Consider the following 72,089-nt stretch of genomic DNA (forward strand, 5'->3'; position numbering starts at 1 on the left):
CATTGCTCTGGGGCAAATATCTAGAGTCCATTTGGCAGTACCTTGGGGTTTGCAGTCATTAGTGGAAGATCCTTTGCTATCGACAGTGGGAAACCATCATTGTCTCCTGATCGATAGATTCTTATAGGTGTTCGACTCCAACTCATCTATTCACACTTGTTAGATTGTACTGGGTACCTTGACTCTCATTATCATTATCGGTGAGTAGTCTCGCGTTTGTTAACGGTATACATAAATGACCGGTAATCAAACGATTTCTCACATGGTCGACTTCAGATCATTTATTCCCATGGTGTTGAAATGTACCACAACGGTCGTTGAAGACCTCAGGTTGTATCAGCATTCATTGGTTCACTTGACAATTGCTCCTGTTGCTGCTAGTTGATACCACTCCACTTTATATGTTGCAGTCAGTCATGGCGACATTCTATATGTTGGCACCTGAGTTTGCAGTGTAGTACCATCATATTCCATCATGTTCAGTTGGTACCTTTTGGGGATCAGTCTTTGATATCAGTGATCTGTTGCATCTTTCAGCATCATTGACAGTCTTATATGTGATATTCAGACATGTACTTGTTCATTATGATCATATGATCCATTATGTATCTTTCAGTCATTTATACTTGTATACTTAGTGGATCCGCTTGTACTTGATATGCGGACATGTTTTACTTTTTCTAAGCATGGGTATGCCCGCCTCAGATAGTGTTTCTTTCTGATCTCTTTTGGTGGCTTGGCATGCTGAATTTTGGTGAAGTCCTCCTTGGTTTTTGACAGACTTCCTTTCCATGTACTCGCACAATATATTTCGGCCATCATGTACCCCTTCTGACCTCATATATTAGGGGGCATCTGTTATAGCTCCAAATCTCACTCTCATGGTTTGTGATGCTGTATTCATGGCCTAGGGCAACCCCTCCTTCCAGACTTGGTCCTAAAATTTAAAAAACAATGTTTTATCCCTTATACGCGACATTGCCCTGAGTTAAACGCGTGTATGCGCGGGTATGTGTATAGTCAACCCGTGTGTATGTATTAAAACACTTAAAAAAATATAACACTCCTTATTTTCAGGCGAAGATCGCGGGTTTTACCTGCTAATCACCTGTTAGTGCCTGTGGCCCAACTGTTCCCAACCAACTCCTAACTAAGAAACTACTTTGGAGATGGTATAAAAAGACCTCAAAGGGAAGGCCTAAGAGAGGAAAGAACAGAGAGAAAGGTTATGCTGAGATTTTTCCCTTGACCAGGTCTGAAGTCCCTTGTGCCTTCTGCACTTCCCTCATTTTGTACAGGAAACCTTTGTTTCCTTGTGTGTTGATGTTCATCCACCATTTATGACATCATGGAGAGAGTCATGGAAGGAGTTTGTCAGAGGCTTGAGGCTGGAACGAATCCGGAAGGAAGCTTTGCTTGGAGCCTGCTGAAGGTGACTCAGGTGAAAATATTCCTTTTTATGTACTTTATTTGTCTATAATAAAAGAAACACATGTCTTGGTTCCCGAAATGAATCTTCTTTATGTTAATGATATTCATGTTTAGAATTCATATACAAAAGGTTGTTTGGATTTCATAACTAACTACCTTTCTTTATAACATGAAGATGGTTCCTTTATAAGTTTTTGTCCATATACTACTGTGTTCTTTGAATTGGTTGTTTTGCAGGACAAAAGAGAAGAAGGGAACTCCAAGAAGGGTTTGGACCCTAAAGTCCTTCTCAAACGTAGGACCAAAGGTACATACCCTTATCATAGAATTTGCTTATAATAGCATAATGGTTGTATGAATGCATGTTTCTTTGAATAGATAACTTTCATTCTGCTAGGGTTTCAACCCAAAAAGCCCTAGGGGAGTAATTCCCTCTATCACCTATGATGCTACACCAAGGCTAGCTACCCTTGGTAGGTGAGAACCAACACTAGTTCTTTGTTGTGTTTTACATTCTTCCTTATTACCAGGTTTGAAGCTAAGACTTCAATTAACTTGCACCTTTATTTATTTGCAGGTAAATGGTTACAGGTTCTAATTTTTGTTGGCTATCAAGGAATTTTCACAGCAACCACATTATCTCCCCTGCTCTTTATTGTAGCAGGTTATCCTACATGACAATGTTAACTTACCCAAATTTTCTTCCTCATTGGCTTGTATAAAGTTCACGGCTAGGGTTTCATTGTTTGTTTTATGAATCCATCCAATTTACGAACAAAGTTTTGATTAGCCAACCCTAGGGTTTGATAGTGATATAGCTTGTCTGGTCTGAGTTAGAAGTTAGGGTCTGCCTCGATAATAAGGTTGTCAAATGTATTTCTGTTATATCCAGTTCTGTAAATTATGAGGTCTCATTTTTTGCTATAATTACCCAACAATATTTTGTGTACAAAGATCTTTCTGTTACATTTTCATTGGACAGTAATATGATCTAGGAGTAGATATAGTTCTCACTATATACATTGGTTTGATTTTTCCTAAAAAGGTTAATTATGCAACAATAACCTGTAATGCATGAATGATAATTTCCTCTCTACAAGATATGGCAAGGGAATATGAATTCTTGTACAAAACTATCTAAAAGTTCTACTTTGTTGTTTCTTTTTTGTTGGGTAGGTGTGATAAATCTTCTTCCCTTTTATGTCCTACAGGTTTTTGAAATAAGCTAGTTTCCCAACATCTTGACACCTAAATTATTCTATTAAAAGTTCCATTAGTTTTTAATATATTCTGTTAACAAATTCATTCAACTGTAAAAAGAACCCTCGTCGTCTGATTACCAAGGTCCAGCTCTTCTATAGTAGAAGAGAAAGATGATAGAATTTTATATAGTAACTACGATATTTCTCTTTAGGTGTTCAATTGAATATATACATTTATTGTCTTGTTGGTAATTAACTTCCATCGATTTAATGAAGTTCATTTGTTTACTGTCTTGAATTGAAAGTTGCATGTTTTAAATAATTACAACTATTTGTAGTAGTGTATCAAATGGTTATATGTTGCATATTTCAAGACTTACTGTCTGTAGTTTCAGTTCATCTGTTTGTATATCTTGATTGTTTACCCTTTTAAAGGTCATGGGGTTGTTCCTAGCAGTCGATGAACTGTCTAGCTTCAGGAACTAACCCGATTCCTTAATCAAAGTCATAATTTACTGAAACCTGGTCACCTAGTCACCACTCTAGGTTACCCATTGCTTCAACTATACATATTACTTTCCTTTTTGATGTTTAATTTTGGAAAATTACTTTTTCAATTGTTTCTTTGTCCTCTTATTACTTACTTCTATAGGTTGACAACCTAACCCTGACTGTAATTCCATACAAGACATTCTACATATATTTAATCATTTTCTTTTTCTATAACCATCTTAATCACATATTTCTTTTTTGAAAACATTATGTACAAATAATCAATCAGTTCTCCAATTTTTTTTTCCTAAAAACCATTATTTCATCAGTTCGTTACTGAATGTTGACAAATAAAAATTTCCAAGAGAGTCTACCAAACCTTTTCCACATCCATAATTATTTAGTTAGAAACCTCCTCTTACACAGACATATAAAAATAAATAGTAGGGCAATTTTAGTACTTATCTGCATCCTGATAATCCATTCCGGAAAACTCATTTAGGAAGACCACTCCTCCCTATCAATGAGGATGACTATTAAATCTAGTTCTCCCCCCTAACTCTCCCAATTTCCAGAGAGTTTGTTTGACTGAGAGTCCTTTTGGTAAATTAATTTGCATCAGAGCTTCACTTAGCATAGCCAAAACTTACAGTCTTCTATTTGACTTAGAGCCTTCCACTTGTCCTAACCAGCTCAGGAATTCACTCTTAGGGCAACGTCCTGCCTCCAATGAGTACCCTCCTCTAAACTTCTTCCAGCCAAAAAGAAAAATAGAAACCTCCTCCTCTCCAAGATTTTCCTTTAAATCTCTAAGTGGTAGGAGAATAATTGTCCTTCCAAATCATATGGAAATTGGGAAATCATGTGGGTCTTCATGTGAGTTTTCCTTTCCAGATTAAAACATTAATCATAAAAATAATAATAAACTTCTTTTAAGAGTATTAAAATTTCATTAGGTTCTTAACCAACCTAAAAAATTACCAAATTGAAAGTAAAGTAATTAACAATAATTCTAACTATTTTTTTTCTAATGCAACTTGGGGTGTTACATCTCCCCCCCTTTATGTGTAACACCATCCTCGGTGTTGACCCAGTCTTGAAGAAAACCAGGATAAGCTTGTCGCACAAAGATTTCATATTCCCAAGTAGCTTCCTCTACGCTAAACTACTTCAACTACACTTTGAATTGGGTGGTATCTCACCTTCATAGCATCATTTCTCTCTAAAACTCTTCATGTGGCTTGACCTGTAACATCAGCTATGTATAAGTCATTAATCGTGTGCTACATTGTGGACTCATATTTGACTGCGTAATGCAAGTTGATAAGCTACTAGACCTATTCTTTCCAAAATTTTAAAGGGTCCACAATAGCAAGGACCTAACTTCATACAACCCCTCATCTTAAGGAACTCTTTTTGGGCTTCACTCTCACATATACATGATCACCAACATGAAATTATCTATATGTTCATTTTTTATCAGCGTAAGCTTTTTTTCTATCTTGAGCAACTTTTAAATTTTGTCATACCTTTCTCACTGCCTCCTCCATTTCTATCAATGTATCTGGCCACAGTATTAACTTGTCCTCAGGATTGCTCCAGTTAGTTGGTGTTCTACACCTTTCTCCATACAATACTGCAAATGGGCCCATTTTTAGAGATTCATGGTAGTTGTTGTTGTATGAAAATTCAACTAAGTGAAGGTACTCTTCCCACTTAGTTGGTTGTTGCATTGCATACATCCTTAACATGTCTTCCAAGACTTGATTTACTCGTTCAATTTTCCCATCAGTTTGTGTGTGATATGTAGTACTAAACTAAATTTCAGTTCCCAAACCATAAAATAAGGCTTTCCAAAATGCAGAGATGAATTTAATATCTCTATCGGATATCACTACTTTAGGAAGTCCATGTAATCTAAAAATTTATTTCATGAATATATCAACAATTTCTACAGTTTTATAAGTGGATTTGAGAAGAATAAAATGAGTTGTTTTTCTTAACTTTTCCACCACCACCATGATGGAATTGTTTTGTTTCCTGAATCTAGGAAAACCTGTTATAAAATCCAACGTAATTGTATCCCATTTCCACTCGGGAATAGGAAGTGGGTGAAGCAGACCAACTGGATGTTGATGTTCCGCCTTAACCATTTGAAACTCTAAGCATTTAGCTAGGTATTCTATGATATCTCTTCTCATACCCAACCAAAAATAACCCTTTTTAATTCTAGAAAATAACTTTTGATAGCCCAGATGTGCCATATATGGACTCCTCTGAAATTCATCTAACATATACTGCCGAATAGTTTTTTGATTTGGCACATAAATCCTCCCTGTAAAAGTCAACAACTGGTCTTTATTTATTCCATAATTAGTTTGTTCTCCATAATCATGTATTTGCTTAGCTTACTGCCACAAGAATTCATATTTGGGGTCTTTCATAACAACTTCTCTAATTTGATTTGAGAAATTAATTTCTATCTGGCTGAATGATATTTCATATATGTGATGCAATCTCCTACTTAAGGCATCAGCCACCCGATTTTCCATTCCTTTTAAATGTTTGATGTCGAAATCAAATTTTCCCAGGAAGGTAGTCCACCTTGCTTGTCATGCATTTAAATTGGGTTGCTTAAATAAACTTGTTAAACTGCTATGGTCTGTCATTAAGAGAAACATTTTTCCTAATAAATAATGCCACCACATTTTCAAGGCATGCACCACTACTATCAACTCTAGATCATACGCCGAATACCTCTGTTCATGATCCTTCAACTTACACGATTCATAAGTTATCACTTTTCCTCACTGCATCAGCACACCACCAACTCCCTCTTGACAAACATCCATGCATATTGTAAATTCCTTCTCAAGGTCCGCTACCTTTAGTATAGGGGTTGTGGTTAATAACTACTTCAATATTTTAAAGTTGTGTTGACATTCAGTTGTCCACCAAAAGGCTCTTCCCTTTTTCTGCAAAGAGGTAATAGGATAAGCAATTTTGGAGGATCCCTTTATAAATCGTCGGTAGTAACCTACCAAACCCATGAAAGGTCTAATATCTACCACAGTTTTGGGTACAGACCATTCCATGATGGTTCTAATCTTCTCAAGGTCTATGGCTACACCCTCTGAAGAGATAATATGTCCTAGATATTGGATTTGGTCTTTATAAAAATCACATTTGTTGTATTTAACATACAACTGATTCTCCCGCAAAACTTGCAATACTATACAGAGGTGTTCTTTATGTTCCTCCAAATTCTTGGAGTATACCAGAATATCATCAATAAATATTAAAACAAATTTGTCTAGATAAGGGTGAAAGATACCATTCATCAGACTGATAAAGGTTGCTAGAGCATTGGTGGGTCTGAATGATAACACAATAAATTCATAATGCCCATAACATGTTATAAACGTTGTTTTGCAAATATATTCTTCTCTTATTCTAATCCGATCAAGTTACCATTATAGGAGAAGATACCATTCTTACTATTTACAATGGTTTTTGTTTTAAAGGTTAATTATGCAACAATATCATGTAATGCATTAATGATAATTTCCTCTCTGCAAGATATGACATGGGAATATAAATTCTTGTACAAAAATGTTTGAAAGTTCTACTTTGTTATTTATTTTTCGTTGCGCAGCTGTGATAAATTTTCTTCCCTTAAATGTCCTACAGGTTCCTGAAATAAGCCAGTTTCCCGACATCTCGCCACTGAAATCATTCTATTAAAAGTTCCATTAGTTTTTAATAGATTCTATTAACAAATTCCTTTAACTGTAAAAAGAACCCTTGCCGTCTGATTACTAAAGTCCAACTCTTCCGCAGCAAAAGAGAAAGATGATAGATGTTGCTATAGTAACTACGATATTTCTCTTTAGGCGTTCAATTGAATATACACATTTCTTGTCCTGTTGGTAATTAATTTCTAGCCATTGAATGGAGTTCATTTGTTTACTGTCTTGAATTTAAAGTTGCATGTCTGAAATAATTACAACTATTTATAGTAGTTTCTGTTCATATATGTGTATGTCTTGATTGTTTACCCTTTTCAAGGTCTCGGGACTGTTACTAGCAGTCGGTGAATTGCCTAGCTTTAGGAACTAACACGATTCCTTAATCAAAGTCACAATTTACAAAAACCTAGTCACCTAATCACCACTCTAGGGTACCTAGTGCTTCAGCTATACAGATTATTTACCTTTTTGATGTTTAATTCTAGAACATTACTTGTTCAATTGTTTCTTTTTCCTCTTCTTACTTACTTCTACAGGGTGACCACCTAACCCTGATTGTAATTCCATAAAAGAAATTCTACATATATTTAATCATTTTCATTTTCTGTAACTATCTTAATCACAGTTTTCTTTTATGAAAACATTATGTACAAATAAACAATCAGTTCTCCAAATCATTGTTGCTAACAACCATTCTTTCATCATTTCTTTACTGAATGTTGACAAATAAAAATTTCCAATAGAGTCTACCAAACCTTTTCCTTATCCATAATTATTTAGTCAGAAACCTCCTCTTACACAGACATATAAAAATAGATAGTAGGGCAATTTCAGAACTTATCTGCATCTTGATAATCCATTATGGAAAACCCGTTCAGGAAGACAACTCCTCCCTACCAATGAGAACGCCTATTACATCCAGTCCCTATCAATTCAGTTGCATCAGGGCTTCACTTAGCCTAGCCAGAACTTATAGTCTTCTATTCAACTTAGAGCCTTCCACTTGTCCTAACTAGATCAGGAATTCACTCTTAGGGGAGTGTCTTGCCTCCAATGAGTATCCTCCTCTAAACTTCTTCCAACCAAAAGGAACAAGAGAAACCTCCTCCTCTCCGAGATTTTCCTTTAAATCTCTAAGTGGTAGGAGAATAACTGTCCTTCCCAACTGTCTAGAAATTGGGAAATCTTGTGGGTCTTCCCATGAGTTTTCCTTTCCAGATTAAAACATTAATCATAAAAATAATAATAAATTTCTTTTAAGAGTGTATCAAAATTTCATTAGGTTCTCAACCAGCCTAAAAAATTACCAGATTCAAAGTAAAGTAATTAAGAGTAATTCCAAGTGTTTTTTCTAATGGAATTTGGGGTGTTACATGATCCCTCTCGAGCTCTTGATAAATCCAGAGTTAAGATGGATTTAAACTGGTAAGGAGAGATAAATGGGAGAAATGGTAACTGTAAAGATAATAATAAGGAAACATAAATGGGGCCATGGACAATAAGAGGGGAAGATAAATGGGGTCGTGGTCTAGAAATGACCTATGCTCTTCTAGTGGTGTTAATTTTTGTAGCGAGAGAAACAGAAAAGGTGAATCTCGTGGTGGTCTTGCAGCGATAGACGTAGAAATTATGTAATGAATTTGCCATAGTCTAACGAAACTGCTTTTTTGTTCTGAAAGTTATGGAAATTCTGACCATATTTTGAAAAACATTGGCAGGGATTTTTGTAAATCCAAGTTACAACTGTCAAATTTCAAGATTTTAGGTGCCCAAGAAGCTTTTAATAGTGTTGAATCCATTTCCACCATCAAAAACATGATTCAAACACCGCCTCTACAATATTTTTTGAATTTTTTTGCTGGGATTCCAGTCACTTTTGACTGTCTGAACAATTCTTCCACTTCCATAGATGACTCCATTGAATTTTCCCTATTGACTGCCACTCGTCCTGGGGCCATGATTTTGACTCCTGGTCATCTTGGGGCGGTGGTGATTGAAAAGTCAGCAGAGATGCCATGACAGAGTGGTAAAAATAAAAGGAGCATCTTGAGACAAATGCTATGAGTGGGTAACAAATTGATATTTAACAAATTTGATTGAAATGATCCAAGATGCCGTGAGTAAATTGGGAAAAAATTGGAAAGGACTATAATAGAGTGATAAATGTGCATACGCTTTCGGTATTTTCGTAAGTTACACTAAAACATTTTTAATCATATAATATCAACTTTATAACATCTTTTCATTTATTTAACAAACTTCTATATGATAAGAATTGGAAAGGGCTATAATAGAGAGATAAATGTGCGTACTTTGTTAGAAAAATTAGGGGCCGTAGTTTTTGGAGCGAGAGAAACCGAAATCGCCATATAAAACGGGAGATAAAAAGTTGAAAGCTCCTGAGTCCTGTTGGTCTTGCAGCGATAGATGTGGAAACTGCGGAATGAAAGGTGAACGAATTTTCCGTATTGACTGCTCTGGGCAGTGGTCTTGCACTGATGGACACGGAAGTCGCCATCCAGAATAGGAAATAGAAAGGTAAGTGAAGTGGATGTATTGACTTCTTCTCATATGGAAAGTATCTTTAATGAGATCACAAAAATTCTCGAGTGAGTGCACGCTATCAACCGGTAGGCTGTAACACCACCCTAGTGGGGATTCACGAAGTGTGTATGCAAGCAACATACTGGCATGTTCGTTAGAACATTCGTCTTCCTTGTCAAGCACGGAAAGGAAGTATTGTAAGAACAAAGGCCAAGCCACTTTGCCTTCACCATCATATGTCAATTCATACAAGAGATCAAAAAACTCCCTCGTGATGTTGAGAAGTTTGGCATGCAAAAAACATCGTGGAGGGGTCAGCATAACAAAACCCATGACAGATGTGAAAAAGGTTCAAAATAGGATGAGAGGACACATCTTGTCATTTGGCCTTCCTTCTAGCGCTATAAATTTTGATAGTACTGGACCCGCAAACATGTCAGGGGATCTCCCCGGTAAGAAGTCCCAACTAGACCTCAGAGTGAGTGAGAAGTCACCAGAGATGTCGTGATAGAGTGGGAAAAAGCAAAGGGATAATCTTGAGATAGATGCTCTAAGTGGGTAACAAATTGAGTAAATTGGAAAATTTTGAAAAGGACAATAATAGCATACACTTCCAGTCTTTTCGTGAGTTGGAAAAATTAGAGAAATATAAATGAGGTGTCAGAGACTAAAACTCGTGAGTTGGAAAATTTAGAGAAAGATAAATCATAACATATTTAATCGTATAATGATTGTTTATGATTACAACGATAACAATCTTTTACAACAAAACAAAACATTTTACAACAAAACAAAACGTGTATGATAAATGGATGGATGAGCATGTATATGTATCTCCTCACTCACCATTCAAATAAATGTAGGTAGTGATGCATCTTTATTTCATTTGTTCAAAACAAAATGCTTTTGTTTTCAACTTTTATTTTATTTATTATATTAAAAAGTTTTATTCAAATTTTAAATATAATGTTAATGTGCTAATTCAATTATTTTAGATATTTTGAGACAATAATATTGGTTGAAAGACATAAGTTTCGATTTTGTAGATTCATTTAGAGCGATCAAATCTCTGGAGGTGCAAACCTATTTTTTTGAGAGCAAAACTTGAGGAAAGGTTTGCACCTCAAGATTTGATTTTTCTTGGCCCTTGGTAAATCCAGAGTTAAGATGGATATAGACTAGTTTCATTCATGTCCGGCCAAAGAAAATCTAACGAACATATGATTAATTTGATCAATAATATGTAAATTCGTGTAATATTGATATAATCATTTTAAATATGTTAACTATTTTAATTTTAAATTTGCTTAGTTACCTCAGTTTGTTGAGATGATAAATATTGTTAATAACTTTGATGATGAAAAATGATGAGATAAAATTTTTGAATGTAAAGTGACAATGTAATAGTGTTGTTGAGATGATAAGTATTGTTAATAACTTTAATGATGAAAAATGATATAAAATTTTTGAATGTAAAGTGACAATGAAATAGTGTTGAATGACAGAAAATATGAATAATAAAAATATATTCAATTACAAGTAGTCTTCATTGTGATTAATCTCAAACTATTTTCATCTTTGATGAAGACATGAAACAAAGTAATACGGGCAAGCCACACTGCACATCAGGTCACAAGAGGGTCACTACACCATGCAAAAGATGAGTCTGCACGTAGGTCACAACACAAGTCTGACGAATAGAATACATAGGTCGCTATAGTGTTTGACTATGTGGGCGCGGTGGTGAGCTGAGTAGCTAGGCTACTATTGTAGGTTGATGGCAGACACACTGCGATATACAAGTCCGAGTGAAGAGCGCAGGGCACCGAGTTGTATTACGTAGTGCAACATTGCACAATAGGCACATGGGTGTGCCAAGGGGTTAAGAAGTGTAGGTAAGTTGTTGGAGGAAAGACGAGAGTGCGGATAGGCCAAGGAATAAGTGTAGTGGGCATGGTTGTGCCGAGAGGCAGTCCAGTGTTCTATTGGGCATGCCTGAGGCACGAACTTGGCAGGCACGATTTGTAAAGTAAAGGTGTGCAAGCTGTCTAGTCAATTTAACGTCTTAAATTTCTCTACATAAATTATCAATCCAGGTATCGTAAACTGATGAAGTGTGGTGCACCATATGTGCTTAGTTAACCTTTTTCTTACTTCGTTGTTTTATAGTTTATGTTGTTTTGGGGGTTTTGTTCTTGTTGGTTTCCTAAAGTGTCTAATGCAAATGGAAATCCTATTCTAAAGCACTTCAAAAGATCTTAAACAAAAGTGTAAATATGCAGCTACTTAAACAAAAGTGTAAATGTGCAGCTACTTCAATTAAAATAGAATGCAACAACCAAACAATGAGCTAGTGACTATGAGACCCAGTATCCTTGCTGCTGTATGAAAAAAAAGAAAGTAAAAACTGAACTTAAAGCAACTCAAAGACTGAAAGCAAAGCAACTAATTCACACTACTTCAACTCTTCTGATCCTTTACCCTTCAGCTCAATCTACCTTATGGGAAGCAATCATGAACAAGTTTAAGCAATATGATATCTAAATTGCATAAAGGAAACTAATCACACTACTTCAACTCTTCTGATCCTTTACCCTTTAGCTCAATCTACCTTATGGGAATCAATCATGAACAAGTTAAGCAATATGTTATCTAAATTGCATAAAGGAAACTAATCACACTACTTCAACTCTTCTGATCCTTTACCCTTCAGCTCAATCTACCTTATGGGAAGTAATCATGAACAAGTTAAGCAATATGATATCTAAATTGCAGGAAAGTAAATGAGAAAAACAAAAATGAAGGAAATAACAATGCTGGAATTAGAACTCAGAAAATAAATCAGCAGGAGGACAAGATGATTCTATCATGTCATTAGTCATTAAAAGGCTATGTGCATCACTAATCTACAATCAAAATAGAATGCAACAACCAAACAATGAGCTAGTGACTATGAGACCCAGTATCCTTGTTGCTTCAACAGAAGGACAAGATGATTCTATCATGTCATTAGTCATTAAAAGGATATGTGCATCACTAATCTACAATCAACCGGTTGAACACACTTGCATGAATTAAAATTGCATGAACGAAAAATCTAATCTATCAAACTTGAAAGCAATCAAATAACATAATGAAATCAAGGCAAAATTTAGAAAATGAAATCTACTCTACCTTACATTCTAATGTGCTCCATGACATCTACTTCACATCTCCTTCCATGTTGAGAACATCAAAGCTAAATTCAAATTCTTCAAAATTACAAAGTACAACAAAGCTCTCCAAAGCTTTCAAAAGCCATCAAGGAAGAACTACAAACTCACAAGCTAAAAAGACTTAAGAACTCCAAACTCTAAGCTAAATAGGACTAACAAATGAAGGAGAAAGATCTCCTATTTATACAAAAAGATGAGAGCCATCTCATTAATGAGAATCCATGAATCTCTCCCTCTACCTCTAGAGTCCTAATCAAAATAGGAACTAATAAGAAACATGTCTTCTTAGAGTTACAATACAATTAGGAGATGTGACACATATCCTCATGATCCCATGATTCTTTCCACTCAAATTCGAATTTGGCCTTGGGGTGCCACATAAGGGTCTTCTAGAAGCCTCCTTTCAACCTACACATGTCAACAATCTCAACCCATTTGTTAGGTATAAGCATATGCACATTATTTTCTAATGTTTAACCACAAATTCACTTAAAAGGCTTAGAAATAATAAATATTGGAAAAACATAAAGGTGACCCAATGATAATGAAAGTGGGATGAATGTGGTGACATAGTAGTGAAATGGAGGTGATATAATGGACATAATAGTGAAAGTGTAATGGAAATGAATGACATTTTCAAGACTCAACATACCCCCCAACTGAAGCTATTGCATGTCCTCATGCAATATATATTACATTAACTCTTTTGATCCTTGAGCTTTGGCTTAACTTTGCATGATATCATTTGATAACTTCATATTTCTGCAAAGTGTTTTACTTGAATTGCAACATGGTTGGTTCTTGTGTTACAACCATTTTTTTTTTTTTTTTTGTTGCCTTCTATTTTGATCTTTGAACTTTGCATAATGATATTTTGATTATTGTTGCAAAGTATATCTTTATTGGATTTCATGATGGTTGGTTCTTGTGTGACAACCATGATTTTGTTTGTATCCAATTTATCCTTTAAGCACTTTTTCAAAAGCCATTGTATGCTCATAATAACAATGTAATAATTAATATATGTTGGAAGTATGTGAGCTCCTGAATATGATATGGACATGGCAAGATATGAATATGAATGTATTCCCCCCAACTGATGGTATTGGCAATTTTATGAAATGAGGAAGAGAAATGTTTTTCCAACAATTATCATTCTAGCTTTTTATGGAATTCTATGGTCAAAAGTTAGAAAATGACGTACCTTCACTTACCCTTTAGAATGGATGAGTTGTATGTGTGGTGGCTGAAAAATTCTGATCATATTCTTCTTCAAGTGGCTGAACAAGAGGAGTCATGGATAGAGAGATAAGATGACTTTTTATTGCTTCTACTAAAACTTGCTGAATCTGCTCCAAAATGCTGAAAATAATAGTCTTCACGTTGTCAAAACTCATTGGCACAATTCCTACTATGTGAAAAGATGTTCTGATGTCGAACATAGTAGGAAATTGTTGGCTTAGTGGCCATTAATGGATGCCACTAGTCAACACGAGAACTCTCGCCATTGATGACAATGAGAGTCAAGATGCCCAAACACATCTTGCTAGGTACGAATGAATTTGCTGATGTCGTGTCAACTAGAAGATCTAACGAACAAGGGACATTAATGTATTCCCATTGTTTGTCAGCATGAGGACTTGCCATTAAGGAATGCAAGCCTCAAGGTGTTTTTACTAAGAACTTAGACTCAAAGGACTATGGACTCAATAATTTGCATTGAAGCAGGGCTTATTTGCGGAATGAAAATGACAGGAAATGGAAGATGGCAATGGAGAGTAGAAATGGAAATGGGAAATAAGCATATGAATGAGCCTCTTGCTTTTATTTGGGGTTATGAATGGACAAAAAGAGATGGAAAGTGTATGTGAATGTAAGTGGAAAGTATGGAGTGGAATGAGGTGAATAGTTTATTATGAAGTATGGATGTGATGGATGGATGTGATGAAGACAATAGTATCTGAAAGTTTTTTTTTTCAAGTGTTTGTATTTGATTTTGCATCAGCATATTTCCTCTTTGTTGCTAATCATCCTCTTATGAAACAAATTGGTCTCTTAGAGAGACACCATTCTCTTGTAGTCATTTGTCCTTTCTCCTGGAACCTGCAAAAAAACTAATACTTCTTCTGCAATGGAATGTAAGATTATCAAAGGAGAGAGATGGCCAATCTCTCTAGTTATGATATTTACACACAAAAACTAAGAATTTGAATTAGTGAAACAAGTTCTCAAAGGAAAGATCAAAAGAATTTATACCTGATTTGGAATTAGTGCCTCAAGTTGATGTTGCTTCTTTTTAGAAATTTATTTCATTATTTGCCATTTCAAACTCAGATGATAGATTTCTCTTTCTGTAGATCTTGTTGAGATATTTCCAATGGTACTTAAATCATCAAAATCTGATTTTGTATGAAAAAGTTAGGTTGATTTGAACAATGAGGTTTTTTTCTGGCTGCGGAACTGGAGAACAATTGCGGAATTGGACTTTGGCTGCGGAATGTGCACGGTTCTATAGCTAAAAATCTTGAATACAAAGTTAGCCATTCATCTTTCATCATCAATCCAAAATTAATCAATACCTTTAGAAAAGTGAGCAAATAACTTATTCATTTCATTGATTCAAAATTATTATTTTTTTCTTGATATGCAGCGACTCAATGTGGCGACTTAGTGAAAACACTCAACTTGACTTCTCTTTGACCGGGGTCTTTTTCATCAAATTTGACTGAATGAATAGGACACCATCCATGTACTGACATTCCCCCAGCTACCCATGTGGCTTGTTTTTCTTGATGACACCTGCAATCTAGAGTTTAACAAAACAGCTGCGGAAAGTTGAGTCAGCTGCGGAAAGTTAAGCCAGCTGCGGAAAGTGGCTAAAACGGTCGATCATCAATTTTGAAAAAAATTTCCATTGTCTGCATGTAGGAACTTTGTGAATGGAGTAAAACAATTTTATTGATGGACTTATATTTTGATAAACAGTCTATAACCATAACCATCCGGCCCTTCTGGTTCTGCCCTCAACAACAGACCCATTCTTTCCTTCTTATTCTAACAATTCATCTGCGTGAATGATGGATGAAGAAGGTTCATTATGTGTTAGCGGGGAATTGACATGGTTTTATGGAGAAAAATACAGTGATGGTAAATGGAGAAACAGAGAACAAGTGGCAGGAATGGAGCGGAGTAGTGAAGTTAGATAGAAATTGCCAAATCAGTTTGGACTGGTTCACGTAATGGAGAGCTGTCTTCAATTGGATTGATGTTAACAGGTGTTTTGTTTAATTGGAACTGTTATTAATCGAGAGGTGGTAGAGCAAGTGCTTAGACGGGTGGAAAAATCAACAAACGGTTTTTTTTAATGACAGAGAGTCGTCTTGGATTAGAACTGCTGTTTAACGGGTTTTAATAAATTACAACGAGTGGCATATGGGCAGAGGACGTGGTGGCAAAGGGTGGAAGACGTGGTAGAGGCAGAGTAGGTGCCAGCACATAACCAAATTGAAATTCCCCTTCTTCAGGCACGCTGAATTTAATCACACTAGTTAATTAACTCAAATTCCGTTTTTCTTCACGCGACGGCAAAAAAGAGGCTCTAAAGAACCGAGGATTTCTCGCTGACCGCCAAAATTTCTTCAAACAGTTTCTGGGTTATTTAATTAACCCACCTGGAAAAAAAACCCATGTTTTAGTTTCTTGAAATTCGTCTCTGTTTGGGTAAATAGAACGTTTGAAGTTAGACATTTTTTCAGCTATTACGTTTTTCTGAGTTTTACTGTTCTGCAGGTGTATTACACAGGTTCAATAATTACAAGAAGCTCAAAATCATCATCAATTATTGCTTCCTGAATCTCAGGTTCAGCCACAACATATTGTTTCAATAACCGATTGCCAAATGCCCTAGATACAGCAAGAACACCTCCTACTCTCCATGTTCCAGCCCACATAACATTGCCCCTGGCTTGCTCAATACGCTCCCGTTTATCAACCCTGTTAGGCTTGTGATCTTTAGACAGAGGGACAGAGTTGAAGAATTGGGGCGACTGATAGTCACAGGTTTGTTATCTGAAACGTTTCCAAACAATTGCTGTAGTGGTTGTTTTTAATAATGATACCTTGCATTTTTAAAACAACGACTTAAGAATTTTGTTGAACTTACAACTCAGGTCGTTTATATCACATGTTTTGTAGGTGGCGAAAATATAAGTGGAAGCAATTGAGCGTATTGATTCATTCTAACTCAGATCAATCTCCAAATAATTATGGTGAATGCTGAACTCATCCCATGAAGTAGACCTGCAATCTGATGGATATAATGGCAGAGGAAATTGGCTCCAACAACAAGAGGATTTGACCCCTGAAATAAGATAAAATTCAGCTAACAAATTTGTCCTTTTGTCAGCAAATGTAATTAGCTTACATGCTCTCGCCCTTGGAGAAAAATGACTACTCTGCCCTTAATAATTTAATGGATCACCAGAAGCTACCTTCAAGAATTCAACCCTCTGTTTCTAATCGATAATGTAGCTATCCAAAGGTGAAATCAACTCAGAAATCTGCCACTAAATGATGAATGCCTCCTACAGGAATCAACCTCCAAAAATGCACGATTCGGTCCTCAAACAAGGAGCTCAATCCACCTTAACAATAATAAATTTCAGCCTCTAAAAAGAAATGTCGAGGCTCCTTGATGGAGTTATCATGGATTCTTCAAATTTGTATTCACCTCCTCATTGTTACCTAATCGTTTTAACATTCGATCCCTCTTTTTTTTTCTCACATATACAATGCATTTTTTTTATGTTGCAGGTTTATTTCAGGTCAAAGCTTGAACAAGGAGGCAGATTTTTTTATTGAAGCCAGAGTGAAAGCTAGGAATAGAGATAGCTATATAAGCTGGTTTTTTTTCTATCTGAGCTGGGTGACTAGGATAGGATCAATGTCGGGACAATTCTGGAGATGCCCATGTGGTCGGTTTTTTTCATTGAACGCTTGTAACCTGCTAAACCTTGAAACAACTGCGGAATTCTCAGCTAGCTGCGGAATCAGGGCAGTTTCCGCAGTTAAGTTGCAAAACCTTATTAAAATAGGATACAATGTTTTGAAGACCACTACAAACCATAACCAGACAATTTTGGACAATTTGAACCTATCAAAGCAGTTGAGTTTCATTTTTTCATTTGTTGTTTTTTTTTTTTGAATCAATTGAAATGATGAAGTTTATTTTGTCTCCTTTTTTTTTTTTTTTTTTACATAACAATTCTTTTTCTGATCCACCAGATCACACAAAGTGCAAGAGGAGAGCATACTCAAGAATTATTATTTTTATTTTTATTTTTATTTTTATTTTTTACATAACAATATTTTTTCTGATCCTCCAAATCACACAAAGTGTAGGAGGAGAGCATACTCAAGAATTGTTAATTTTTTTTTTAGATGTAAGAAATAAGGTCTCCTAATTACACTTCCCCAACAACAGCGCCAAAATGTCTAGTCAATTTAACGTCTTAAATTGCTCTACATAAATTATCAATCCGGGTATCGTAAACTGATGAAGTGTGGTGCACCATATGTGCTTAGTTAACCTTTTTCTTACTTCGTTGTTTTATAGTTTATGTTGTTTTGGGGGTTTTGTTCTTGTTGGTTTCCTAAAGTGTCTAATGCAAATGGAAATCCTATTCTAAAGCACTTCAAAAGATCTTAAACAAAAGTGTAAATATGCAGCTACTTAAACAAAAGTGTAAATGTGCAGCTACTTCAATTAAAATAGAATGCAACAACCAACCAATGAGCTAGTGACTATGAGACCTAGTATCCTTGCTGCTGTATGAAAAAAAAGAAAGTAAAAACTGAACTTAAAGCAACTCAAAGACTGAAAGCAAAGCAACTAATTCACACTACTTCAACTCTTCTGATCCTTTACCCTTCAGCTCAATTTACCTTATGGGAATCAATCATGAACAAGTTAAGCAATATGATATCTAAATTGCATAAAGGAAACTAATCACACTACTTCAACTCTTTTGATCCTTTACCCTTCAGCTCAATCTACCTTATGGGAAGCAATCATGAACAAGTTAAGCAATATGATATCTAAATTGCATAAAGGAAACTAATCACACTACTTCAACTCTTCTGATCCTTTACCCTTCAGCTCAATCTACCTTATGGGAAGCAATCATGAACAAGTTAAGCAATATGATATCTAAATTGCAGGAAAGTAAATGAGCAAAACAAAAATGAAAGAAATAACAATGCTGGAATTAGAACTCAGAAAATAAATCAGCAGGAGGACAAGATGATTCTATCATGTCATTAGTCATTAAAAGGCTATGTGCATCACTAATCTACAATCAAAATAGAATGCAACAACCAAACAATGAGCTAGTGACTATGAGACCCAGTATCCTTGTTGCTTCAGCAGAAGGACAAGATGATTCTATCATGTCATTAGTCATTAAAAGGCTATGTGCATCACTAATCTACAATCAACCGGTTGAACACACTTGCATGAATTAAAATTGCATGAATGAAAAATCTAATCTATCAAACTTGAAAGCAATCAAATAACATAATGAAATCAAGGCAAAATTTACAAAATGAAATCTACTCTACCTTACATTCTAATGTGCTCCATGACATCTACTTCATATCTCCTTCGATGTTGAGAACATCAAATCTTTATTCAAATTCTTCAAAATAAAAAGTACAACAAAGCTTTCCAAAGCTTTCAAAAGCCATCAAGGAAGAACTATAAACTCACAAGCTAAAAAGACTTAAGAACTCCAAACTCTAAGCTAAAGAGGACTAACAAATGAAGGAGAAAGATCTCCTATTTATACAAAAGGATGAGAGCCATCTCATTAATGAGAATCCATGAATCTCTCCCTCTACCTCTAGAGTCCTAATCAAAATAGGAACTGATAAGACACATGTCTTCTTAGAGTTACAATACAATTAGAAGATGTGACACATATCCTCATGATCCCATGATTCTTTCCACTTAAATTCGAATTTGGCCTTGGGGTGCCACATAAGGGTCTTCTAGAAGCCTCCTTTCAACCTACACATGTCAACAATCTCAACCCATTTGTTAGGTATAAGCATATGCACATTATTTTCTAATGTTTAACTACAAATTCACTTAAAAGGCTTAGAAATAATAAAGATTGGAAAAACATAAAGGTGGTCCAATGATAATGAAAGTGGAATGAATGTGGTGACATAGTAGTGAAATGGAGGTGATATAATGGACATAATAGTGAAAGTGTAATGGAAACGAATGACATTTTCAAGACTCAACACAGGCCAAGGCTTGTTGGCAACACCGAATTGTATGATTTCATGTACAATTTAATTACATTATCTATATATATATATATATATATATATATTGAGCATACTCTAATTTCATACTCTAATTTCTGTGAGTTGCCCCTCCCACTTATGATGATGTGTTAAATGATTTTCCGCTATGCATTTATATTGATGAATGATTAATTGAAGAGTTTATTCTGCTACGATAAGAACACTTGAAGTAAATAATTGATTAAGTGTTTGGTTAGGCATAACTCATACATTTGAGTATTGATGAAGAGAAAAAGTGTAGCAGTTCCACACCCACCTATGCGTCATTGAAAGACTACCCCCGGCATAGGGACATGACACTCCCCCTATCTCTCCACCTCTGTCACTTTATGTCTTTGTTCTTCCCTCCCATATATATCTAGAGTTAATATATATCATGATATATTAATATATATTATAATATAGAAAATTTAATATTGTATTAATCCACGTTATTAAATTTAATAATATTAATATTATAATATATTAACAAGAATATTAGATTTAATGATAATAATACTAATATTTTTTTTGCATGGTGTTAATAATAATTTGACCCACCTAAATAAAACTTCTTTTTTGAATGCTAGTAAGTATAAAGAGGTTTTATTTATTTAACATACCTCTGGTTTATTTGTATTTTTATTTATTTATTGTATCTCTTTTATTTACCATGGCGTTTGGCCCAAAGACTTGATATATAATTTGATGTTGATTTATAATCATATTTAATACATTTTTATATATTTACATACCTCTTTAATATTTATTTATTCAACATACATCTTTATACCTCTTTTATATTTATTTATGTTGACACCTAATCCTTGTGATTGGGTGAATTTATGTAAATAGATAAATAGGAAATATGAACAGTCATTGGCAGATGAATTGAACAATCTCTCCCTTATGTATATAATGAAGACCTACCTGATGGAATATAATAGTTGAATCATTTTTGCCTTATGGAGTTACTGCCTGGCCTGACATGGTATTAGAGCCAACTCCTTTTTTAGCTCTTATGTCCCTTGTAACTCCCTAGTCTACTCTCCATATAGCTGAGCTGCTCCTCCATATAATTAGTTGCTCCTGACATGGTAGCTCCCCCACTGTCTAGCGTTGTCCATACTGTCCATACTGCCCCACTGTCCAGTGCTTTCCATGCTGTCCATACTGTCCATGTGTTTTAATTTTTTTGAAGGATCTCCGACGATTTTGTTTCTTCATCGCCATGCAGTGTTCTTCCAGCTGCTAGTTTAGTCCATCTATTTCACAATCCTTCCTATCCATTTCTTGAATGGCAATCGTGATCCCAACAAGTGTTATTAGAGCTTACGGTTGAATGGCAATCCGTCTCATGCTCTTCCATGGTATTTCGCCCATGCTCTTAATAGGTATTTGTTCCATGGTATTTGACCCATAGGCTTCACCTAAATAAAACCTCGTTTTTGCATGTTAGTAAGTATAAAGAGGTTTATGGAGTAAATATAAAGAGAAGTTTTATTTATTTACCATAATTCTAGTTTATTTATATTTTTATTTATTTACCATACCTCTAGTTTATCTGTATTTTTATTTATCTACCATACTTTTTTCACTATTCGTAAACCTCTTTATATTTTAAATTTATATTGTGTTTATATAATAATAATTAGATTGATTTTTAAATAGGGCCGACAATAGATTAAAAATGTTAAATGTTAAATGTTAAACATTACATTTACACGTTTACGTTTATGTTTACATGTTTACGGTTTTTACGTGAGATCTATCCCCATACTAGTAAGAGGGCTTGATGTAATTATGATGATAGTCATGTTTATTTTAGAATAAGACTTTAATATTTTAATTTAGTTATCTATAATTATGAAGTGACTGATTTATTTTAATTTCCACAAATATTGTAAAATAGCTATAAAATAAAGATTGAGCTTTATGTCAAAAAAAATTGTGCTCTTTCTACTCTTTTAATTAAATTGATTAATAAAAAAAATTCATATGAAATTATTGTTCTTTAAACATATGGTATGAGTAAACATGATAGTGGCTCCTAATATTTATGTACATATTTATAAAAAGGCTGCTATTATAGCATAAAGCCCCGCGACAATAATAAGATGGAAGGAAGGAATAGAGAAACCGCCGTATTGAGCGGGAGAGGAGAAGAGAGGTGATGGAAGTTGCGGTATTGACTGTTGGTCTTGCAGTGATAAAGGAAGAAATTGCGTAAAAACGCGGAAATTGGAGAAGAGAGGTGAAGGAAGTTGCGGTATTGACTGCTTGTTTCGCAGCGATAAAGGCGAAAATTGCGTAAAAACGCGGAAACTGCCGTATAGAGCGGGAGATACAAAGATAAAGAAATTCGACTTATTGATTCCTAGGCATCTTGGGTCGGTGGTGAGTGACAAGTCAACAGAAATGGCGTGACAGAGTGGGAAAATAAGATTTTTTTGAAAAAAACTGGCCACAGTCTAGACTACCATGACACATCGTTTACATTCTCATGCTTAGGTTATAAATAATGTCATAGTTTAAATGTTCTTATCAATTTTAAATTTATTATTGGTATTTGATTTTTTTATATATAATTATGGCATATTGTTTATATTCTCATGCTTAAGTTATGAATAATGTCATAGTTTAAATGTTTTTATCAATTTTAAATTTATTATTGGCATTTGATTATTTTTTTAATGTCATTATGGTGATAACATAAGGCTTTAAAATTTTCATTTAATTATCAATAATTATTAAATGAGTGCTATAGTTTTAACTTCCACAAATATTTTGAAATAGTCATAAAACAAAGATTGTAATTTATCTCAAAAGTAGTTATATTCTATTTACTCTTTTAATTAAAATTATTAATAAAAAAAGGCATATTAACATGTTTCATATCAATCTCAGCTATGGCTTTTTGGGCAATGTGGTATTAGTGAGCTATGGTATTGGCCCATGGTATTGTAACAAACTCAATTTACAAGTTAAGACTCTCCATGGTAAAGTGGGGGACAATATCCATAGTTAAGAATTTTGTTACCTATTTTTTAAATGTATATATGTTTAATTCATATATCAATCCTTTTTATAATTAATGGTAATAATTTTAAATAAAATTATAATTTAGTTATTTTTTTATTTATTTATTTTTTAACTTTAGAAATTTGAGATATCATGATGTAAGTGTTTGATGGCTATCAATGTGTACCAACCATTTTATATATATGGTCGGGTTAGTAGTAAATATTTTTTATGTCATCATAAATTTGGGTATAGATGTGAGAAAATTATAAAAAACTAAAAAAATTACTATTATAATTTTTTTTGAAATGAGTTGAAAAATTCAAAAGCAATAATAGAGAAACGAAAATGATGTCATTAAATTAAGTACAAATGTGAGAAATTCAAAGAAAATCAACCATTACTTCAATAAAATTTATGAAATAACTTGAAAATTTCAAATGTAATTTAATATAAAACTTTTAAGGAAATTGTAGTACTAATTGTGTGTAGGTGTAAGAAAGTGATACAAGAGAAACCATTTTCTACAATGTCAATTTTTTATAATGAACCACTTCTACATAGTCTTCATGAATCCCATGATTATACAAAACCCCAACAACGTGTCTTCATGAATCCCATGATTATACAAAACCCCAACAACATGTATGATCTATATCATTTAATGATGTTAATTAAGTATGCACAACAAATTGATAGATCATTTGTTGCAATAAATGATGATATCATCATATAAACATGATAAATTATACAAAACCCCAACAACATGTATGACCTATATCATTTAATGATGTTAATTAAGTATGCACAACAAAAATTGATAGATCATTGGTTGTAATAAATAATGACATCATCATATAAATATGATAAATTAAATGTGGAGACTCAAAGGAAAAAAACACTAACAATGTGCTTAGTCTCTTTTCTTTATTTATTAATCATTTTCTACATAAATATTACAAAACTAGCCTTAATTCCCTCTTCCTCTAAATTTCAAAGATCATTGGGTTGTCAAGCCAAAGAGCATTGTAGCCTCAACCATTATTTAGTCTCTTCATTCTTCAACCATTCATTTCTTCATGGGTTCCTCTTATTCCTACATCTTACAACTTCCATGTCAACACTTCATGAATGGTACTTTATTCCCCTTCTCTTAGTTTTGTTGGAAAAATACAAAGTGGCAGCTATTAATTCCAATTTTTCTTAACCTTAATGTTTTCTTGTGAATTTAGTTAGTATTATTGTGTTCTTTATTTAGATCTTTTCATCAAAAAAATATCAAGAAAAAAAATAGTAGCAACAGAGGACACATAAATTAGGCTCTCAACGAGGGAAAAAAACCCCTCCAAGGGGAAAATCGGAAAAATATTCTCTTCTTATAGAATTTGCTTCAAAAGAGACAACGAAGAGCCAATCCCTAGACCAAATCCTCCTCCAAGTACCAAGTCAACCCTTCTAGTCAAGTCTTTCCCTGATCCAGCCTCAACCAGCTTCACACTGAAACTTAGACTTTCCAGCTTCAGTACTACTACTTCAACCTACAACTTGAGCCCTGTAGATCGTGTAGAAAATCTAGCTCAACCCTTCAAGAAGTCTTCCAAGGTAAAGAGTGAGCCCAAAAAAAGATTTCATTCCTTCCTTTCTTCATTTAGACCTTTTCTATTTTTTCTCTTGCTTCCCAGCTACAGGTCGAACTTCCTTCTTGAAATTGAACTTGTGAGTGAGTGAGACACAAATGAGGTCGAAGTGCTTGTATTTATAGCTTTTCTAAAGGGTTGAATTGTCTCCTTTAGGCTGACCTGAAGCTGCTAGGTCTGAATTGTACTTTTGGTGTTTCCTGGATTTTCTAGGCTCAAAATAATTCTTTATCCTATAACATTTTTCCTAGAAAGGTCTTATAAACATGATGTTGACTTTCTTGACTCATGAAAATAACTCATATGACCTAAAAAAACCCTAGAAGAATAACGAACATGCTTTTACGTACAATACCATCAATAATGAGCATGAAACCCATGATTTAAAATAATAACTTCTTCTTTTCTTCTCTTATTTGTTACATAGAATACATGTCGAAATGTGTACAACAACAATTATGAAGACTGGAACTAGTTATATTTTGAACAAGCTTAGCCAAAAAGTTTCCTGATGCAACACCGTCTTATCCTCTCCTAACATAATATTGTCTTCCTCATTTTTATTTTCTTCTTCCCATTTCATAGGCTCTTCTTACATTGATACCATTTTATGTAAGAATTAGCACCCCACTACAATATCAAAGTCTCACAATGGACCATCCCATCTATATAGTCGTCATGAATCATATGATTACTTAAAAACCAAACATTTATGACTTGTGTAATTTACTGACATTAATCAACTATCCAACAATAATAAATAGGTCATTTACTATCTGCAGATGGGGTGACTAAGGTGGAAAAATGGGGGCGGAGGTCCTCTTTTCATTGCCCCACCAACCCATGATTCAATTGGACATGGCAACACCGCACCCCCCCTAGAGAACATTCATGTAATACATAACATGATAACCAATGTTACAAGGAAACCCATGCAAACAAACAATTTAAGAGATATTCCAAAGTATGTAATGGGTCACAGTACTGCACCCATGTATCAAATGGCTCATTGCAATCCTATCAATCCATCCACATTCAATGACAAGCCATTAATTGATGCCTCATTGGGATTCAACATGCTACCTAATTCTTTTCTTAGCAAACATAATGATGAAGCTGATTATCTTGAGGTGGATTCCATAGTTCCTTTAATGTATTAATGTCAATTATATAAAGCAATTATTTAACAAACATGTGTTGTATCTTCAAATAATTATATAATATTAAAGTGAAATATTGGAACATTACCACCAAAATGTGTTAGTCTTGGAGCATCATGAATTTTTCATACACTTATGCCATGGAATTGAAATTTCCTCTCATTTATTGGTTTACAGATGTCATACATAGTTATGTTGACCCATAACTTTAGTAACTCGTTGATAAGAGGCTTGATATATACAGTCATATGTTTAACTTGGTAGTTACCTAATTGTTTGAAATTAGATATAATTACTACCATGATATGTATATATATATATATATATATATATATATAGATATATATATATATATATATATGTATATATATATATGTATATATATATATATATATATATATATATATATATATATATATATATATATATCTATATATATATATATATATATATATATATATATATATATATAGATAAGAAAATAAACAAATATAACACATTACGAAACACACAAGAGAAATGAAGATGTTGCATTTGAAAAATTACTGTAAAGAAATACCTATAACAATCATTGTCAACATTATGTGCTCCCTCTTTATTGAAATCTAAGGAGGAAGGTTAATTTTTATAACAAAAATTGGCCACATTGAGTAAATGGACTTGAGATCTCCAAATGGACTAAAACCATCATCTGCCAATGAAATCCTAACATTATGAGATTCATCTTTATAAAGCGAGCATTTTCACACAATTTCCCTAAATCATAACCATCTGCAGGCATTTGAAGAACACCCTCTCGACTTCTCTTTCATGCATGGTAATCCATAAACTGTGCTATGATTTTTTACATGAACAATCACTGTAAATGTGGAATTATTGGAAAAATGGAAAAGAACCTTTTGAGGCACCTTTTTTTTATTTGATTGGGTTCAATATCTATTGCTCTAACATTATGGGCAACTTTTTTTGAAGCATGTTTTCCATAATATAAAATATGATCATTAGAGCATGCATCTATAGCTTGATACTCTGATGCAGGAGCATCGCAACTGACCAGCAATGTGGAAAATTGTCCACATGTTGTGGTCTGACAGGGCGAATTTATTACTGTTTGTTCAATCTCAGTTTTACTGTAGAGGTCGATTTTTCATATAGTTTGTTGTTTTAGTGATACATGCAACAGTTTTTATTGAGATTTATGTTAGCTGTTTGTTAGAGCAGTTAGTGGAGGAGATATATTAAAAAAAAAAAGGTTAGCGTAGGTGTGGGGTGGACGCCAAAGCTAAACTCTGTTGCATCACTGTTTATAAATAAAACAAGTAGTATTTGCGCCAACGTGTTATGGTGGCTCGACGTTCTGGATGGAATGTATATGACTCGTGTTAATGACATGTAGGCTTATCCGTTGCCAATTCTCTAAATCAGCTCGAATTGTGGTTTCATGACCCCTAAAATCTCGCAACAAATCCTGGAAGCTGTTGAATGTCAGTTGTGATTTTAATTAATTGATTGGAACTGTTGTGCAGCGAGGAGTGATCGGTGGCGATAGAATAGACGGAGTATTCATTAGTGGTGGCCAACAAATTCCAGCAATTAGATTGAGGAAGCGCAGAGGATTCCAAGTTAATGGACGCCGAAGTTTGGACCACGTGTTCCAGGCCAGCAAAGATACAAAACCGTAAAACTACAGATGTTGTTGATTCCTGTTGTTTCTAATGTTGTAGTTCGAACAACATGCTGCTATGTAGGGATTTGTTTTCCGGTGTACTCTACTTTTAAGGCTATTGAGAGAAAAAATAAGAAAGACCAAGATCAATGGCAGATTTATGGGACAATTTACGGAAGTTTCAGCATTGTGGAAGTTTTTCGAGACAAGCTTCTCTCTTGGTTTCCTTTCTATTACCATGCGAAACTGGCATTCCTAATTTGGCTTCAGCTTCCAGCTAGTTGTGGTTCGAGACATTTATACATGAAATACTTGCGTCCATTTCTCTGAAAACATCAAGAAAGACTGGATCAAATTGCAAGTGGAACCTCCTGTGAAATAAATAGATTGTTGTTACGGCATCAACCTGAAATCCAGTTTGTGAAGGTTGCATTTCAAAAAAAAAATTGTGATAGTTTATCAAATTCTACAAGATATGGTTCGACCATCAAAGCCTTCAACGAGTGATGCACCGCGTGGTATGACAAGGGATGCCATTGGAGAAACAGAGGTTTATTTCTGGTAGTTCGGCATTTTAACAGTAAATAATATTGATTTATATATATATTGAAGACTATTGGTTGTAATTCAGTGGATTGAGCTTAGTTGTAGGTGCATTATTTTTGGTATCAGAGCCAAACTAGCAGGTGTTTGCAGCAAAAGATGCCGCCAAGGCGAGGAATTGGTCGAGGAAGGCCAGAAACAAATGCAGTCCTGATAGACGAAGTGCGAAGACTGCGTGAACGAATGGAAACAATGGAAACAACCCAGAGAAGAGCACGTGATGAGGGAGCTGATAGTTCTTCCGAAGAATCTAAGGAAGAAGCGGAAGCAGGAGAAGAAAATGAAACTGCCAAAGTCCTCAAGATGCTGGCAAAAGTTGGAAGCAAACCCAAGATAGAAATTCCTATGTATGAAGGAAGTTTAAATGCCGAGGAGCTCATGGATTGGATCAGATCCATAGATCAGTATTTCGATTATGAAGAGATTGAGGAGAATAAGAGGGTGAAGTTTGCAGTCACTAGACTGAAGGGCCATGCAACCATCTGGTGGGACGAGTTACAGACATCAAGAATGCTAAAGGGGAAATCTAAGATCAAGTAGTGGGATAAGATGGTAAGCAAACTGAAAGCCAAGTTTTTGCCTAAAGACTATCACTTGAATCTTTTTAAGCAGATGCAAAATTTGAAACAGAAAGGAATGTCTGTTAAAGAATATACTGAAGAATTTTACAGGTTAAATATCAGAACAGGGCATGTAGAAGATGATCTGGAGAAAGTAGCCAGATATGTTAATGGGCTAAGGTATGAGATCCAAGACGAGATTAGCTTGTTAAGTTTGAAAACTGTTGAAGATGCCTATCAAGCAAGTTTGAAAGCAGAGGAGAAAACATTGCGGAAATAGAGTCAAAGAAACAGAGGAAAGAGCTCAGCAAGAGGTAGATGATCAGTCAGATCTAGAGGAACACAACATCAGTTTGAAGCAGGAAGTTCAAGCAGCAGATCACCACAGATGGGTGACTCTAGTAGAGGGAGATTCGCGCCCAGAGGAAGAGGGCGGGGAAGAGATGTTAGGTGTTATACCTATGGAGAATGGGGACATATGTCGCGGGACTGTCATCATAACAAGTCAGCAAGCCAAAGAGGTGAAAATGTGGCTGAGGCAGAGCCAGAACCACCTCGACTTGTAGAGAAGGAGGAACCACCGGAGGAAGGTGAATCATTGCTGCTCAGGAAAACTTTGCTGAGATCAGAAAAAGAGATTGGAGAACCTATGCAAAGGAAAAACTTGTTCAGAACTACATGCAAATCAAAGGGTAAGTGTTGTAAGGTTATAATTGATAGTGGGAGTACTGACAATCTTGTGTCTACAGATATGGTGGAAAAGCTTGGGTTAACAAAGAAAGCGCATCTTGCACCTTATAAAGTATCTTGTCTTCAGAAGGGTCATCAAGTCACCGTGACAGAACAATGTAATGTGGAAATGCAGATCGGCACATACAGAGATGTGATTTTATGTGACATAATGCCCATGGACGTATGTCACCTGTTATTGGGGAGACCATGGCAATTTGACCGAAAGGCGATTCATGATGGAAGAAGAAATACATACACCATAGAAAAGGATGGAGTTAAGCATATGTTGCTGCCAGTGAAGAATGACGCTGATAAAGAGCTGCCTGAAAATAGTATCATCTTGGTGAGTGGTAAGGAACTATTACAGGAGGTTGATAAAAGCAAAGAGGTGCATTTCGCTATCATGGGAAGGCCAAAGGTAATTTTAAACTCCACAAATTTAAATGATTTTCCTGAAGAAATTCAATCTGTGTTAAATAGTTACATGGATATCATTGTGGATGAATTACCAAATGAATTACCACCGGTTAGAAGTATAAGTCACCATATTGACTTAATACCAGGAGCAAGTCTACCTAAAAAAGCTGCATATAGATTAACTCCTCAGGAAAATGCAGAAGTTACAAGACAGGTTCAAGAACTGATGGACAAGGGGCTGATTCAAGAAAGTCTAAGTCCGTGTGCTGTGCCAATGGTGCTTAGTCTGAAAAAGGGAGGAGAATGGCGTATGTGCACCGATTCCAGAGCTATCAACAAGATAACAGTCAGGTAGAGATTTCCTTTGCCCAGGATGGATGATTTAATGGATTGTTTAAGTGGATCCAGGTACTTTGCTAAGATAGATCTGAAAAGCGGGTATCATTAGATCAGAATTCGGGAAGGCGATGAGTGGAAAACAACTTTCAAAACCAACAACGGATTGTATGAGTGGTTAGTGATGCCTTTTAGGCTCACTAATGCGCCCAACACATTCATGAGACTAATGAATGAGGTTCTGAAAGAATATACAGGTAAATTTGTTGTTGTTTACCTTGATGATATCCCGGTTTTCAGCAAAAGTAAAGAGGAGCATTTGGAACACTTGAAGTTAGTTTTGAAAACTCTGCAGAAAGAGAAACTACTAATCAATCTGAAGAAATGTAGTTTCATGAAAGAGGAGCTGGTATATTTGGGATTTGTTATTTCCAGAGATGGTTTGAAAATGGATCCGGAAAAGGTACAAGCAATAAAAAACTGGCCTACTCCCAGGAGTGTCTTTGAGGTAAGAAGTTTCCATGGACTTGCTAGTTTCTACCGAAAGTTTATAAAGGGATTTAGTCAAGTTTGTGCACCAATCCTTGAGACAATTAAGGAGGTCAATCAGCCATTTCGATGGACAGAAGCTGCTGATAGGAATTTTAAATTGTTCAAAAGAAAGATAACAGAAAAGCCTATTCTAGCCTTACCAAATTTCGAGAAAGTTTTTCAGGTAGAAACCGATGCAAGTGGAGAAGCAGTTGGTGCGGTGCTAAGCCAAGAGAAAAGGCCAATAGCATATTTCAGCGAGAAGTTAAATGATGCAAAGAAAAAATATTCTTCTTATGATAAATAATTTTACGCTATTGTGCAGGCATTAAAAAAGTGGAGGCATTACTTGCTACAGAAGGAGTTCATCTTATATTCAGACAACCATGCTTTGCAGTTTATTAATATTCAGCGAAAGCTAAATCAGAAGCACGCCAAGTGGGTGGAATTTCTGCAAAGTTTCACTTTTGTAATAAAGCATAAAAGTGGTAAGTCTAACAAAGTGGAGGATGCATTGAGTAGAGTAAGTTTTCTTTTGCAAGAATTTAAAGTGGGTGTTGTAGGATTTGATGAAATGATAGAAATGTACAAGGATGATGAGGATTTTAAAGACATCTACACAACAGTGCAGAATCCAGTGAGCCATAACAGAAGTCAATGGATGGATTACCTTATTCAAGGAGGCCTGTTATTTAAAAGCAACAAACTATGCATTCCTAAATGTTCAATGAGAGAGAACATCATTAAAGAGAAGCATAGTGGAGGATTGTCTGGTCATTTTGGACAAGACAAAACTTTCGCTCAGGTGGATGCTTTTTATTATTGGCCTAAAATGCAAACTGATGTTAAAAAGTATGTTGAGAAATGCAGGGTATGCCAGTATGCCAAAGGAAGGAGTCAAAATACCGGACTATATCATCCATTGCCCATACCAGATCGACCATGGGATGCAGTGAGTATGGACTTTGTTTTGGGATTGCCAAGAACTCAGAGAGGAAACGATTCTATTTATGTTGTTGTAGACATATTTTATAAAATGGCTCATTTTATTGCTTGTAAGAAGACTAATGATGCCACACACATAGCAAATTTGTTCTTTTCAGAGATTGTAAGATTACATGGTTTGCCTGTGAGTATTGTATCAGATCGAGACACTAAATTTGTAGGGAACTTCTGGAGGACACTTTGGAAGAAACTGGGAACTAAACTCAGTTTTAGTTCAGCTTACCATCCTCAGACGGATGGACAAACTGAAGTTGTAAACAGAAGCTTGGGGAATATATTAAGAAGTTTAGTACATCAGAATCCCAAGCAGTGGGATTTGGCATTAGCTCAAGCTGAATTTGCTTACAATGACACACCAAACCGAAGCACTGGAATGAGTCCATTTCAGATTGTCTTTGGAATGCATCCGAGAGGAGTATATGAGCTAAGAGACTTGGGGAAACAGGAAGCCAGAAGTGCAAGTGCTGAAGATTTTGCTGAACAAATGCAGAAGCTACAGGAAGAGGTTAAAGTTAAACTACAGGAAAGCAGCCAGAGATACAAGCAAAGAGCAGATTTGAGAAGGAAAGAAAACAAGTTTCAGGTAGGAGATTTGGTCATGGCATATTTGAGAAAAGAGAGATTTCCTACAAAAACTTACAATAAGCTGAAACTGAAGAAGATAGGACCCTGTAAAATCAAAAGGAAAGTTTCAGCCAATGCATATGAGATTGAGTTGCCGGAAGGGATCGGAATATCTCCCATTTTTAATATTGCAGACTTGTATCCATTTAAAGAGGCAAAAATAGAGTTGCCCACTGAAAATATAGGTGATGAAGTTCAAACTGTGGATTGGGAAGAAGAGGTACCAAAAACATCCAAGAAAGAAGTTGAATCTATTTTAGATCAAAGGATATCCAAGAAAACACGAGGACAGACATATTTTCAGTATCTTGTCAAGTGGAAAGAACAGCCAATGGAAGATTCCAGTTGGTTGACAGCAACTGATTTATAGAAATACGAGATAAATCCTATAAGTTTTAAGAATAAATCTTTTCTTCTCCGGGAGTCTGATGCAGGAGCATCGGAGCTGACCAGCAATGTGGAAAATTGTCCACATGTTGTGGTCTGACAGGGCGAATTTATTACTGTTTGTTCAATCTCAGTTTTACTGTAGAGGTCGATTTTTCATATAGTTTGTTATTTTAGTGATACATGCAACTGTTTTTATTGAGATTTTCTCTAATAGTAGGAGATTATGTTAGCTGTTTGTTAGAGCAGTTAGTGGAGGAGATATATTAAAAAAAAAAGGTTAGCGTAGGTGTGGGGTGGACGCCAAAGCTAAACTCTGTTGCATCACTGGTTATGAATAAAACAAGTAGTATTTGCGCCAACGTGTTATGATGGCTCGGCGTTCTGAATGGAATGTATATGACTCGTGTTAATGACATGCAGGCTTATCCGTTGCCAATTCTCTAAATCAGCTCGAACTGTGGTTTCATGACCCCTAAAATCTCGCAACAAATCCTGGAAGCTGTTGAATGTCAGTTGTGATTTTAATTAATTGATTGGAACTGCTGTGCAGCGAGGAGTGATCGGTGGCGATAGAATAGACGGAGTATTCAATAGTGGCGGCCAACAAATTCCAGCAATTAGATTGAGGAAGCGCGGAGGATTCCAAGTTAATGGACGCCGAAGTTTGGACCACGTGTTCCAGGCCAGCAAAGATACAAAACCGTAAAACTACAGATGTTGTTGAGTCCTGTTGTTTCTAATGTTGTAGTTCGAACAGCATGATGCTCTGTAGGGATTTGTTTTCCGGTGTACTCTACTTTTAAGGAAATTGAGAGCAAAAATAAGAAAGACCAAGATCAATGGCAGATTTACGGGGCAATTTACGGAAGTTTCAGCATTGTGGAAGTTTTTCGAGACAGGCTTCTCTCTTGGTTTCCTTTCTATTACCATGAGAAACTGGCATTCCTAATTTGGCTTCAGCTTCCAGCTAGTGGTGGTTCGAGACATTTATACATGAAATACTTGCATCCATTTCTCAGAAAAAGAAACATAAAAAAAAAACTGGATCAAATTGCAAGCGGAACCACCTGTGAAATAAATAGATTGTTGTTACGACATCGACCTGAAATCCAGTTTGTGAAGGTTGCATTTCAAAAAAGTTTTGTGACAGTTTATCAAATTCTACAAGATATGGTTCGACCATCAAAGCCTTCAACGAGTGATGCACCGCGTGGTATGACAAGGGATGCCATTGGAGAAACAGAGGTTTATTTCTGGTAGTTCGACATTTTAACAGTAAAGAATATTGATTTATATGTATATTGAAGACTGTTGTTTGTAATTCGGTGGATTGAGCTTAGTTGCAGGTGCATTATACTCCGCTCCAATTTATTTCATAATGGCACATAAATCTCAGTAAGGTAAATTATTTGGCGATGGCGACATAATTTCACCTAGCAATCTATAACATAAAAAATCAATAGTTAGTGTAAGTAATATTAACCATAAATATTTGATTCTTATTTTACACATTAATTAACACAAAGAAAGGGAAAAAATAAACCTTTATGTATAATATGTGATAAAACATATTACATACCTTAGGATATGTGTCATACAAGTGTTTGAGAAACTATTATTTAACCCTTTTAAGCTCACCAACAATCATGTAGAAGAGAGAATATTTTGTCTTGAGCCTTCGTAAAGTGGTGTCATTTCCTTTCTAACAAAGTTTCATCAAGAATATTATCATCATTTTCCTCATCCTGATAATTGACTAGTCAAGCGAACAAGTCTTGGATCAATTCATTTGTCCCATCATCTTGAACTATGTTATTATTGTCAACTTCTTCCATAGGATCATTAACTTGATCTTCAATATTTTCTCCATGTTCCTCATCTTGTACAACATCATTTCTACTACTACTTGGGGCATTCGAACACCGACTAGGGGCGGTAGCTTGATTTTATAATTACATAGCATCATACAAAATTAGTATGCATAAAAAGAAAAGTTATAACAATATAAAATTTTACAAATGTGATTAATATAAACACAATAAATAATGAATATATAGCTGACCAAGGAATGATATTCCTTCAATCCCCTTTCAATGTGCCCGTGTTTCCCTATAATGCATTTTAGTTGTTTCTTTTAAAACTCTTATGTGATGTAAGCCCACACATTTAGAATAAGGGAAGTAACATCTCCCATCATCCCCTTGATTTTTTTCCCTAGTAATTTTTTTTGACATTTTTCCCCATTAAAAAGTTATGAGATGATTATGTTATAAAATGAGTGGTGTACTAGATCTATTATATTTTGTAATGCTATTGATATATATAAATAGAAATATATTTCTTTCTCGACAAAAAAACCTTACAACTTTTTAGAACTATTGTAGCTATAGTGAAATATGGTTCAACGTCTCTTAAGAGAAACATATTTATAAATTTACATAACATCAAAATTTTGACGATAGTTGACAAAGTCAAATTTACTAGTCAAAAGTGACCAACCATTCGATTAATAGCTCAATGAATAGAAATGATCAGTCAAAAAGGGGATTTTTGTTTATAATGTGATAGTCGCCGAATACCGTCTTCCTTACTACGATACAGAGAATATCATCATAATTATGACAATGTGGAGATATCTCATTGCAATACCGACAAACGTGGGCCTGGTTTAAAATTAATTAAATAAACGAATTAATTCTTATAATTTTCGATTCTACAACCAATTTAGCCAAATTGTCATTCTATTTTATTGAAATTTATTACTATATGTAGTAGTGGGATGATCTAGACATTGTTTCCTATTACTAAGCTTGGTACAATAAAGCATGTATCCTCTTGTGAACCTAGCTACCTATTCTTGCATCTTGGACCAATACATGTACCTATGCAAGTTGGCCATTGTTTTCCCTACACAAAAGTTCCCTACTGTAACAGCCCTGGTGAAAAGTTCATGTAATAAAATTTAATAAAGGAAAAATAAGACCACAGTTAAGGGACACTTATTCCAAGTTGAATGTTGGGCAAAGATATCCTAGTGGGCATAAATGGATGTGTGTTTTTGGCTAAGGAAATTGGCAAGGGCTAAGGCAAAGGCATTAAAAGGAAAAAAGACATTTTTAGCACATTTATTTATGAAAATAAAGGAAATTATGAGAAAAGTAAGGTGAAAGTTCATAGGTTGCATGTGAGGAGGAAATTGAAGGAAAATAATGGAAAATGAAGAAATTAGAGGCCTCATTCATAAATGGGCTTATGAGGATCAGTGGGCAATATTTTTTCAAACCTTTTGTCAGTTCAAGTTTGGAGCTCTCTCATTATTCTCTCTCTCTCTCTCTCACTCTTGGTCACTTAGAGTTTTCTTGGAGCCCTCTAGATTTGGAGCAAGGAAGGAAAAGCAAGGAAAGGGAAAGGAAGAAAATAAAAGATCAAGGAAGGAAAAGTAGGATCAAACAACTAATGAACCTCAGTATTGCAACAAGAATGTTGCAACTCTCAAGGTGACGAACTTTAATTATCAACCTAGGGTTCGTACAAACTTAATAGGTATCAACACTATTTGTGCAACATACAATGTGTAGGAATACTTCCAATGGAGCCACTTGCATAACTAGATGATAGATAAAATCATGTGTAGGCTCGAAACATATTCTTTGACATGTACTTGAATGTAAGAGACCAAATGCTTTGACAAAGATGAGATTAGGAATGGTTGAGGAGGAATGTGTTGTTGCAACCTAATGATTGTATGGAACCATATTTCAATATAGTAATGAGGCCCCTGGTCCACTTGCTAATTTGGATCATCTTGGATGTCTTCTTCTTCCATGAAATTCATATTTTCTTCTTTTTGTTGATTATTCTCTTGAACAAATAGAGGATCTAATGGTGAACATGATGTAACTCCCTTAATATCTGATTGTGATGCCTTCTCTCCTTCAAGTTCAACCCCTAATCCTTTGGTCTCCTCATTTGAATCTTCTTCTTCTGGATGTTGTCCTTCAATCACATCAATAGAATCTTTTTTGCAATACCTTTCTTGATCTAAGATGAATACCATTTAGATCAAGAAGATATGTTTGGAAGTGTTGTGCCTCAACATTGTAAGTGGGCTGAGCTACTTCCTTGTGTGGGTTTGGAAATGGTAGTATAGGGAGTTGAGTGGGAGTGGATCTTTGAGATGGATGTGGTTGAGGTTGTGGTTGTGGTGGAGGTAGATGGTAGGGATAGAATGGAGTTGGGTATGGAGGGTATTGAGGATAATATTGAGGATATTGTGGATTTCTCTCATAAGGTCCTTGCCAAACTTGTTGCTAAGATTGGTTTTGGGGTTGATATGGCCAAAGTTGCTAAGGAAAGGGTGTGTTCCAATTACTTTGAGATGGATGTGCATAACCTTGAAATTGTGAATTAGGCTCTTGCATCATACCAGGTTGACTAGGCTTCCATGGTCCTCTTGGAGCTACATAACATAGTTTCTTTTGTGATTGACTTGCTCCATTGTCCTCTTGGTAAACTTCCTTCAACCTTGGTAATGATGGGCAATATTTAATTGAATGTGATTCTACATGGACAAAAAAAATATTAGCACCTTATTTTTACTCATCTTTCACTCTTAACATTTATACTTGTTCGCTTAGAATGCTAATAATTTCTGTTTTAAAGTCATCAATTAAATTTCCATGTTTAGCTTGACTTGCTGATCTTGATGCTTATTTACTTACTCTTTCCCTTCCTCTTGATATGTGTTTGCATGTTTCACAAACTTCTTCAAATGATAATTGGTATACATCATCTCTACTCATGAGCTCAAGAATATAAATCCAATCATCCCTAATTGTTCTAAGTAGGAGAGTTTTTAGTGTGTGATATCCTAAATGATATAATTTTTCCCTCTTAACATTATACATGAATATCTCTATTATATCCTTAAGGCTCTCATCTTCCTTTTTATTCAGTCTAAAGATTTATTCCTTAAGATCACAATCTTTATATTTTTCTAGAAATATATTTTGCATATCAGTCTATGATCTTATTGAATTAGTCCCTAAACTCATGAACCATTTAAGAGCTCTATCTTTCAATGTTTCTATAAACAATCTTAATTTTTGAGTGTTTAATATGTAACCACAAGATCTAAAAACAATTTCATGTTTAAAGAGAAAGGTTTCTAGATCCTCTAACCTCATACCATGGAAGTTTGGAAGAAAAGATGGAGGGATGTTTTTCATGTTCACACTAACATCAATATCTTGAATGGGAAATCCAAGAGGACCTTCCTCATTGTCATCATATCCATCCATTTCTCCTACCTCCTCTGTCACCTCTTCTTCTTCTATGTGCAAAAATGAATGGTGATGGGGGGGGGGGGGTGCCGGCGGGGGGTGGAGTTGGTGTTGGAGATTATTGTTTTGAATAGGAATGCTAATGCAATGCAATTTTATGTTATTGAAATGAAATATACCTAATGAAATTTTTTGTTTTTGCATAAATTAAAAGAAATGAATCAACTAGGGAAGAAAACAATGCATACTTTGACACCTCCTTGAAAACAATGCCAAAAAGTGATGAGCCTCAGTATTACAACAAGAATGTTGCAACTCCCATGGCTACCAACTTTAATTATCAACCTAGGGTTCGTACAAACTTAAGAGGTATTGACACTATATGTGAAACATACAATGTGTCCTTCTTTCACTGTCATGGTGTAATGGAGTGAATGTAATGAAACCAAATCCTAAATTAATTGTTGTAATGGAAATGCTCGAAATGGAAACCTTAACCTATTGCAGGAAAGAAAACTTATTCTAATTGCATAAATTAAAGATAATGAACTAAATATCAATAATTGAATTTCAAATATTTTAGATCCATTGACATAGTTCATTGGATTTGACAATCAAGAAAATCATTATTTTATTATCCAATTCATAAATTTTTCCATTAACCCAAATTTTTGAGATGTTTTGCAAGGGTAAAAAGGCAAGTCCTAAGTCGTATTTAGTCTTGCATAATCATGGATTTAGAGCCTAGGGGTTATGATTCAACCCTAAGGGACAAAATCCAATATTTTTGAGAAAATTTAGGCAAGTATATACATGCTGGAAGAGTGGTACAAGAAGTTACAGGTGCTCCTACAAGAAGTTACAGATTTGCTACGGGAAGATATAATTGACTGAATGACCAAGTAAACCAAATCCAAATTGTATGGGACAAATTTTTTTATTGAATAGAATGTCTTAGGTCTCCCTTCCAACTGGAATCACTCAAAAATACTGCTACTAGCACATGCTAAAAAACAGTAGAAAATTACTAGTCTAAAATCTAGAGATTCAAGAACTAGTGAGCTAGTTAATCTATCAAATTCCTAACCTAATAAATTGAAAATGAAATGGGTAAATTTTTTTATTAACTTGAATATTTTTATGATCTAATTCAAGTGGAATCAACTCAATTGAATCTCATTAGCATGTTCTAAAAAATAGCAGAAAATTACTACTATTTGCCACAAGGGACTTCCAAAAATTTATATTTGGGAATAAACAAACTAATCCAAGTAGCTAAATGATTACTATGACCTTCCAAATTTGTTCCAAATATTAAAGCATATCTGTGATCCTGCAAAAGAACTTATTTCAAACATTTAACCCAATCCTACAACAAGAAATAATTAATACTAAATGCACAAATAGGAAAAAAAAAGAACAAGAGATGCATGTGAATAAAAAGAAAAAAGAAGAGAAGTAAATTATACAAAAGGGCTCTGAGGATACTGGGATGGAAAAGCCCAAGGAAAATCAGAGTCCTATGAAGGAGACCAAAATTTAGAACGTGAAAATGGTACCAATATTCATTATTTCCATAAATAAAATTACATCCCAACAAGAAATGAAAGTGGAGTTGCAAAAATACAAGTGTTCTCCACAAGAAGACTAAGAAAAACCAACCCCTAGAGGAAATTTGAATTGGTACTTATACAAAATGATTAGGAAGATTTCTCCATGAAAGGAGGAATATATCCCCTCCAAAATCCCTCAAATAGTGGATTTGGTTCCCAACACTAGGAATATGCATTAAATGACAAGGAACACATTCCTAGATTTTCTCAATCATTGGAGCTCCAAAATTTGTGCAATAATTTTAGAATATCTTGTTGATTTATTATCCAATATTGATCCTCCTATGGTAGGGAGAAAGTCCCTAAATTATCTCCTCCTCTAAATCTTCATAATCTGCCCAATGTTCTCACAATATTCTACAAAAATAAATAATATTAGGCACAAATATGAAATTATCCATAAACCTTCCTAATGAACATATTAAAGTTAAAAATACGTTATATAATGAAAAAAGAGAGGTTTATTGTGTTGAAGGATGGTCAGATGGGCCTTAATTTATGTCTAATTTATAGGCCTATCAACAGATTCAACAAGAATATTTGCAGGTAACCTTTTCCATGTGTGATTTTCTAGCTCGTTTGGACATGCATGACTTTGCATGTTGGTGTATGGTTTTCTTGCTGTCAATGATATGGTTTTTCCAGGTTATGATAGTGGCTTTTAGCCTAGCCTTGCATTTTTCTGTATTACATGGTGTTGGGATGTCTACTTCAGTTTTTGAGCATTGGTTTGTCGGATGGATTTCAGAATCTAGGGTGGACGTGGTCTTAAGTTTCATTCCCAAAGGCCTAGGAATCACATGACTAGTTTTGGCTGGATACATACTAAAGTTTAAGGGAGAAGTCTCAGTTTAGGGCCTAGTGATATGGGTTTGGATTGCAGTAAAGCGTGATAGACTGGTCTTGGTTTAGGGCCTAGTGGTCCAGGATTGGATTGCAGTAAATCTGGAGAGACAAGAAGACAAAAAAGTCCTCAAGGATAGTGATGGATTTTGATGGCATTCCAAGTTTGGTTCGGTTGTGATTGAAGGACTGGTTTGGGTGTGATCATGGTTTGATGAGGGTGGAGGTGGTTTAACCTCTAGATTCCCTTGGTTGTTATTATATTGGTTGTTCTATGAGATACCACATTCATGCTTGGAATATGGCATAGGGGTGATAGGATTTAAGAGAGTTTTGGTTCAACCATGTCTATGATTGGGTGGTACATGGAAGTCCCAAACTTGGTTGGATTTTCCTATGATTAATAAAAGCTAGGTTCTCTTACTTTTGCACTTGTTCATATGTGGATTTAATGGTTGTCATATCTCTAATATTTATATGGTTTTATGCTAGTTATAAGCATGGTTATATGACTAGTTTAGGTCATGGTTATTTCATGTATTTACTTGTAATTACTAAATTGATGGATGCAAGACCTAATTGATGTTATAACAGTTCAATGGAGAAGGTGGTGATCCTTTTGGTTATATTTCATAATTGCTTCCAGTCATTCATGCTCCATCTTTTATCATAAAATTGTACATTGCATTGATGCCAAGTGTTTGACAGAATGTTAGTGTCGGTTGAGGATGTTGAGGCCTAATCCCGAGGTTGATTTTGATTTATTAGTATTTTCCTCATGAATTTGATGGATTCTGAAGGTTATAACATGTTTTGGTTAAAAGTCGAGATTCTCAGCTAGAAAAGTGACTCAAATCTAGAGGAAGTTGGCACAGGTCTACTAAAGAGCCCATGGATGTTGGCACATAGGCTTGTGAGAGTGAATTTTGGTTTTGGATGCTGTCATACCTATAGCATGAGAGTGAATTGGGTTAATAGGCTTAAAACATTAGTGGGACTCCGGGACAAGATGTTTGAGTGGTTGACATGTCTTAATCGGGTCTTGTTTTTGATGTGGATGGGTTTGGTTGATGTGTTCCGTAGATTCCATTTCCTTAAGGTCACCAAGGAGGTTGAATACCTTATAGTGGCCTCTCTCGTCACGTGTTTACCCCGTATGGACAATTTCTTGGATAGACCTAGGAGGAGGGGGTGTTACATATTGGTATCAGATCATGGATGTGCTCTCCTTGGGTGAAGGTGCTTGGTCATGCATGCATGTTAGCTGAATGTGTGTCTCTTACAATTGCATTCCATGTGCTTGTTGCATTTCATAATGATTGCTCATGATTTCAGTAAGGTTTTCATGAGGAACTTGATGTTGATTTTGTAGAATGAATGATTAGAAGTATATGACTGATTACATGATTATATGCAACTTGATCACATCCTTGTATGTTAGGTTACATTCTTGATTGTTTGATTACATGTATATGTCTTGTAGGTTGGTTACAAGAATCAGTCTCTTATGCTCGACTACATGCGTTCATGCGTATGTATAGTTGATTAGGAATTTCTTATGCATGTTGATAGTTCCATGTGGCAATGTGTACATTGGAGTAATGGTTTTTGTCATACATGAGGTCATAGCATGCATTGTTGATATGGACTTGCATTCATAAATGGACCCTAATTAGAGTGATGTTTATGCGTTGATGCACTTATTTAATATATGTCTATATGTTATTATGTTTATGTTATACATGTATCACACTGATTTGATGATCTTATATAAAAGGCATCCTCCTCAAATTATGCTAAGGTACATTGGTTTATTGTGATTTGGTTTAGCTGACATAGTATGCTTTGCAAAAAAGAGATCAAATGGATAACAAGGTGGTAGACTACATAGCATCTCCCTATGAATCATATGGGTAGCATGGTGTGGGGCACTCTTCTAACTAGGCAGACACATTGAGAAGCCTGAAGGAAGAAATAAGGAGTTGCAAAGCAAACAATGACAAAATCATGTAGACATAAGAGAAACAAGCAAATTTTAATGCAATACTTCTTTCGAGTTTGTTAGAATTGCAGCAATAAGGGCCACTACATATAAGCCATGGATAGGAGGACAAAACTAATGGGGCTTATGGAAGTGAGTCTCTTGGTGGACACAAGTCAGATAGATCTGACACGGTGAGAGATGGCAAGTTGTTGGACACTCTGGGTAGGAGAGGTGATAGACTAGGGGAGTGATAGGGGATACTTTCCAGATGAGTTTAAGAAAGAAAATCCACCTACCTTTGATGGAGAGATGAAGAAATCCTAGGATGCAAAGGCACAATTTCTTGGTATGAAGAAATTATCACAATTGCATGATTATTTAAAAAACATGAAAGCAAAGATCGCCACTTTCAATCTCAAAGGTAAAGTGATATTTGGGGGAAAGACGTGAAGAATTTCAAAGGTATACATGAGGATGATTTGACTTGGCATGCATTTGAAAGGATCTTCAAGAAGAAGTACTTGTTAGAGAGGTATTATAATGACAAAGCTAAGGTGTTTTTTGAGTTGTGGATGGGTTCTATGACATATGAGGAGTATTCTAGCAGATTTTTGGAGTTGTTGAGATATGTGCCTTACCTCAAGGAGGAGAAGGCCAAGGTTCAGGGATTCATCAGTGGACTTCCAGTAGTGTACAAAGACAGGATTGAGTTTGATGAGCCTAGATCATTGAAGGAGGCCATCCAAAAGTTGAAACATTTTTATGAGTAGTTGAAGTGAAAATTTGAGCCTAAACATGACTTGAAAATAAATGACCAAGCTAAAGGAAAATGGCCACCAAAGAGAGGAAGGCTGCAAGATGCAAGTGAGAAAGAAAATGTAGTTCCTTAAAAGAGGTTCAATACAATTGAGAAGGGACATGGAGAGCAGCAGGTTAGAGGCGGTGGTAGGGAACCATTGCAGTGTTGGATATGTGGTAACGATCATCGTAAGAGGGATTGTCCACAGTATCAGAGTGGTAGTAGACCCCAAATATATAGTGCTTAGGAGGCGCATACAGTTGGTGATGTTGGTCATAGCATTCCTCAGATCTATGCCATTGTGGAAAACAGATAGGTGGATCATCAAGCATCGATCATTGAGATGGAAAGTAAGCTTTGTGATCAATTTGTTTCTATTTTAATTGATCCTGCATCTAACTATAGTTATCCTAACCCAGTGGATAAGTGTGGTTTGAGAAAATAAGTGCATGAAAAATCTTGGTTGTTATAGTTGGCTACAGGTACAAAGTAGTGAGTTCACCATTGGGTAAGAGTTTGCACATTTGAGTTAAATGGTATGCCTACAACGACACATTTGAATGTATTGCCATTCGGATCGTATAGTATGCTTTTGGGTATTCATTGGATATACCTTCACATAACCAGAGTGTATTGATTTGAAAAGTCCATTGAGTGTGTGGATGATGGTGGGGAATAGAGGACTTTGCAGGGAAAGAAGGAGACTACATCAGTGAGGATGGTTACTGCTATTTAGGCTAAGCTTCGTTGCAGAAAAGGTCGTGTGATGTTTGCAGTGTAAATCACTAGTGATAAATTTAAGGAGGTTGAGGATATAGATGTGTTAAGTAGGTACCCAGTTTTACAACAGTTTCAGTATGTTCCTAGAGGACATTACAGGGTTTCCACCTCACAGGGAGGTATATTTTTCTATTGAGTTAGTGCCACGGGCAGCTCCAGCATGAAAAGCACCTTATAAGATGAGAACACCCGAGTTAGTAGAGTTGAAGTTGCAGTTAAAGGAGATGCTTGATAAAGGATACATTAGATCTAGTGTATCACCTTGGGCACACTAGTGTTGTTCGTAAAGAATAAAGATGGTACTCTTAGATTCTGCATTGATTACAGGAAGTTAAACAAGGTAATGATCAAGAACAAGTACCCTTTGTCGAGGATTGATGATTTGTTTGATCAGTTGAAGGGAGCATAAATGCTCTTTATGATCAACTTGAGATCAATATACCATCAGGTACACATCAAGGAAGAGGATATTTTCAAGACTGCATCCAAGACTAGGTATGGGCATTATGAGTTTGTTGTTTTTCCATTCAATTTGACTAATGCTCTAGCTACATTTATATGTTTGATTAATAGTGTGTTGTGTCCTTATATAGGGCAATTTGTTATTGTATTCATTGATGACATACTGGTATATTTTAAGAATGAGGAAGAACATGTTGAGCATTTAGAAGCAGTGTTGAGATTGCTAAAACAGGATCACTTGTATGCTAAACTCAAGAAATTCAACTTCTTTCACACTGAGGTACATTGCTTGGGGCATGTTGTCTCCAAAGACAACATAGTAGTTGATCCAGAAAAGATAAGGGCCATCATGAAGTGGGAAGCTCCTAAGAATGTGGATGAGGTGAGATCATTCATGGGATTGGCAGGTTACTACATCGGATTCATCAGGAACTTCTATGCATTGCATATCCTATCACATCATTGCAAAGGAAAGGTAAGAAGTTTGAATGGGTAGAGGAGTGTGAGGCTAGTTTTGAGCAACTTATGTAGTTTTGACACATGCGCCAGTGCTAAAGATTGCGGATCTAAACAAGGAGTTTGTAGTGTGTACAGATGCTTGCAAGAGAGGAATTGGTGGATTTCTCATGCAAGAAGGACAGGTAGTGTGCTATGAGTCACAAAAATTGAATGATCACGAGAAAAACTATTGAACACATGTTTTTGATCTAATAGTGATTATACATCCATGTAAGATGTTGAGACACTATCTTCTGGGCAGAAGATTTACATTGATGAGTGATCATAGTAGTTTGAGGTATTTGTTTGACCAACCAAATCTAAATGCCAGGCAAGCTAGATGGTTGGCTACCCCTATTGAGTTTGACTTCGAGATTAGATACATCAAAGGGAAGGAGAACTATGTTGCACATGCTCTTAGCAGGAAGGTACAAGTAAATCATATAGTAGTTATAAGCTCTTATGGGACAAAGTTACAAGATAGGATCTTACAGGTAGGACAACGAGATGACAAGTACATGGAGATCATGCACAGGTTAAAACAGAGAATAGGTACAAGTATAGGTACATGTGCAGACACATATATAGGTACAGGTACCAGTACATGTATAGATTATTAGGATGCAAACTATCATCTCACAGCAGATGGGTTGGTGAGATTTAGAGACAAGATCTATGTGTCAAATTGTAGTGAGCTCATGAAGCTTATCTTGAGGGAGTTCACGCCAAGCCATACTCAGGTCATCTAGGATAACAAAAGACGTTGACAATAGTGAAGAAATTCTATTATTCGCTAAATCTGAAGAAGGAAGTGGTAGAGTTCATGGCTATATGTTTAGATTTCCAGTAGGTAAAGGATGAATGCAAGCATCTAGGTGGTGTACTACAACCTATAGTGATTCTGAAATGGAAATGGGAGGTCATTTCCATGGATTTCATCACAAGTCTTCTCAGGACAGTAAGGAAGCATGATTGTATTATGGTTGTGGTTGACAGGTTGAGCAAGGTATCTCACTTCATTCTAGTGAAGACTACATATTCAACCAGTGAGGTAGCATAGGTTTTCATCAGAGAGATAGTGATATTGCATGGTGTTCAAAATAAGATTGTGTCGGACAGGGATGAAAAATTCACTTCCAAGTTTTGGAAGGAGTTATTGGCAAGCTTCGGTACAAAAGTTGTCCTTAAACATAACTTTTCATCCTTAGACAAATGGATGGACAAAGATGTTCAATAGGATCTTGGAGGATATTCTGAGGATGTACGTGATGCACCAATAGAGGAAATGGGAGGAGTATCTTCCATTGGTTGACTTCATATACAATACTAGTTATTAGAAGTCATTGAAGATGTGTCCTTTCGAGGCATTGTATGGATGGAGTTTTAACACTCCCATCAGTTGGAGTGATCCAATGAATAGGGTATTTATTGGGCCAGATATGTTGGCAGACATGGAGTAGGAAATGTAGGCTATAAAAAAGAATCTAAAGGAATCACAAGATAGACATAAGAGTTATGCAGATCGAGACAGGGTATTCAAGGAGTTTTAGGTTGGGGAGCATATGTATTTGTGCATCAAGCCCAAGAAAATCTCATTGAGGATTTTATTATGTGCCAATTTGGCACCATGGTATTACGAGCCTTTTGAGATCCTTGAGAGGATTGGACTAGTGTCATATCGACTTGCACTACCTCCAACAATGAAATTCCATGATTTTTTTCATATTTCAATGCTTAAGAAGTATATAAAGGATTTTGATCATGTTATTGATTGGTCTGTATTGCAAGTGGAGTAAGAAAGAGAGTTCTAGCCAGAGCCTCAATGCATATTGCAGCAGAAGCATCTCATGCTTAGGAGCAGAGCCATAGAGAAAGTTAAGGTGTAGTGGAAGCACTTTAGGCTTGAATAAGCTACATGGGAGATGACGGATTAGATGTGGGCCCTGTATCCTTCATTGTTTTTTGGTTGAGGCAAATCATTTTTGGTTTTATGTTGGTATATGTTTGGCATATGTTATGCTAATGTTTTGGTATATGTATATCAATGTAAATACCACCATGAGCTAAGTTATAAAGCTCTAGTAAGTGGTATGGTTGTTATATTGTCATGTTGTTGTGATGTTTTTCTTTTAAGTAGGTCATTCATTGTAAATACTACAATGAGCTAAGTTATAAAGCTCCATGGACAATATGTTTACTTTTCAATGTTTTTTCTGAGCTCATGGTGTGGTTTAACATTGAGGATGGTGTTCCCAAAGGGGAGGGTTATGTAATAGGCTTGGTGAAAAGTTCATGTAATAAAAGTTAATAAAGGAAAAATAAGACGACAATTAAGGGACACTTATTCTAAGCTGAATGTTGGGCAAAGATATCCTAGTGGGCATCATTGGAAGTGTGTTTTTGTCTAAGGAAATTAGAAAAGCCTAAGGAAAACAAATTAAAAGGAAAAAAGGAATTTCTAGCACATTTATTTATGAAAATAAAGGAAATTAGGAGAAGTAAGGTGAAAAGTCACAGGTTGCATGTGAGGAGGAAATTGAAGGAAAATAAATGAAGAAATTAGAGGCCTCATTCATAAAAAGGCTTATGAGGATTAGTGGGAAAGCTATTTGCTAACCTTTTGTTAGCTCAATTTTGGAGCTCTCTCATTATTCTCACTCTATCTCTCTCTCTCTCTCACTCTTGGTCACTTAGAGTTTTTTTGGAGAACTCTAGCCTTGGATCAAGGAAGGAAAAGCAAGAAAAGGGAAAGGAAGGAAAGCAAGGACCAAGGAAGAAAAAGAAATTTGTAACACCCTTCTCCTACATCTACCCACGTAACTAGCCAACCAGGGGTAAACATGTGACAAGAGGCTAATATGATGGTATTTAACCTCCTATGTGACCTTAAGTAAGTGGAGTCAAAAAAATGAAAGACATAGACCTCCAACACTAACCTTAGGACCCACAGGAACCAAACACGCACCTTAGATAACGTACCTCTGGAGCCTACTAAGGTTTTGACCAACTTAGGCCAGAGTAAAACTCCCTAGAAATAACATAGGAGAGTTATAATGCTTTCCATCCCTTAGCCAAATGTGTTAGTCTCTAGGGTAACACAGGATTTTAGCCAACAATTACAGGATTTGAGCCACCTTTTTAGGCCTAAAGCCCAGAAAATTTCCCAGAATGGAATGATAACTTAAAATCAGTAAAAGTATAGATAAACAATGATGCCAAAGAAATAAACTGAAAAAGACCATATCTAGACCCCTACTAGCCATGACAGGCATTTCATCAAACATATCATCAACATGTAACCTACAGGTGTAAACAATAGGATTAAGTGAAGGGATCTCATACTTATATGAGAATCACCATGGACCATCGTTTCCTCATGTCATTCATTGCCTTATCATTTATTAGGACATAGACACATTATTGATTCTTAAACAAATAAAAACATGTTGAGAGCCATACATAGATGTTGCCACAATATATACATATAACCAACATAATAAGAACAGAAATACCATAAACATATCAGCCGTGCAAATCCACATATACATCAGTACACTTATACATGCAAATCAAGGGAATGAATTTCTCATTAATGAATGAAATGAACCAACTGGATATGGGACTACCATGTTACACCTGACCGTAGAATGGCTGAGCTAAATCTCTCTTCATCTATTCACCCTCAGGCCATATTCCAAGCATGAATGTGGGATCTCATTGAACACATCAATTAAAACTCATCCAGGGCTTCCAGAAGTCATCCACCTAAACCCATGAAACATAGATTCCACCTCACGATCACACATCACAATGCCATCATCAGATTGGTCTCCATCCAAGCCTTCTAGGGCTTCCAGAGCATTTGTTCCAACGAAGGCTTCCAGTACTAGCAACTCAACCCACAACTGCCACTAGGATTCCAGAGCGTTTGTCTAACCAAGGCTTCTAGGACTAGTAACTCAACCCACCATAGGCTTCCAGAGCGTTTTTCCAACCAAGGCTTCTAGGACTAGTAACTCAACCCAAGTTGTTACAAGGCTTCCAGAGCATTTATCCAATTAGGGCTTCCAGGAACTAATAACTCAACCCAAGCTAAGGAAACATGAGAACCAACCAACAACAAACAATAAAAATAAATTGTCAATCACCATGGCTATCCAAGAAATGGCAAGGCTATGCAATCCACCATCAATCGAGGCAATTCTCCATGTCAATGACAAATCACAACCAAGAAGCCACATGCATATGCCATGCATTCCAAAACTAGTGAAGAAATCATACATGCAACTCAGTACTTGCAACCAAATATGATGTAGTTGTTGATCCTGATGGCTTCTTGCACTTTCCAGCTCTTCCTTTCCCTTCTTTCTCCAAAAATCCAAGTATGCCACACCCTCCAAGAGTGCTCCAAGAAAATTGTAAGTATCCAAGAGTATGAGAGAGAGAGAAAACAATGAGAGACAACTCCAACGCTGAACTAAAAAAAGGTTACCAACTGATCTTCATAAGCCTTTTTATGGATGAGGCCTCTATTTTCTTCATTTTCCATTATTTTCCTTCATTTTCCTCCTCACATGCAACATGTGACCCTTCACCTCCCTTTTCTCCTAATTTGCATTATTTCATAAATAATTGTGCCAAAAATTCCATTTTTCCTTTCCAAAGCCTTAGTCATTCCATTTGCTAATTGCCTTAGCCATTAACAATCACAAGTGATCTCCATCACTAGGATTTTTCCCACATTCAACTTGGAATAAGTGTCCCATCAACCCTGGTTATTTTCTTCCTTTATTAAATTTTATTACATGGAATTTTCATTAGGGCTGTTATAGAACCCTCCCCCTTGGGGGACATCGTCCTCAGTGTTCAATCACACAAATACCTCAGAAACCTACTGAAAGGATACATATTTCTTATGGATCTTTATAACATAGCTCAATGCAATATTTACAATGAAAGGTCTGCTAAAAAAAACATCACGACAACATGCCAACATATCGCATAGTGGAGATTTATAACACAACTCATTATAGTATTTACAATGATCATCTTGCTAAGTGCCAACCCATATGACATCATAACATCATGCTAACATAACCACATGATAGCATAATAACATGAAAACATAACCATAATGACATGATACCCATACCTCATAGTGAAGCTTTATAACATAGCTAGTTATGGTATTTACATCCATATATATGTGTACATATAGAAACATCACCATAAATATAGATACCCAAACATATGCCACATCATATACCAAAACATATCACTAAACACCATATCTAAGCATATATCGAAACATCATAAAGCATATACCAACCACCATAAAGCATATACTAAACCACCATAAAGAAAATACCAAACCACCATAAGCATATACGGAATCACCATAAAGAAAATACCAATCCACCATAAAGCAACTACCAAACCACCATAAAGTAAATACCACACCACCATATCAAAGTTGCTTTGCCTCAACCGACAAACAATGAAGAATACATAGTGCGAATTTGATCCACCATCTCCCACGTAGCTTCAACGGGCCCAAAGTGCTTCCATCTGTAGAAATTTTGAATAATATGACAAATATTCACAGAGATTATCCCGATTATACACTTATAAGCGAAACATGCATAATACATAACCTCCTCTACATTTATCATCAATTTACAGAAGCAGAAACATTCACAGGCGCACATAGAAGCATCAATCACACATATCAACACAATAATTTCCTGGGGAAAGCATCTCGCTAAAAACCCCAACTATCTGTATATTATAGTGATTGAATCATGTAACAATACATAGTACAATACTCCTCACAAGTAACAGTACTATCTCCACATGATACACACAATACAGCTCAGATCTGATCTCCAAATCTCCCCCGCTGCTTGCCTGCCTCTTCAGCTCAATACCTGCTCAAGAACTGATGAGAATGGTTTACCAAACTCATATTTGACCTGCAAATAATCACTCACACTGTGTTGGACGTGAGCACAGGCTACAATTCTTGGTATTGGCCAATTCATTGGCATACTCAATCCCTCTGATTGTGCAAATCATCATGCACAACTATAGTCACAACTGATAGCAATTTGATCCTCTAACACATGTCCCTACTGAATTGAACATTCACTTACATGCAACTGAGTTAACTGATGTATTCTATAGTTTCATTATGAGTTAATAACTTGTGAATTAATTAATAACTAATTCACCCAACTCATCTCTAGTCTATTGATCAGTTAGATTAAATACAACTAGTTTAACAAAGCTAAATTGAACACAACTCCATCAACTGCACCTCCAGTCCACTAAACTCAACTCACTTGAGTTCTAACTGAAGTCCTGCATGCAAATATTAGTCATCCCATAGGTAACCACGTATTTCCTTCTGGGATCTGCAGGTACCACATTCGTAGCTCATCCTGAAGTGCTCCAAGAGAATAAGATCAAGTTTATAGCCTAAATATTATTATGAGACAATAATATTTGACTTTTCTATTTTTGACAGCCAGTCTAAAAATAGACTTTGATCACTCACACTGTGATCACTGACACTGTGGTCACACACACTGTGATCACCCACACTGTGATCACTCATACTGTGATCACCCACACTGTGATCATCCACACTTTGATCATTCACACTGTGATAAAAAATAGAACTTGCGCCATAATTTTCCTACGGGCCCACTTAGTGAAGGTGACTCCTTTCCACTAAGCTCCATCGTCTTGTTGCATTCTCAACAAGCATTTCTTGTTGCACACTTTTCAACACTCCCTCTCAACAAGAAAGGCTTCCTCTCAAACCCGATCCTGAAACTTTGGAATGTTCTCCATGCAACACATCTGGCCGGTCCACTTGCTCTATCATTAAAGTCTCTGACTGCTATTGCCTTTGTCGACTGAAAACTTTGCATCTCTGTGCTGCATCCGTGCTGTTGCTGGTTCTATCTCCCAGCATTGCATCCACACTACACCTCCCAACTGACCTCCCCGTTGGGATAGAAACACCCTTTGGTGCTGAAGCTCTACTTGCTGCTGACAAGTGCTCCCTCTCTGACATCTGTGCTACTGCAACATCTCCATGCATCTCTCACCATTGCACACCTCTCTGTGCCACCTAGCACTGTGCAAAACACTTGTGCCTCTCGCATTGCTGCAGCCTGCTAGCTATGTGCTGTCCTGGGATTCCCTGCATTATCGCTCTCTCTGCCGCTCCATCCACATCTGTCTCTACCCAATTAGTCAGTTCCTGCTACTACACATCTGGGGCTCCCGTAGCAAGGTCTCATCTAAGAGGTTGGGTACTTTAAGGATCCTGCCTCTCCTCCTTGGGATAATCAATCCACATCACCCCATCTCCTACCTAGAGGTATGGCTGCATGCGATCCCTCAGCCCACTTGGCTCGAAGCTTCCCCCTACTGGAGGTATCTGGATGAGTAGATGTCTCTACTCAATCTCCTATCAGCTTCCCTTGTTGTGGCTCCTCCACAACCTCCTGAAGCTGTTGCACCAATCATGGCTCCTCCACAATCGTCTGAGACTTCTTCTGGCTCTGCATGTTGAGAGGTAATATACACTCCCTCTCAACCACCAAGTCTCCATCATGACAACGAAAGCATCACACTTTCGATTTGTCAACCTTCTTCCCATCATTGGAAGAACAAGATTCAAAAAGAGAAACCTTCTCCTTCCCCTTCTTCACCTTACTCGCTAAGGCACAGTTCTCCTCATCATGCATAGATGAAGTATTGTCTCTGGTGCACCATCTAATCTCCTCCTGCATCAAATCCGACCATAGTCGTTCGCAATTTGGCAGTTTCTCCCTTCCATTCACCGAGTCCTGGTAGCTATGCCAACTCTTAGGAAGGTCAAGGAGTGCTAGACTCACCATCCTCATCCGACAGTCACCCCCACACTTCCCAGCTCATCCTGGAATTCGGCGAACTTCGTGAGATACTGGGGCATACTGTCTCCATTCTCACACTTAATGTTTCTGATTTTTATCTCTCGCTTTGGAATAAATTCGAATTCCACCAGCTCAAAAAACTCAACCACTTCCGATCTAGAATTCATGAGAACAAAGTATTTCTCGTACAGAGATCGACTGTATGGGCTTTTACCAGATATCTCACCTTCCAAAAGAAGGATGAATCCAAAGGCTACCTGGCCCGATTACAGACTTTGCCTGAAGAAATAGAATGTAAGAATTTCCTGAATAGTAGACCTGATGATCAATCCTCGCTTGATATCCTGTAAAAATCTCTTCTACAAATCAAGCAGCTCCGATACCATGTAGAAATTTTTTCTACAAATCATCTAGCTCCGATACCATGTAGAAATTTTGAATAATATGACACATATTCACGAAGATTATCCTGATTATACACTTATAAGTGGAACATGGATAATGCATAACCTCCTCTACATTGATCATCAATTTATAGAAGCAGAAACATTCACAGGCGCACATAGAAGCATCAATCACACATATCAACACAGTATTTTCTCGGGGAAAGCATCTCGCTAAAAACCCCAACTATCTGTATATTATAGTGATTGAATCATGTAACAATACATAGTACAATACTCCTCACAAGTACTCGGTACTATCTCCACATGCTACACACAATACAGCTCAGATCTGATCTCCAAATCTCCCTCGCTGCTTGCCTGCCTCTTCAGCTCAATACCTGCTCAAGAACTGATGAGAATGGTTTACCAAACTCGTATTTGACCTGCAAATAATCATTCACACTATGTTGGACGTGAGCACAGGCTACAATTCTTGGTATTAGCCAATTCATTGGCATACTCAATCCCTCTGATTGTGCAAATCATCATGCACAACTATAGTCACAACTGATAGCAATCTGATCCTCTAACACCTGTCCCTGCTGAACTAAACATGCACTGACATGCAACTGCATTAACTGATGTATTCTATAGTTGCATTATGAGTTAATAACTTGTCAATTAATTAATAACTAATTCACCCAACTCATCTCTAGTCTATTGATGAGTTAGACTAAATACAACTAGTTTAACAAAGCTAAACTGAACACAACTCCATCAACTGCACCTCCAGTCCACTAAACTCAACTCACTTGAGTTAAAGAACTGAAGTCCTGCATGCAAATATTAGTCATCCCATAGGTAACCACGTATTTCCTTCTGGGATCTGCATGTACCACATCCGTAGCTCATCCTGAAGTGCTCCAAGAGAATAAGATCAAGTTTATAGTCTAAATATTATTATGAGACAATAATATTTGACTTTTCTATTTTTGACAGCCAGTCTAAAAAATAGACTTTGATCACTCACACTGTGATCACTCACACTATGGTCACCCACACTGTGATCACCCACACTGTGATCACTCATACTGTGATCACCCACACTGTGATCATCCACACTGTGATCATCCACACTGTGATCAAAAATAGAACTTGCGCCATAATTTGCCTGCGGGCCCACTTAGTGAAGGTGACTCCTTTCCACTAAGCTCCATCATCTTTTTGCATTCTCAACAAGCATTTCTTGTTGCACACTTTTCAACACCATCGCACTTGAACTTGCTCGATTGCTTGGTTCTGGAGCATGAGTAGATTTTTTTGCAATATACACCGAGGCTCCGACTGGAGTTCTCCATTTCGTTCCACTTGCAATACAGACCAGTCAATCACATGATCGACATCTTTAACATACTTCTTAAGCAGAGATACATTGAAACATCATGGACTTTCACTGTCGAAGGCAGTGCAAGTCGATAGGCTACTGGCCCAATCCTCTCAATGATATTGAAGGGTACACAAAACTTTGGTGCTAGCTTGGCACATGAACAAATCCACAAGGATCTCTTACCTGGTTTGATACACAAGTACAAATGTTCCCCATCCTATAACTCCTTAAATGATTTGTTCTGATCTGCATAGCTGTTCTGCCTATCCTATGCTGCCTTAAGGATTTTCTTGATCACCTGCATTTCTTGTTCCATGTCTGCCAACATATCTGGTCCAATCAATACCCTACTAACTGAATCACTCCAACTAATGGGAGTGTTGCAACTTTACCCATACACTACCTCAAAAGGACTAATCCTTAATGACTCCTGATAACCATTTTTGTATGTGAACTCTACTAAAGGGAGATACTCTTCCCACTTCCTCTGCTGATGCATCACATACATCCTCAACATATCCTCTAATATCCTATTGACTCTCTTTTTTTGTCTATTTTTCCACGGATGATAAGTTGTGTTGAAGGCCAATTCTATGCCCAAACCTACAAATAATGCCTTCCAAAACATGGAAGTCAGCTTCGTATCCCTGTCTGACACAATCTTCTTCTGAACACCATGTAGTCTAACCACATCTCAGATGAATACCTGTGCCACATCGATAGCTGAGTATGTAGACTTCACTGGAATGAAGTGTGAAACCTTTGTTATCCTGTCCACAATGACCATAATGGAATCGTGCTACTTCACTATCTTTAGGAACCTTGTGATGAAATCCATGGAAATAACCTCCCATTTCCACTATGGAATTGCAATCGATTGTATAAATTTACCTGGGTGTTTACACTCTACTTTCACTTACTGGCAATCAAAACACCTTGCCACAAACTCTGCTACATCCCTCTTCAAATTTAGCCAATAATAATATATCTTCACTATTGTCAGTGTCTTCTAATAAATTAGGTGACCTGAATAAGGTTTCGCATGAAACTCCCTCAAGATCACCCTCTCGAGCTCACTTATATCTGGTACATACATTTGTCTCAGAACCTGACAAATCCATCCACTGTAAGACAATAATACATACTATGTGCACCTGCACTTGTACCTATACTGTTGCATGTACCTGTACCACTACCTGTATCTGTATCTACACTTGTACCTGTACCTATACTATCACATGTACTTGTACTAGCATCCTATTGTAACCTACACAAAATCTCCACATACCTAACATCCTACTGACTTGTGTGCAAGATCCTATCGTGTAAGTCTATCCCATAGGAGCTCATAGTTTCCAAGTGATGTACCTGTACTTGTCTACTAAGAGCATCTAGCACCTTGTTCTCTTTACCTTTGATGTAACTGATCTCAAAGTCAAATTCATTGATCATGGAAAACCATCTAGCCTACTTGGCATTCATATTCGGTTGGTCAAACAAATATCTCAACCTAATGTGATCCCTCATAAGTAAAAACCTCTTGCAAAGAAGATAGTGTCTCCACATCTTCAATGCATGTATGATCTTTGTCAACTCAAGGTCATGTGTAGGATATTTCCTCTCATTCTCGTTTAGTTTCCGAGACTCATAACATACCACCTACCCATCCTGCATAAGGACTCCACTAAGTCCTCTCTTGCAAGCATTTGTGCATACCACAAACTCTTTGTTCGGATCTGCAATCTGTAACACTGGTGCATGTGTCAACAACTATTTAAGTTGTTTGAAGCTAGCCTCCCACTCCTCTTTCCATTCAAACTTCTTACCTATCGTCTACAATGATGTGATGGGATAAGAAATTTGTGAGAAGTTCCTGATGAACCTCCTATAGTAGCCTGTCAAGCCCATGAAAGATCTCACCTCATCCACACTCTTAGGAGCTACCCACTCCATGATGGCCCTTATCTTCTCTAAATCTATTGCAATTCCCTCCTTGGAGACAACATGTCCCAAGTAATGTACCTCACTTTGGAAGAAACTACACTTGATGAGCTTAGCATACAACTGATGCTCCCTCAACAACCTCAACACTGCTGCTAAATGCTCAACACACTCTTCCCCATTTTTAGAATATACCAGTATATCATCAATGAACACAATAACAAACTTATCCAAATATGGACGCAACACACTATTCATCAAGCACATGAATGTAGCTAGAGCATTAGTTAAACCAAATGGAACAACAACAAAATCATAATTCCCATACCTGCTCCTAAACAAAGTCTTGTAAATGTCCTCCTCTTTGATGCGTACTTGATGGTATCTGGATCTCAAGTCAATCTTCAAGAACACTGCTACTCCCTTCAGTTGATCAAAAAAGTCATCGACCCTTGGCCAAGGGTACTTGTTCTTGACAGTCACTTTGTTCAGCTTCCTATAGTCAATGCATAACATGAGTGTTCCATCTTTATTCTTCACAAACAATACCAGTGTGCCCCAAGGTGATACACTTGGTCTAATATCTCCCTTGTCCAATATTTCCTTCAATTGGAACTTTAACTCAACCAACTCATATGTGCTCATCCTATAATTTTCTTTCGATGTCGGAGCTACTCTTGGCACTAACTCAATAGAAAAGTCTACCTCCCTATGAAGTGGGAACTATGTAATGTCCTTAGGGAATACATCCTAAAATTGTTGCAAAACATGGTACCTGCTCAACACATCGACATCCTCAACTTCCTCACCCTTATCACTAGAAATGTGTACTACAAATAGATTACACCCCTTCCTATGGCTACACTTTTCTTGTATAGTTGTCACCAACCTAACTGATGTGGATTTCTTCTTACCCTGCAAGACTCTTGGTTCCCCATTATCATCAACACACTCAATAGATTTGTCATAGAAGTCTACCTTGGTTCTATGTAGATACAACCAATCCATGCCCAAGAACATACTATATGAACCCAATGGTAATACATTTAAATGTGTTTCGGTAGGCATACCATTCAAATCAAATGCATAAGCTCTTACCCAATGTTTGACTCACTTCTTTTTACTTGTAGCCAACTGCACTAACCAAGATTCTGCATGTAATTCATTACTCAAACCACACTTATCTACCAACTCTGGACTAACATAGTTATAATTAGATCCAGGGTCAATCAAAATAGAAATAACTTGATCATAGAGCTTACCATCCATCTCAATGATAGATGCCTAATGATCCACCTATTTGTTATCCAATGCTGCATAGATACATGTAATACTCTGACTGACATCCCCAATAGTCTATGCCTCCTGCACATTGTATATCTAAGGTCTGCCACCCTAATTCTATGGAAAATATCTCCTGTGATGATCTTTTCCACAAGTCCAACACTCTATAGGCTTCTAGCCTCTGTCCTTATTCATTTCTTCAGATCGATGTCCTTGTCCTCTATCTAATGCATTGAATCTCTTAGTGGGTGCAACATTCTCCTTGTTATATGTACCTTGTGTCCTTGCTCACTTTTTGTCCCATTTTCCTTTGTTCATTACATTACCTCTCCAGTCTGGCTTAGTCTCAGTTCTATGCTTCGATTATTCATATCAATGATTCAACTTCCCAATCACTTCCTCAACTGCCCAAGGCTCATCATACTCAATCTGATCTCTAAATGCTAATGGGAAACCACTAATAAATCTCTGAACTTTAGTCAACTCATCAGTAAGATACGGTACATACCTCAATAGTTCTAGAAACATGGTTGTGTACTCTTCCTTTGTCATTAAACCCATTCTTAGCTCATAGAATTCGTTTTCCTTACTGTCATAGTATCTTTCTGACAAGTGCTTCTTCCTGAAAATCCTCTTGAACTCCCTCTAGCTAGAGTCATCTGTCTTGATCTTTCTAACCCGCTTAACATCTTCCCACTAGATGTTTGTTTTACCTTTCAAGCTGAAGATAGCTATTCTAGCCTTCACGTGGTCTATGTACTCATGCAACTAAAAGAATTTGTTCATTCCAAATATCCAAACCTTTTCTTGTTCTGGCTTCTTCACATCTCCATCAAAAGTAAGTGGTTTTGCTTTCTTGAATTCATTCGGAAAGTATCCCCTATTATTCCTTCTATAAGGATGATACCAATGATGACCATGATTTCTATTAGAACCATAAATAGAACAATACATGTACTCATCACCCCTCCTATCCGGAGTGTCCAAAACATGCCATCTCTCACTGTGTTAGATCTATCTGACTTGTGTCTACCAGGAGATCTACTGCCATATGCCCCATTAGTTCCAGTCCATGGATGATCCGAAGTGGCCCTTGCCTCTACAAGTATAATAAAATTTGAAGAAATATTTCATTAACCTTTGCTTGCTTCTCTTGTGCCTATATGATTCAGTCATTATCTGCCTTGCAACTCCTTATCTCTTCTTTAAGCTTCTTAGTGTAATTGCCAAATCAGAAGGATTCCCAACACCATATTGCTCTTCAAATTGATAGGGAGAGTCTTTGTAGTGAACCATCTTGCTATCCATTTGGTATTTCTTCCTACAAGGCATAATATGTCAGATCAACCAAATCACAATAAACTAATGTACCTTAGTATAGCTCGGGGAGATTACCTCATCTGCAAGATAACCAAATCAACATGATACATGTATAACATAATCATAACATCATATAGACATACGCAAATGAATGTATCAACACATAAACATCACTCTAGCTAGGGTCCAGTCATCAATGCAAGGCCATATCAATAATGCATACTATGACCTCATGCATGACAGTGACCATTACTCCATTGTACACATTTCCATATGCAACTATCAACATGCATAAGCAATGCCAGATCAACTACACCTATGCATAAATGCATGTAGTCGAGCATAAGCGACCAATTCTTGTAATCAACCTACAAGACTAATACATGTAATCAAAATATTTAAGAATGTAACCTAACATACAAGGATGTAAGTAGGTGACATAAAATCAACATATAAGCGACATATAATCCATATATAGTCAGTCACATACTTATGAAAACGTATTTCACAAAATCAATATCAAATTCTCCATGATAACCATACTACAACCATAATCAATCATCAAGAAAATGCAACAAGCACATGTTATGAAAGTGTAAGAGACACACATGCAACTAACATGCATGCATGATCAATACACTTCCCATCTAGTTCGAGAGTTGAACCATGCTCTGATATCACTCTATAACACCCTCCTCCAACATCTACCCACGTAACTAGCCAACCGAGGATAAACATGTGAAAGAGGCTACTATGATGGGATTCAACTTCCTATGTGACCTTAAGCAAGTGGAATAGATGGAATCATAACACATAGACCTCCAACATGAGCCTCGGGACCCACAGTAACCAAACAAGCACCTTAGACAACTTGCCCCTGGGACCTATTGAGGTTTTGACCAACTTAGGCCAGAGTAACACTCCCTAGACACAACCCAGGAGAGTTATAATTCTCTCCAGCCCTTAGCCAAATGCATTAGTCTCTAGGGTAATGCTTGGTTTGGTTAGCAATTTCGGGATTTGAGTCACCTTTTCAAGCACAGAGCCCAAGACACTGCCTAGAATGGAATGGTAATTTAAAATTGGTAAAAGTATACGAAAACAATGATGCCAAAGCAATAAAATGAAAAAGACCATATCCAGACCCCTACTAGCCATGACAAGCATTTCGTCAAACATATCATCAACATGTAACCTAGAGGCATAAACAACAAAATTAAGTGTAGGGATCTCATACTTATCTAAGAATCGCCATGAACCATTGTTTCCTCATGTCATTCATTGCCTTATCATTTATTAGGACATAGATACATTATCCATTCATAAAAAACTAAAAACAAGATGAGAGTCATACATAGTTGTTGCCACAATATATACATATAACTAGTTGTTTTAGCAGCTACAACCACCCTCCAATTTTTTTCCTTAGCTTCATTTTGAAGCCTCCCTGCCAAAATCCTAAGCAGTTGGTCTCGCACTTCCTAGGTACTTGTTTTTTCTATTGACTTTATTCTTGGCTTTACAACTTGTGTTTTCTAACATGTCTTGTTTCTGACCACAAGCTGACCTCCTTTGACTTAGTATTAACCTGTTTCTTGCGAGGTCTTGGAAAACTATGCAATCCTAGAGGGCAGCCTCCTCCACTATCAACAATTGTGTAAAGTAGCCCGAAAATGGGCTTTATCTTAGGAATTGTTTAAACCTAGCTGACATCCTATCTTCAACTCAGAAACTACGTAGAGCATGCGAGGCAGTGAGATCCACTCAACCTAGGAATTGTGTAGAATCATTCTTCAGCTGTTGTCCACTGCATGTGTTAGTAGGTTGCTCGGTTCCCTCTAGAACTCACAATTATTCATTGCATGCATGACAACCTTTCTTGAAAAAGAAAAAAGCAAAAATAAAAAAGCATCCCTATAAAATAATGATCTATTTTTAGCAAGCAGGAGTAACACTCATGTTGATTTTAGAAACTTCCTACCAAGTGTCACTATTTCCTAGATTTGTGGCATGCACATCATAAACCCTAAATCTATAAAATCTATTTAAATGACACCTCAGAGCTCATTCTATACATTTTATCTTGGAGCTCTCGCATTCCCGAGGCATCTAGGAACCTTCGACGCAGATTTTTCGGGTAAGTTTTTCTTTTTAAGTCTTTTGCTCTTTTTTCTATAATTTTTCTTTTCTTGCCTTGTTTGAGTTTTGTTTTGCATGTTTTATTGAATGAATGCTGACATTTTAGCTTATTTTAACTTGTAGAAGTGTTGTTTCAAGTTTTTCATTGCATTTCCTTAGTGTCACATGCATGATCCTATTTCTGCACTAACGATCGACATTGCGAAGACTCTCTTCATGAGCTCTATTATTCTTCCATTTGACTGATTCCTACACTTTATTTTATTGCATGCATTTCCATTCAGTCATATATGTACCATATTTTCCCATACATTCAGATCTACTCGTTTTTAAGCCGCCCTTGGGCAAATATGGATTTCCTTGGCTCAGATCTTGCTTTTCCCGGCATGCACTATGCATTCCTGGACCTCAAGGTTCTGGCTTGGCAGGAATTGTGTAGAAGCTTCCTGTCACTAGCCTCCAGCTAGGCTTTGTGCAGTTTTTGGAGACAGTGTCGAGTCTTTCCCACTCATACTGCACAATGCGCAGTTCCAGCCAACAACATAGGCAGTCTGAACTATGTATTACGCAGTTCCAGTCCACAATCAACCTCACTGGACTATGCTTTGCACATGTCCATTCAACAACACATCTCACTGGAAGCTGGGACTATGCAATGCAAAGTTCTAGCTAACTGTCCCCAACCTCTGAGACTCACTACTATGAAATCTTACCCAAAAGTCACCCAAATTATTGCATGATCGATCCTTCAAGTGCTATGTGTTTTTAAACTAACACTTTCTTGCCATGAGTGTTCTCTTTGTCTCCAGGTACATCATCCGTTGAGTAGTCTCTCAGCAGTACAAGCAACATGGTTTCCAAGAGAGCTGGATCAAAGGACATTGTAGAGAGTATCACTGGAGATGTAGTTGAACAACTGCCTATGAATTTTCCTATATTTGTAGACATGCAACTGTTCATAGAAAAGGACATGAAGATCACATGGAAATAAATAAAGGGCATATTTGCAAGCAGTTTCAAGGAAGATCTAGAAGATCGACAAGTCTATTTCAACATTAACAAGTCAAGCTTGTACAAGATTGCATGTAGGTACCCTGCCTTCCCATGCATGAATGTCATTGACTAGGTTGTTTCACATATTGATCTCGAGACAATGACATTGAGCAATACCAGTGGAACATAGGTTGACACCTTTAGGACATAAGACTAACATCAGATATATAACTTGTTGTAGCGAGTGAATCACATGGATTCATTGTTCTTCACTCCCAACAGTAATGCGAATACTAAAGATATCATTAAGCATTGGGTAAAGGCTTACGAAATCTTGGTCATCTTCGCATGTTGCATCTATGGTTGAGAGATCACAGAGACCTTCCCATGGAGTTGGGTGATTATGTTAGATCAATTGGCAAATGAAGGAAGGCCCTTCAATTGGTCAGACATGTTGCCTCTTCAGCTAAACGTTCATGTGTCTATTGCCTGGAGTCCACCTAAGGATGGAAAAGAAAGATTCTTTATGTCCACATACCTACTTGATGAAATCTATGCCCAACAATAGTTCCTTGGCATGGGTTGGACATGGACATCATTAGAGGATGTTGTGAACATTTATTGCAATTTTCTGTCTGAGTGAGGCTACTAAGGAGTCATGATGAGACTGTCTGACCACTTCATTGCCCTACTGTACAAGATGATCTCTAAACCATATCTTCCTTTCATGTCCCAAGAAGCGATGTAGGCATTGCTGAACATTGCAGATTGGTATGCCTCACCTGATGGAACCTTCATGAGGATGTTTGGCATGGAGAAGCCTCCACATGATCTACCAAGGTTTTCCATAAACAAGATGGTCATGCAAGAGGTATCATACAACATCTCCACAAGGTTATCATCAGGACTACACAAGAGGAAGAAGGCATTGTGGCCCACTCTTCCTTTCCAGATTGTGTTGTACGAGATCTGTACTTTAAAGGATGTAGATGTCGAGGCCGAGGACTTGAAGAAGTTCATATTCAACACTATGAGATTCAATCTATATGATCCTCACTGCATATGCAAAGAGCACAATGTGAAGGTTTAATATCCATGGATCCACAAGAGATGTCATTGGTGAGAGGAAGATCCTTTGAGGTATTGCTGCAACTCCTCTAGGCTCAATGAATCAGTCAGCATAGCAGTAGAATGGAAAGCAACACTCCATGTAGTATCACCACAAGAAGCAACAACGACAACAATAGTGAGTAGAAAATTGGTACAAGACAAAGGCAAGAGGAATATTGTTGAGAGCACATAGGTAGAGAAAAGCTACAAGTTTAAAGAGGATCCACTTGTAAAGAAAGTAGCTTTGGAGATAGAGGTGAAGAGGTGATAGTGTGAAAGGAGAGTATCACAGGGAAAGAGGGAGAAGAAATGATTGGAAGAATCAGAAAGGAAGTTATAGGAGGTAGAGCATAAGCTCAGATAAGAATAGGAGTTGCGCAGAAGAGAGAGGGAAGCATGACAGGAATAGGATCAAGAACAGGACGAAGCGCAAGGCATATTGTCAGAGTAAACTGCATTGCTACAGGTTGAAGACTCATATCTTCTAGTAGCAGATGAAGAACATGGTGAGCAGCCACATGGACAAGAACTTGCTCAACAGGATGAATAGATGATTGAATGGATGATTGAATGGATGATTGAATGGATGATTGAATGGATGATTGAATAGATGGACATGAAGATGGTACAAGAGCAGCAAGATCAAGATATCGACCTCATGCCAAGAGCATCCAAGCTCACCCCACAGGCTTCAGTACCTCTGACATTAGAGAAAGTATAGAGTGAACAAGGGGAGACTCTTCTCCTTGATGATGATCCAGAGATGGGTGTGTGTAATCTCACATTTAACGAGTCACAACAATGGATTGTACATTAAAGAAGAAAGAAGCTTCTAGATGATCATACATCACTTACACACATAGAAAAAGGGTGACTGTACCATATGTGAGAATACATCCAGTTTCCATGACCCGAGGCTTCTAAGGCTTATTCAAAAAACACAAGTTCAACGGTCAAGTTCTTGATATCAAAGAATGATCAAATGGCAAAGGAATTGCAAGAGGCCAGGAAAAAAATACATCAGTCTACGAGATCCACAATGAGAGATATTAAGAAAGAAATAGTGGTAGAGATATCTATGTTGCAGGCCATCATGTTGACACTGTATAACATATTTGTCACCGTGCACAAAGTGGTTATCCATCTATACACCTTTCAGTAGAAGTGCACACAAACAACCCAAATGCTCAAATATATTCATGTTGATATCATGCACATGTAGGAGTGGACATTGAGCTACAAGGGAGCCCTGCGTTACTTGCAGAAGAAGGTGAAGCCATAGGTTGAGCTAGATAAAGAAAAGATTCAAATGTTAATCCGGAACTATGAGCATCTCCCTCCACACATCATTACCATTGAGTCTTCCTATGCATAGTTTTTCAGGAGTCTAGATGTCATAGTGTGAATGCACAAGATCGGTTGCATCAGAACCCTCACAGAGGACAGAAGGAAGAACCGAGTCATGTTGGATGTTGATGAGTACATAGAGCACTTGATGTGTGAGGCCACCAATGATGACTTATAGTTTAGCACAAATAACTTGCAGAAGTACATCAGTGGTCCAGCCACACTCAAGACAATGATGCACATGCTTTAGGATGAGCTGGACAGAGGTTTCAAAATCATATACACGGAATCCATGTAGGCAGGAGTTTTCTTTGACAAAGACATCATCATGCAGTACAAGGAAACTATAGCATGGTACAAATCTTGGTATCATCTCTTCACTGAAGATCACCGCGAGGAGGTTACCAAGTTGGTCTTTCCACAAGACTGTGAGTGATGTTGTTTGTCTTGTCAGTCTAACTAAAGCTTATTTTGTCCCACATGGGTATATGTGGAAATTATATTATTGTAAATATGTTGTAAGTGAAATTCCAAGTGTCATTAGTGGAATGTAAATAGTCACTATTTTAATGTGAAGAGTCATGAGGGTAGTTTAAGAGTCAAAGGGGAATGCCAATGGCCACCTCACCCTTTGTTATACATAGAACCTCATAACTCATAGTAGAGGCTTTTGGGAGCCAAGATTTTGACTAGGCATGGCTAACAGAAGGCTTGGAGAGTATTGTGATGAGCCTTGTCTTCTCCATAGTGCAGAGTGTGTACATCTCTTTGGAGTAGCAGGTGGTGTTGACTGTAATGTTCCACTTTTGGGGCAAGTGGCTGTCATGGTGTATGTATGGATGGAACTTTCACTTTATATAATATAACAAAGTCAACACATTTTCATGCATATGTTTTTATTGTAGTTGGATTATTCTAGTTGCTTTAGCAATGTATGTTATTTAACTTACGCATTTGTGTATGTACTATTTTGTATATGATTGTATGAATCTTGTTGGAGACTTGTTGCTGGTTTAACCAGTCACCTTGGATTGTGGAATGCTCCACTTCTAGCCCATGATGTCCTTCTTCTTGTGTGTTCTTTTCAGGTTGAATACTATTATAAACTTCTAAGGGACACACTTTATTTTCCCCTTCATGTGTTAGAACCCCCCATGCATATCCCTTGACTCACTGCATGGTCACACACTTTCTTCCAACAAGGATATCACACTTACCTTTGTGCGCTACCGCAGTCAAGGAACTACTGTACTACCCACTATTGGGACTCCTTCTCCAAATGGTCTGAGGTCTAGTTGGGACTTCTTATTGGGGAGACCCTGTGACATGTTGGTGGGTCTAGCACCATCAACATTTTTGGCGCTAGGAGGGCCAAATGACAAGTTGAGTCCTCAAAGTAGTTTTTGAATCTCTGTACATATTTCATGACTTACATTACAATTCAACCCCTGACATGTCTATCTCACAGACATGATTTTGAAGTGTCGAAGGATATTTACAATGACTTGTCACATAATACATATGATGGTGAAGGTGGAGCATCCTTTCTTAGTCACAAAATTGCCTTCATGGGCTTTTGTGAAAGGAATGAAATCCATCAGGATCATGTTGCCTGCTCATTGTTTGCATTCATGTTCTGAGGACACACACTGCAATGGTGTGTGACATTGCCTACAACATCAATTCACTCTTATGATCAGTTAATCAGAGAGTTGGCCCATGCTTTCTATCATTATGATCATAAAGCACTCAATAAAAGAATTATGGAATTACAGAAAGCACCAGATGAATCCCTTTTGCTATTTTGGGATCACTTTTGTAATCTTGCATTTCAAATCCTTGAAGATGAAATTGATTGGAAATTTCTAAATGAAATATTTCAGTATCTTCTTTACATATCTGAAAATATACATATCTCAGAATTATTCGAACCCCTCCCATCATACCTTGGTGTTAGAGTTTCCAGATCTAAGAGGGACAAGGTTGTTGTCACAAGTGACCGTCCATCCTCCGCATATAATCAAATAGCGCTAGCTTTGCAATGCAAGGTGGGAGGAAGTGCACACACATATGTTGCACTATAACATCCTCCCACCCCACCTTCTCTGCATATCTATGCAGATTTGGCTTGCAAGCTTGTTGGTTGTCACATGAACTTGTTCTCTCAACCTCCGTCCTCTCATTCTATTGATCCTCTAGATTGTACTGTGTTGTGTTCTCTCGTTCCGTACTTCACATTCGTTGTTCACAAGGATCAAGTTGTCGATGGAGTTGGTGTTGGGAAACCAACCTATGCTATCATTTATGATGAGTATGCGTCGAAATCTAAAGAAGAACTCGTGGTGAAGGATGACCTCCTTCCATCCACGCCTCATCCTCTTTATCTTGACATCTTTTGTGATTCTGCCATTTTTTATTTTCCTTGTGAAAGCTCATCACTGGATTTCTCTACTTCCGATCATTTATAGAACACACCGAATGTTAGTTTTTCATTTGATTACAGAGAGGACACATATTTATTTCTCAATCCACCCAATCTGTCATCTTTTCTTTATCAAAACTTAGAGGGTGAACATTCTTGTTTCTCATCAACCCCTTTTTATGATTTGTGAGATCATGAGGATGCTGATGGACATATCAAATTTTCTAATCATGGTTGTCATAATATCCTTATTCCTTCATTGGATCATGATACTGGTTCATTCATTGTTGATCTTTCTAAGCCACCAATATTTGATGATATACATATTTATGAAGTGGAAACCCCTCAAGATGTCGAGGCACTTCATCCTAAGTTGATGGTTATGTCAGGTCCTCACTGCCTTAAGTTCAATTGCACTCTTCGTCAGAAATCTATTGAAACACTCAAGGCTCCTCATCACTCTCTTGTTTCAATTGAAGATCAATCTCATCCACATATTTCACATCCTCCACTTGTATCAGATGATCCAATCGTTCATGCATTGGAAGAATCATACACAATGAGAATTTTTGTGAAACATAACTTGTCTTCCTTCTTCATTTTTTCTCATTTATCATGGTCAAAAGAGTGTACATGCTCATCATCTATGCACAACATGTTGCAACACCATGGTACGTATGGAGAATGTTTGTCTTGCACTTTTACCCTTTTCTTTTCTGTGGATTATTTTAAAATTCGAGCATGTTGGTCTTCACTGTTTTATCTTTCTTGTGTGATGGTTTACATGCTTATCTTTCTTTTCAACCATGCATTCACCAACATGTGTCAACCAATGTGTTGGTGGTTGAATTGGAAATATCACTTTACGTGAGTAGGCCCATGAATTGTTTAGCGTAGGAGTAAGAGTAGTGTTTGATTTTTGTTTTATTTTATTTCTTGCTTTTCTTTGCCTTCATGTTTTCTTTGCTTACTTGTTTTTCTTGTTTATTTGTTTTCTTGTTTTGTACCCATAGGTTTAGCTTCACATGAAACAAGCAAGGTCAAATACAAGAGGACTTGTACAGCTATCAAAAATTGGTTATATGTTGTCCTCTCTCTTTATGAAGGGCTTTTTGTCTTCAATGGATGATACCCTGATGGAAAATATGTTTTGTTCAGACTGAGTCTTGGTGAAAACACAATGCCCACACTTTTAACTAGTACCACCTACTCTAATCGGTTTTCTATATTCGGTTAACCCTTGTCAGCTCAGTCAAGTAGAATAAGGTGAGGGGAAAAACCTTAACAAGTATGTCATAGGTATATATAACATACTTATCTGAAGGGACAACCTCTTATGCTCTCAATAAGTTGGGATCCCTCTTTTGCCTCATGAAAAATAAATAAGTGCCTATGCACAATTCTTGAAAATGAAAAAATGAAATAATAATAATAATAATAATAAAATGAAGGAAAAAGAAGAGAAAGGATTCTTGGGCAGAGAGGTGATGCAAGTAACTTTTCTAGGGTACTAACTAGGCTCGTTGGTAGCGAAGCGATTCTTGTGTTCCGGTGTGACTCTGTCGAGGTACTATCTAGGCCTTTTGGAAGTGGAGCAATAGTAGAGATGCAACTAAAACTCTGATAGTTATATTAATTGTGCACCAATATACCCCTCATCCCCAATCAAAACAACTCAATTGACTTGGCTTGGTATGTGTGTTGACCGATCAAGAGAATGGCAGGGACTATATCTTTAACTCAAGCTAGTGTAGAAGCCATGATGATTAAAGACTCAAACAATACTTCCTGAGGAGTTAGACTCGATTTACATGAAACAAGGTCCATACAAAGATTTGGAGTTCTACTAGTGTGTTGCCAATGTTGTAGCGGCTACAAATACCCTCCAAAATTTTTCCTTAGCTTTGTTAGGGAGCCTCCCCACCAAAATCCTAAGCAGCTTGTCTTGCATTGCCTAGGTACTTGTGTTTTTAGTTGAGTTTATCTTTGGCTTTACAGCTTGTCTTTGCTAACTTGTCATGTTTTCTAACCACAAGCTAACCTTCTGTGACTTGGTCTAAACCTGGTTCTTGCGCTGTCTTGGAAAAATGTGTAGTCCTAGAGGGAAACTTGCTCTGCTCTCAAGAATTGGGCAAAGCAACCCAGTAGTGAGATTTGGCTCAAGAATTGCAAAGACCCAGCTGACAACTTGTCTGTAGTTGGGAAACTGTAGAGAGCATGAGAGACAGCCAAAGCCATTCAACCCATGAATTGCGTTGAAACATTCTTCAGCTGATGTCTGCTGAATGTGCTAGTAGGTTGCTCAGTTACCTCCAGAACTATGCAATTCTTCCTTGCATGCATAACAACCTTTCTCAAAAAAGGAAAAAGTAGAAAGAAAAAAGAATCCCTAGAAAATAGGGATCTATTTTTAGCAAGTAGGAGTTACACACGAGTTGATTTTAGAAACTTACCTCCAAATGTCACTTTTTCCTAGATTTGTGGCATGCACGTCATAAACCCTAAATCTATCAAATCTATTTAAACGATGCCTTAGAGCTCATTCTACACATTCAATCTTGGAGCTATGGCATTCTTGAGGCATCTTGGAACCTTCGCCATAGTAGGCACAACTTTTTTGTGTGATTTTTTTTATTTTTAAGTCTTTTGTTGCTTTTTCTATCACTTTTATTTTCTTAGCTAGTGTGAGTGTTGTTTTGCATGTTTTACTAAATGACACTGGCGTTTAAGTTTATTTTAACTTGTAGAAGTGTTGGTTCAAGTTTTTCATTGCATTTCCTTAGTGTCACATGCATGACCCTGTTTCTGCACTAACGGTCGTTGTTACAACGACTCTCTTCATGAGCTCTCTTCTTCTTCTTCTTCTATTTGACTAATTACTTCACTTTATTTGATTGCATGCATTTCCATTCACTTAGATCTACACCATATTTTCCCATGCATTCAGATCTACTCATTTTCAAGTCACCCTTGGGCAGATCTGGGTTGCCTTAGCTCAGATCTTGCTTTTCCTAGCATGCACTGCACATTCCTAGACCTCAAGGCTCTGCCTTGGCTCCAAGAATTTCACAGAAGCTTTATGTCATTGGCCTCCAGGTGTTCTTTGCGTAGTTTTGGGAGATAGTGCCTAGTCTTTGCCACTGGGAATGTACAATGCACAGTTCCAACCAACAACCAAATTGGATTGAACTGTGAATTGCACAGTTCCAGTCCATAGTTAGCCTCACTAGACTATGCTTTATGTAGTTCCAGTCAACATCACATCTCATTAGAAGTTGGGACTGCATAATGCACAATTTCAGCTAATAGTCCTTAGGCTCTAAGAGTCACTACTGCGCAATCTTTCCCAATGGTTACCCAGCTTGTTGCATGATCGATCCTTGAATTGCTATGTGGTTTTAAACTGACATTTTCTTCCCATGAGTGTCCAATTTGTCTCTAGGTACATCCATTGTTGAGTAGTCTCTCAACAATACAAGCATCATGGTCTCCAAGATAGCTGAATCAAAGGACATTGTAAAGAGAAACACTGGAGATGTAGTTAAACAAGTGCCTATGAATTTTCCAATCTATGCAGACACACAACTGCTCATAGAAAAGAACATGAAGATCAAATAGAAAGAAATAAAGGACATATTTGCAGGCAGTTTCAAGGAAGATTTGGAAGATTGACAAGTCTATGTCAACATTCACAAGTCATATTTGTACAAGGTTGCATGTAGGTACCATGCCTTCCCATGCATGGATGTCATTCACTAGGTTGTCTCACATACTGATTCCAAGATAATGACATTGAGTAATAGCAGTGGAACAACGATTGCCACCATAAGGATGGAAAAATACCATCATATATATCACTTAATAAAAACGATGAATCACATGGATGCATTGTTATTCGCTCCTAATGACAATGTGAATACTAGAGATATCATGAAGCGTTGGGTAAAGGAGCCATCAAATTTAATGACAACATCCAACCAGGTATATAAGATGAAATCAATCAGGAAGGTGTATGAACTCTTGGTCATCTTCATAAGTCGCTTGTTTGGTCAAAAGAGCATGGAGACCTTCCCGTAGAGTTAGGTGATTATGTTAGATCAGTTGGAAAGTGAAGGAAGGACCTTCAACTGGTCAGACATGTCGGCTCTTCAGCTGAAATTGCATGTGTCTAATGCCTAGAGTCCACCTAAGGATGGAAAAGCAAGATCCTTTATGTCTGCATACCTGCTTGATGCAATCTGTGCCCAACAATAGCTCCTTGGCATGGGTTGAACATGGACACCGTCAGAGGATGCTATGAACATTTATTGCAAGTTTCTCTCTAAGTGCAGCTACCAAGGAGTCATGACGAGAATCTCTGAACACTTCATCACCCCACTATACAATATGATATTCGAACAAGGTCCGCCTTGCATGTCCCAAGAAGCAATGTAGGTATTTCTAAAAATTGCAAATTAGTATGCCTCTCCCGATGGCACCTTCATCAGGATGTTTGGTGCAGAGAGTTCTCCGCATGAGCTACCAAGGTTTTCCATGGACAAGCTGGTCATGCAAGAGGTTGCATACCACATATCCACAGGGTTATTAGCAGGACTGCATAGGAGGAAGAAGGCACCATGGCCCACTCTTCCTTTGTGGATTGGATTGTATGTGATATGTACTTTAAAGGATGCAGATATCGAGGTTGAGGACGTGAAGAAGTTCAGATTCAACACCAAGAGTTTCAATCCATATGACCCTCAATGCATAAGAAAAGAGCACAATGAGAAGGTGTACAACCCATGGATCCACAGGGCATGTCATTAGCCAGAGGAAGATCCTTAGAGGTATTGCTACAACTCCTTTAAGCTCCATGAACCTATCGACATAGCAGTAGAATGGAAAATAACACTCCATGCAACAACAC

At 36.8% G+C, this 72,089-nt stretch overlaps 2 pseudogenes; both read left to right on the forward strand.

Annotated features, from left to right (window-relative positions):
* The first annotated feature begins 27,491 nt into the window (after nucleotides 1-27,491).
* On the forward strand, nucleotides 27,492-28,032 carry LOC149200671 (HVA22-like protein k pseudogene; annotated as a pseudogene).
* A 4,019-nt stretch (nucleotides 28,033-32,051) lies between these two features.
* On the forward strand, nucleotides 32,052-33,925 carry LOC149200672 (HVA22-like protein k pseudogene; annotated as a pseudogene).
* Nucleotides 33,926-72,089: the final 38,164 nt, after the last annotated feature.

The sequence above is a fragment of the Pinus tabuliformis genome, chromosome 2_1 (assembly GCF_031772625.1).
Source record: "Pinus tabuliformis cultivar Carrire ecotype Pingquan chromosome 2_1, CPIR1, whole genome shotgun sequence".
In the NCBI taxonomy this organism is placed as follows: Eukaryota; Viridiplantae; Streptophyta; class Pinopsida; order Pinales; family Pinaceae; genus Pinus; species Pinus tabuliformis.